Raw genomic sequence first — 72089 nt, forward strand, 5'->3', positions numbered from 1 at the left:
TCAGAATTTATTAATTAGAGTAAGCAACATTCATCTTCAATAAGTCTACCCTCTGCTTCATGGCTCTCATTTGGGCCTCATTAGGGAATGTGTGCATACGGCGTATTCACTGAAATTTTAATGCAGTAGAATCATTCATTGTGATATAGGCTATAGGTTGACGGTTTGTCATGTCCAGAAGCTATGAATACACAATGCCATTTATATAGTGGTCAGATGTAACATATATTATATTTGGGATTACACTTTCTAAGTAAAGTACAGATTCCAGTACTTTTGTTGGGTTGAATCCCTTCCGGGATTTGAACCCATACCCTTAGAGTCTGGCACCTAATCGCCATCACGCAAAGTCTAACCCATTCTGTGGTGTAGACTACCAGTCAGAACATAAGAAAGGTACGATACTTTATTGATAACCTAGGCGGACCCAAAACTTTGTCGTCAACGTTTATTAAATGACCATTGAGACTCTCGTGAAACCCGGAGAAAATGAACTGTGTACCCCGCCACGCCGAAGACCCGGGTTGGAATCCCCACTTCTGGATTCCCCCGCCGTGATGTTGCTGGAATATTGCTAACAGCGGCTTAAAACCAAAACTCAGTCAGTCAGTCAGTGTACCCCGCCAATATCACGGCGTAGGACACCAGAAGTGGGTCCACGCATTGTATCCATGTGAGGAATCGAACCAGGGGGAGCCTACAGCCCGTCACTCAGAGGATTTTAGTGTGTATAAGCGTCTACACGTAGTTAGCTTTTGGCAGGTACGATATCCCTATACAACACAGGCAACTCAACACAGGTAACTCAACACAGGTAACTCAACACAGGTAACTCAGGTTCGATGTGTTTCACACAGCACTCTGGACAGCACAGTGTGTCAGACCTTGGTATAGTGGCGGTGTTAAAGCACAAACCCCGTGGACAGATATGGTACTAGTCTAGTGCATGGTGATGGAGGCTGCCAACACACCTGGTGTAACTTATCACCTCATTAGAAGTACCAACTGCTTTCATGGAACATGTATAATATCGGAAAGTAAGATTGTTTATGGATAACAACTTCTTTTATTATATATGATGCGACGTTTCGGTATGGATTCGTGTACCGTTGTCAAGCAAGAGTGAAGTACTACAGCACAGAACCGACTTATATACATGAACAGGGATTAAGTAATAACAACATGTTGGTATGAATCAAGGGGATTAACAACAACAACAAGGCACGGTGGTAATAATGTAGTGACAATAGGAGGAAGCTAATGGTCCTAGAGGCAGAAACAAAATTTTCCGGATTTGAACTGCTTCTGAAGTCATGGTGGATTTTCGATAATATCTCTACATTGTCCCAAATTATGTTGTGATTGGGACAGTTGATGATGTGGTCTGATAGTGCTGTAGAGATTGTGACTGTGGCGAGGCCTATGTAGGCGAAACCTCCCGGCCCATAAATATCAGAATCAAAGAACACTTATCATCTACCACTAAATCTGACAGAAAATCAGCACTATCAGACCACATCATCAACTGTCCCAATCACAACATAATTTGGGACAATGTAGAGATATTATCGAAAAACCACCAGGACTTCACCAAAAGAAAACTTGCAGAAGCAGTTCAAATCCGGAGACACAAGCCCTCAATCAACAGAGACCAGGGATATCTCATCCCTTCTGTATACAATGAACTGATAAAAACAACAGATTAGAGCACTCCAGCTATCATTGCAAATTAATCTCATCAGCCATGTATATTTTGTTTCTGCCTCTAGGACCATTGGCTTCCTCCTATTGTCACTACATTATTACCACCGTGCCTTGTTGTTGTTGTTAATCCCCTTGATTCATACCTACATGTTGTTATTACTTAATCCCTGTTCATGTATATAAGTCTGTTCTGTGCTGTAGTACTTCACTCTTGCTTGACAACGGTATAAGAATCCATACCGAAACGTCGCATCATATATAATAAAAGAAGTTGTTATCCATAAACAATCTTACTTTCTTATTAGTCACCAACTTCTAAATGCCAATCAAACAGATCATGTATAATATCGATCTGGTCCAATGAACCCAGATATGAATGCTAGACATACACCTCGTTCCACATGTACGGCTCAGGGAATCGTGTCACGGTGCCGCCTGTACTAACCCAGAATGTATTGAAACGTGAATAACGTGATGATTGAAAAACGTGGAGTACGTTCACAGCTCATTACTGTCGGCTCACTGCATTCAATAAAACATCAGACACCCAGTTTTATTTAGCAATTCTTTAATTTATTTGAACCGTTTTAAGTTAAAGTGTCATTCAATGTCATTCAACAAGAGTACAAACTCTGCACCTTGTAGTGATAGTAGTAGTAGTAGTGGTAGTGGTAGTAGTAGTGGTGAAATACACAATGCCATTTTTAGAAAGTGGTGTGTGTCTGTGTCTGTCTGTCTGTCTGTGTTTGCTTGCTTCGGTTCAACATGGATACCTCGCTGTGGAGCAGTATACTGACACAAAGCTAGCCAGTCCTTGTCTGATCCCCCAATCACCGTAATGCAGGCAGGGTGACATCAAGTGCCGTAGTTTCACGTGTTTGGGTATGACGCGACCGGGGATCGAACACCGTCCTTCCGCGGTCCGGACAGACGCTCTACCCACTACACCACGGTAGTCCTCAGTTATAGCTCCTTCTCCTAGTTACACAGTCCTCCTCTCCTGCGTAACATAGGGAGAGTACAGTGAAACAATGGGTGTGTTATGTCAGAATGGAACAAGACTGTGGTATTGTGTTCAAGGTTATGTGTTATACTTGAGGTACTTCCCTCCACTGTCAGCTCAGACTACATCGGTTTGAAACTTATCTACCTAATTCACCGAACCGCCATTACCTTGGATAAAGTTGTTTCCGCAAGATTTATCATTCAAACGCACACAATAATCAGAGTGACTGAAACCCCCTGACAAGCACCAGTGAACTTCATACATAGACGACCATGGGTTCAATTATTATATTTTCGCCTCATTACGTCACGAAATTGTGTTGGAGTCTCATGAAATATAAACTTGTCTTCCTATGACGACGAGAACTCCACACCAGTCAACCATGTTTCTATGCTAACAAATCCTAACGCACGTCGACCTCAGATGTAGCCCTACCTCTCGTCCAACCAACCGAGCAGACGTCAAGCGTTCGTTTCATTCAGGCAAAGGCCACTTGCGCGGGTCTGCTTGTATGGTAGTCTTTGCAAAACGGGCGTACAGTTTACTCGCAATGGCTAAATATCTCGTGGATTACCAGGCACCGGTATGGGCACAGAAGCTAAAAAATGTTCCAAAGCATAAGGTGGAGGTAAGTGAATAATTTCTGGTCCTTTTGATAGAATTAGTATGAGCCCATATTCGTTAAGATATGCGAGACTGACAGGGATCGATCGATATTATAAGTGAAAAACTGAGCCCAGCTACTACAACCAGCGCAGACATCGCCTCGTGGGTTCTGTCAATACTGCAACGTCTTCAGATGACACTCAGATAAGCCTTGGTCTGTCATAATCTTGCATGCTGACAGAACGATTCCTGGTGGCGTTCTTCCACACAATGATGTGTCAGTCAGCGCGTTCTTACTGCGAGATCTCGGCATGGGTTCAAGGTCCGAGCTGGTCACCTTAACCTTCCGGTTTTCGTAAGAGTTGACCAAATGGTCTTTTGAAGTCCACAGTTGGACCAGACTGTTTATGGGTCATCGTGCCCTGATGATGACCGTTTGTATACCCTATCAACCCCGGGTATATGTGGGTAGTTCACACCCTGTAACAAACAAGCTGCCGCTGTTAGAAAAAACCGGTTCTTTGTCACATTTTATGACAAAGCTGAATAAGGGAAAGTCGGGTGACAATTTGATACAAATACTATTCTTTAAAATGATGGAAACCATAGGTTTCGTCTGTTCTCCGTAAATGCTGTAAAACGTATACATCGTGGGGTCGAAAAGGGATTTGAACCGAAAAAAGCCTGACTTGTGTCTCAAACATATATCCCATCACATCCCTCCCCATCATACATACACATGGACACTCCCGTTATCAACCCTCGATATTGAGATATAATCGGAGAGATCTATTGTGATGTGCATAGTTAACGTTGAGATATGTTCACTTGTTCATCTAAAACAATATATACACTTGTATTCATTAGTTTGTAAACTGACATTCAAATTATTTGTACATCACAGGGTCTCAGAGGCCTTTCTTGTTAAAAATGTGATGTGACTTATAAATTATAGTATTACGCTGAAAACGTGTTTTGATCTACATAGTTACACAGTGGAAATGTGTAAAACAAACGCCAGGAAATAACAACTTATCATTTTCCGGCATGCATGACATCTGACTACAGCAGGCATGAAATATCCATTGTAATATGCCCCGGGCTCCCACAAATGACATGACGCAAATAGAACTGTTGAATTATTGTGTCAGTGGTAATGCCCACATCAGTTTTGTTGAGCTGTGTAATGGCGTTGTAGTGTGTTTGTTGTTGTTGTTGTGTGTGCGTGCGTGTGTGCGTGCGCGTGCGTGCGTGTGGAACCAATTTATCGAGCCTAGCCTGTGGTATTGCTTGAATACTGGTGGAAGAGCAACATCCGACACCTTCCAGTGTACTGTCAATGTACATGATTTCCCAAATGTTTTTTCTACATTTGCATTGCTATTTAAACGTTTGACAGATGCATTAAGCCCATACTTTAATATTTCAATTGTACCGACCTGCTAGGGAACAACGATAAGTATAGGTAACACGCTGCAGAACATGATGAATGGGGAAAGAGACATAACTTAGATTTTGTTCGAAATATACAACTCGATTGAACACAATGACATGGTCTCTTGCGATGTGGAATCCCGGTAATTTGGATGGCACTGTACCCATGGCAACCATCCATTACATTAATACGCACTAAATGTAGGATCACCATTATGGTAATGAATTCTAGAGTACCCAAGCCGCCTTGTTCAAAGCAAGAAGCGAAAACAAATCCCCAGTAGTGGACGGCCATAAACTGTTTGATGTTCTTAATGGAACCACAATGCACTGTGATTCAGGAGCGGGTAACACGGGCAACAATGTTTCGATTTCAGATAATTGAAACTTGGGCCAGATCTATAGGGATGTTTGTTGTAGATGAGTTGACTCAGTGGTGCATTCCCCAAACTGTGACAGCGCACCTGTCATAAAACCCACCCCACGACATTACACTGATTCTAACGAGAACTCTCACAGAGAGTCCCTCACCGGAAATGTGAAAAAACCTCCTCCATTTAGCAAAACGTGTATGACAAAGTGCCCTCCCCAACCCCCTTCCCCGCCTTTAATGGTGGGTCCCATACACAAACCATTGATCTTCCACAATGGCCGTGGCGTGAAAGCATCACACACAACGGGGACGGACGGGAGCTCAGCCATGCGTGTAAACTGTAAACAGAAACCAATTGGAGGGCTGGTCGGTCGCACATTGAGTCGAACACGAAAATCCATACACGACTAGATTCTATCTAACCACACTGATTCGCGCCTATTCACTACAAACCTGGGACCTTACATGGCAATACTCCGAGTATATTATATTCATAGACCTCGGGCCAGATACAAATGATTATATGGTATACACCCAAGGCACACAAGGCCCAGCTCAGCAATTCAGACGAAGCAGGCCTTTGACTTGCTCCCCTACCAGTCTCGACCCACCACCCCACTTAAACTAGCCTAGTGTATACATAATTAATAATAATAATGTGTCCATTTATATAGCGCCAAACTCCACACTAGGTATGCTCATAGCGCTAACAATCAAGGCCATTATTACCCCGGATAACCCAAGCTGCCTGTTAGGCGCTAGAAGGTTATAGTCATATGACTTTTTTCCACCGGGTACCCATTTTCCTGCTGGGTGAACAGAGACAATTTTGAACAAACTCACTTGCCTAAGGTGAGACCACATGTGTCACATGTGCTTCGTTGTGGGGCAGGACTCAAGTCCTAGAAACTCTCAGGAGTCAAGCTGCCAAACACGGTCACCCATCCAAGGACTCTCCGAGCTCGACGCTGCTTAACTTCACCGATTTGTGACCTGAGCTTTAAGCACAGGACCACGCGCCACAACCATTACAGATATTTTCATATCTTGATCATTATATGACCTTTCCTTTATTCACAATGAGATACACACAGTGACAATCGGAAAATGGCACTTCAGTGACAGTCTTGCAGTAACTGGATAAATTTGAAAAAATGGTGTTTACGCATGAGTAATTTGGTAAATACAGCCGTCTTAACTCCATATATTTAGACACACTATTAAGAGGGGGCACTCGTGCTATATATCAGTTTCACAAAATGATCACCAGTACTGGTCTGGTTGTAGACTGAGGTTAACCCATTTCCCCTTATAGTTGCCGAGGTATGGCCTTCTACAGACAGGTCACAAGAACTTTTGTTGCTGAGTATATGTTGAAATTTTGCTAAATGAAGTTATTTTATAGTTTTTATGTATAGCTTATATTTTGAAATTGTTATTTTATGCAGTAAGATGTGAAAATATAGAAAAAGGTCAAATGAAAATATACGACCAAATGTTACCAAACAGTCTGAGGAACAATACGCACGATTATAGTATCATATATGGAGGTGGAATTATCTTCTACGAAGAACATATCTTCCTAGCAGTAAACATCATAAACATAGATAATGAATGTATTTTAGACTCGGGAATTTATGCGCTTCCATAGCAACGTGCTCGGTGGCTCTGCTGCAACTAGCACTCATGAACCCTACAACACACGTGCACAATAAAACTGGTATACGCTTTAAGAGCTGCTGCTGCGATACGCCGCCTGTAAATGGGTTAGACACCGATACAGGCAGCTTCCTCCTGTACCGGCCTCTAGACGAACTGTATGTGTCTGTAGATGTGACACACAAAGGAGATCGAAGAATGTAATGTTTCCATGTCGCCTATTTCGATTAGAGAGTCGTTACACTTACAGAACAACCATACTTTATTAACGAGCTATTTTATTGGTTTTGCATGTGCTACTGTAGTGGACAGTATATTCTGTTTGTAGAGTCGTCACATTCGGAAATGTTTTAAATTCGATCTGTCAGGTATTAATTTTAAATGCAATACAATTCTACTAATACTGTTAAATGCAATAAGACCCTTGACGATCCGGGTTAGAATTTGTCTTCAGCTACACTATGCTTGTCGTAAGAGGCGACTAACGGCATCGGGTGGTCAGTACTTTTGGGGAGTTCAGTTCCATCCGGGATTCGAACCCACGCCACACTCAGCCACTGTGGCTTCAACAACTGACTTTGTGTGCTGGCGATAAGGTGCCTGACTCTGAGGGTTTGGGTTCGAATCCCGGATGGAACTCAACTCCAAAAAATACACTAAACGCCCAAAGAAACGTTACCCTACTGCCTAAATGACAGAGGTACCTATCTTCAGCTGGCATTGTGATGCGTGGACGACCACTTCTTAGTCTGTCTACGGTGACCCCAGTCTGTCTGAAGCCCTGAATAAATCTTATAACCGTGATACGGTGGCATCCGAGGGCGTTGGCAACAGCATTGTATGTCGACCCCATCTGCACCATCCCAATGGCTCTTTTTCTGTCTTCAGCTGTTACTCGTGGTATATTTCTCGTATCTGTGTATCATATCATGTATTCTAGGCTCTCTTCATACCCTATAGAATCATTCTACATGTGAAATGGATGCAAATACTGCTTGAATATTGCTGCGTTTTGGCGATTGATATTGCAGTGTGTAAACAGAGAATGGAAAAAATGTTACTTTGCAAGCAAAAATGTTAACAAAGATAATTTTAGATGTTCTAAACATTCTTTTCACAATATCAAAGACACGATTTCTCGAAACTGAGTTTGACAATTTGAAACAGCTGAATTTTTAACTCAACTGCTTTTTTAAGATAAAAAGCCCAAACAACTTAAGTAATCTATCCACAAAACTCAAATTGTGTACTACGTTTGAGTTGAATATCAATTTCAGTTCATTCTGGGAAATGCATTTTCTCAAGTTTGAGTAAAAACTCTAATTTAAGTCAAAACTCAGACTTAAGTTTGTTTCGAGAAATCGGGGCCTGATGTGGTGGACAGTCACTAAATGTCTGACAGTCACGCGCCTGCATGATGTTATCCAGGACAACGTTGACGTTTACCTCTGTGGCGACTCACAAGGTCGACAAGAGCGTGATTCATCTTCAGTGCTCTTTCCTCCTCTTGTAAAACAACCATTTATAACAGAACTATGTCAAGCAGAAAATCCCCTGATGACTGTATCGTGTCTTCATGAATTTGCTTCAGGATATATATTTAAACGCAAATATTTGATAGCAGCTCTATTTTCTCTTTGTCCGTCCCGAGAGCAAGTGAAAGGGTAGCAATGTTTAAGCCTATGTTGTAATCTTGACGACGTCGTTAACACCCAACCACATTAGATACAGACGGTGGATGACTGTACAGTTATTTCAAGACGTTTAAAGCAAATAATAACTTGTCCATAAAAAGTATCATGTGTATAGTAACATATGCTATACCTGGAATGCACTTTCTCAGTCAAGTGGAAGTTTCGCTGGCTGAGAGGGTTAGATTGCTGACTTTGTGTGCTGGCGACTAAGTGCCTGAGTCGAAGAGTGAGGGTTCGAATCCCGGATGGTACTGACGAAAGTACAAGAATCTGTACTTACTGAGAAAGTGTAATCCCAAATATCACATGTATTACATTTGACCACTTTCTGAATGGCATTGTATATTCATGATATGTGCCGGTCGTCAGATACAAGAGGTACTTTGTGAGGTTTTCACGACGCTGTCAGACAACAAACAAACACTTACTTATGGAAATATCGGTGTAGGCGTTACTTTGGAATCTGTTTCATACGAAGATTGAGACTGCGTTGATATTTTACATATCTAATGTTTTAGCGTGAGTTAAAGGTAGATTTTCTCAGGATATGTATATAAGAAAATCATGAGCATACGGCAAGCAGTCTTGGCTCACAGGCATATTCAACCTAGATAGTCTCTTTAAGTATTGAGAATAAATTTGACTTTTTCATCCTTATTTCTTTACTTTCAGACATGTTTACTTAACACAGCACATCATAACCCTTAAAAATAGTTAAGAAGGCTAGTGAGAGTCATATCAACATCTGGGATTCATTTTCACACAGTTAATAAAGTTTCCAGTTGTAAAAGATTACGGTGTATTTTGAAAGGAAGTATGATGTTTTAGTGTACAACCGGTCGCCGTGAGCAATATCTGACACAGTGCAGTCACACCTTGGTTTTGAACACCAACAAAATGGTTCATTGCGTAGGAAAATTAGTTTTATCCTTTTTTTTAAATGAAAAGGGGATTTATTGTATATCCTCTTTGCTGATACAACTCAAGTGCATGTGGACTCCGGACTAGGCTCCCAGGTTATTGCCTGTCGTTGTACCGTCCTTATATTCCGAGAGTTAGACTGGGGCGTCTCTAATAGGAACCACGTGTCATACGATATGGAGAGTTATCACATTACCGGACGTTAACTCAGTTCTAATACAGTCTGTATCTGTAACCAAGTACAGCATAACATAACAGTAAACAGTCTCATTTAACTACCAGAGGTTAACCCACAGGTCTGCACCCCGTATTTAAACAAATAATGACGTCAAATAGGAATATGAATATGAATCACGTAAAGGTATCAATTTCCGGATAATTCCATCAAAGGAGGATTCCATCAAAAACAGACATTTGGTCGTGTCTCAGTAAGAGCTGAGAAACCTGATTCGTGATGAGTTACACGAAATGTATCCATAGTGAAATATACCTGCGTTTTCTACTGCTTAAATGAACCCTTTATAACGCCCAATAGAATCAACAATGAAGTGACAAATTGTGAAATGTAAACATGTGCAGTATACCTTATGGTTACCCACTGGTCCGTCCAACAGTCACTGAACCACATTATTTTCCCTACTGCCGATCCCTCCCCGCAGTGCTAAAGCCCTAAATGAAGCAAGTCTAGATTTCCTCAGGTTCATGTTCTGAATCTCTGATCTCCCTGGGGCTCCTTTTCAATGTAAATGGGAATATTTGTTACAATCAAAACTACATATATTCAGAGACTAAGCTTTAGTCTAGTTAGCCCTCAGCCCTATCGTTTCCAGACGCGAACAGGAACATTCATTGGTCATCAGGTCATGGCGAAACCCAAGGTTGTTTATATACTATTAGGGAGTCAAGTCTCCAACTCGCTAGCCGACCAGTCTGCGTAATATATATGAGAAATCTATATTTATTTATAATTCATGAATACGAGATCCATAATATCCTGTCACGATATACATTGACGGTCCTCCGTCGATAGTTGGACAATAGTCCGTCTCCCAGATCGTTGAGAACAACTTAAGAACTCCAAATCAAGCCAAGAATGGTGATAGATAGCAAGTCTAGAATTCTCAGGTCTCACACTAGGCATTGGCCTGGGCTCCATTTGGAGTTTACTTTATATGTGTGTGCGTGCGTGTGTGTGTGTTCGTGTGAGTGTGTGCTTATGTGCTTGTGTCTGTTTGTCTGAGTGTATGCGTGTGTGTCTCTGAATATGTATAACACCATTATGTTTCTAAGACTAAATTGTACTTTAGTTCAGTAACAACAATCGTGGATGTTGGTATATATGGATTCCCCCTCGTTATCAAGACTAAGATACCTGCATATGTACATATTAAGAAAGGAGGTTGTATTGCCGAATTGCCTACAATCCCCCTCTTCGGGGAACTTTCGCTAAATCCGGAATTCTATTTGTTCAGTGTTGAGCACCTGTAATAGAAAACATGTTTCCATATCAAAATGTGATATGATGGCTAATATAGATGAATATAACTTCATGATTCGTCTCGCAAATTTAAATATCAAATGCAACAGAACCTACATCATCGTACCCATCGTCTTTGTCGTCGTTACCATTATCATTAAAGACCATGCAATGAAACTGTGGATATTCATGTACTGTAGGCCATGTGGCCCGTGATATGGTAATATCCAATCTGAATGTAACATAAACCAGCTGTAGCCACGCTCTGCTCACGCCTGAGAAGGTAATAACACTACACACTCGCACCTAGACTAAGGCTTAGTCTCTGAATATATATAATTTTGATAGTAACAAACAAGCCCATTTATATTGAAAAGGAGCCCCAGGGAGACCAGAGGAAATCTAGACTTGCTTCATTTAAGGCTTTAGCACTGCAGAGAGGGCTTGGCAGTAGGGAAAATGATGTGGTTCCGGGACTGTGAGACAGACTAACTCGCACCCAGCATCAGGATGTAGACATGGTCGGGGAACTCCACACATGTATCGGTTCTGCAACAGCCGCTACCACTTTGGTTTAATCAGCATGCCGGCTTCACGCTGAGCACCAGCAAAACTCTTTCATTAGCACAGTACATGGCGTGTGGAGAACGTCTTCTTCTACTTCTGTGTGGGTGTGAGGTTAGCTGAATGTTGATTACATACCGGCGTTGATTACTGGCAATACCAAGTACGGACCACAATCCTCTGATCCAACTAATCCCACGCTGCTTCAATAATGCAGATTTGTACCTGCCCCAGTGTGGGAAATAGCCACTAGCCCGCTAGCCCGTGGCTAGCAAAAATCCACTCGGGTCCGTAAATCTCCACAGTCACTGGCCCGACTGGCTAGTGAATTTTCATGAGGCCATTTTGTAAATATATCACTCTCTCCGACTTGTTATAATACACTTTTAAATCATGCAAGATTATGGCCAGATAAATATGTTCATCATATTAAAGTAGCTTCATGTCGACAATATTTTATTCTCATCTATTTTTGTAATCTTTTGCTTAATTTCTACACCCAATTTCGGGCTAGTGAAATTATTTTGTGGGCAAGTAGGTTTCAGGCATAGCTAGACCGACTGCATAATTTGGAAACTATTTCGCACACTCCCTGCACCAGTCATCTCGACCATCTCATATCTGTAACATTGTCACCTTCACGTGTCGATTCCCAAACTGAAACGCGACGGTTAAGCAGAAATAACAGTGAAAAACTATAAACATAAGATTTACAAATATCATCATACATGAATATCTGCATCTGATTGACTCAGAATCTATTCTTGTATACATGAAAGTTCATATAACAGTTATATTTATTATTGTTACCGCTTGAATTGCCGAACTATTGACATTACATTCGCAACATACCAAGAGGCATTCTTTGGATATTTACTACATTTTCTGATAGAAATAGTTCTAGGGTTGATATGGGGTACACTCAATCAGCCGCCTACGTTAAAGCGCTAGATAGTGTATGCTATAGAGTGCACGGAGGAAAGGAGCGCTCTTCTATTATTTTCAATGTACCCCGCTTACAAGCGAGTAACATTTCAATGTACCCCTCTGTCATTGGCTACTCATTTGGTACTTCGTGGTAGTAATTCTTTATCTCGAATTACATTGAATCACGTATGATGTTCGGAAATTACCGATGTTTTGCGAATGCAAATGGATGGAAGGGAGATAACTCTAAATCCCTCGCCCTTCCATTCTCTTCCCACAGAGGTTACTCCTGTCATATCTTCCTACGTAACCTCTGTTCTAATACGGCTCTTTCATGGTGTGAGCGTTCAAGACTCGTGATTGGAGACAATCAGATTTAGTTGTGCAATCAGCGACGTTGTTTCAAAAGTGATCATTCGCAAGGCCTCGGTAATTTCCGTATGCTTCGAGAAAACTAAACCTCTTCCCCTGCGCGATGCGCAAACGTTTCTTCTAGACAGAACTCAGTCATGTTATGGCGGATCAGTGGTGTCTTCATCGCCCTCGTTGACAACGGACAAGCTAGCCATTAAACGTCTTGTATGTAACATCAGCACAAGTCCCCGGCAGATGGGGGATATTTGTGGCCCCACATTTGCTTGTGTTAGTCAAGTTGAATCTAAGTCGATGTAACATGTGTTCTGATTGGATAGAAAGAAGGGAGATAATTCGTGTTGCGATCTTTTGCCGCTAGGGGATTTTACGAGAACCGGGAAATATGGCCGTATTAGAACAGAGGTTACGTAGGAAGATATGACAGGAGTAACCTCTGTGGGAAGAGAATGTCGCCCTTCGGGCTCAGGGAACATAAAGAAACATCGAGGGTACATCAACCCAAGGGCCCTGAGGGACCCGTGAACAACGTATTTATCTTACCGAACACCTTAATGTTCATTGTTTGAAGCACGGGCACAAATCTTTTTGTAGCCACCGCTAGATTTTGCTAGCGTTAGATTTTACCCTTGATGTTTGTTTATGTTCCCCTCGCCCTTCGGGCTCAGGGAACATAAACAAACGCCACGGGTACATCTACCCATGCCCCCATCGTGACCAGTGAACAACTTATAATATATAATTAGTTTCATATGTGTATATATGTGTGTATGTGTGTGTGTGTGTGTGTGTGTCTGTGTGTGTGTGTGTGTGTGTGCGTGCGTGTGCGTGTGTGTGCGTGCGTGTGCGTGCGTGTGTGTGTGTGTGTGTGTGTGTGTTATTACTGAATAAAACATAGCGATGAAATCACTTCTGCTTTAATCTCAGATACATGTTCATACGATATCGTAACCCTAACGCTATCGTATCCACGGTAACCCGTAACATTCAGTGTGAGTATATTTGACAACTAATGAATATAATGTAATTGCTAAAACCTTTCTCCATAACATCGCAAGATATACAGCATGTCTGACAACTCGTGAACTCACTGTCCGTTTAACATGATCGTTCCTCTAAAGACCCTATAATTAGTTATGAGTACACAATGCCATTTACAGGGTGGTCAATTCGGGATTCGAACCCACACCCTCGAGTCAGGCACCTAGTCGCCAGCACACAAAGTCAGCCTTCTTACCCACTCAGCCACCGATCCTTCCAGAAGAGTGGAAAGTGTGGGTTCGAATTCTGGATGGGGCTAAGCATAATAAAAGTACTACAATTTGTACTTTACTGAACGTGTAATACAAATTATAACATGTTTCACTATAATTAGTTTTCTTGTTTGAATTGCTAGTACATTGCATTATCCCACTATAGGCAGATTTCAAAGAGTGCCATACGACATGTCTATCAAAAGGTGGCATCATAAACTAAAAGGAACGGCCACCAGTAACACTGGCACCCCACATATTATACTGAACCGTCGAACCTCGTCTGGTACTTTCTAGAATTTCATAAATATTCCCCCTGTTGTAAAAGCACACCTCAAACCCGACTACGTTTTGGAAGCAGGTGTGTAACACATATATCCTGTTACTGGTTAATCAAGCAATGAGGGGCTATTTCCGTGGGGGAAAACATGGTTAAAGGAAAAGTGTTTATATAGGATGACGGTCGCTTTAACCAAATATTTTTACACCGAAAATGATTAACTGACTTAATACCGGATTTTTTTAGTTAAATAGGTAATTATTCAATAGCTGTACATGGTACATTGACTATCATTCGATTATTATGCCCCCGTCTGTCCGTCTGTCTGTCTGTCCGTCCGTACGAAACCGGGAATGTATTCTATCCACTTCTCCACCATAACCGCTCTGTGGAATTCAATGAACTTATACATGGGCTTTCTTGGGACTCTAATGGTGTGCATCTCATATTTTGTTTTTTTATTTTATTGGGTTTTTTTTAAGTTTAGAGACATTTGAACTTAGGTACATTTAGCTGAATTTCTCTATGATGATAGTGTAAATGAGGATGAAGTCTATCCACTTCTCCACAAAAACTGCTCAACAGAATTGAATGAACTTCTACATGTCTTTTGTAGGGACTCTAAAGGTGTGCATTTCATAATATTTTATGCAATTTCTTAATTTTGTCACTTTTACAGATGTTTGAACTTATTTGAATTTTGTTCTATTCAGCCAGTGTTCGTTCAATCCAACAGGAGTTTACGTTATCCACTTCTCCTCAAAAACTACTTTATGGAATTCATTTAGATTACACATGTGCTTTATAGGGACTCTAAAGGTGTGCATCTCATATTTTGATTTTGTATTTATTTATTTTCCAATTTTAATGCCGTTTGAACTTAGATAAATTTTGTTGAATTTCTCTCTGAATATAGTGTTGTAGGGGGTGAAGTCTATCCACTTCTCCACAAAAGCTGCTCAACAGAATTGATTGAGCTTCTACGTGTGTTTCATTGGAACTCTAAAGGTGTGCATCTCATACCTTGTTTGATTTTGTATTTTGTTTATTTTTCCAATTTTTATGCCGTTTGAACTTACATAAATTTTGTTGAATTTATCTCTGAATATAGTGTTGTAGGGGGTGAAGTCTATCCACTTCTCCACAAAAGCTGCTCAACAGAATTGATTGAGCTTCTACGTGTGTTTCTTTGGCACTCTAAAGGTGTGCATCTCATACCTTGTTCATCCAATTTCTTGGGGGGTGTACTTTATCCACTTCTCCTCAAAAACCACTGCAGGGGGTGTACTTTATCCACTTCTCCTCAAAAACCACTGCACAAAACTCATTTAGCTTACATATGTCTTTTATAGAGACTCTAAAGGTGTGCATCTCATATTTTGTTTTTGTATTTTATAGGTTTTTTTTGTATGTTTAGAAACATTTGAACTTAGACAAAGTTTGTTGAATTTCTCTCTGATGATAGTGAAATAGGGGATTACGTCTTTCCACTTCTCCACAAAAACTGCTTAACAGAATTGATTCAGCTTATACATGTGTTTCATTGAGACTCGAAAGGTGTGTACTCAGTGTAGGGAACTCTTCCTACAGCAGCGGGGGCATCCGTCGATAGTCGGACAATAGTCCGTCTCCCAGATCGTTGAGAACGACTTAAGAACTTCAAATCAAGCCGAGAATGATGAAAAGAAAGTCTAGAATTCTCAGGTCTCACACTAGGCATTGGCCTGGGCTCCATTTGGAGTTTACTTTATATGTGTGTGCGTGCGTGTGTGTGTGTTCGTGTGAGTGTGTGCTTATGTGTTTGTGTCTGTTTGTCTGAGTGTGTGCGTGTGTGTCTGTGAATATGTATAACGCCATTATGTTTCTAAAACTAAATTGTACTTTAGTTCAGTAACAACAATCGTGGATGTTGGTTTATATGGATTCCCCTGATTATCAAGACTAAGATACCTGCATATGTACATATGAACAAAGGATGTTGCGTTGCCTAATTGCCTATAATCCCCCTCTTCGGGGAACTTTCCGCTAAATCCGGAATTCTATTTGTTCAATGTTGAGCACCTGTAATAGAAAACATGTTTCCATATCAAAATGTGATTTGATGGCTAATATAGATGAATATATCTTCATGATTCGTCTCGCAAATTTAAATATCAAATGCAACAGAACCTACATCATCGTCGTCATCGTGTTTGTCGTCGTCAGCATTATCATGAAAGACCATGCAATGAAACTGTGGATATTCATGTACTGTAGGTGACCCGTGATATGGTCATATCCAATCTGAATGTAACAAAACCCAGGCGTAGCCACGCTCTGCTCACGCCTGAGAAGTTAATAACACTACACACTCGCACCTAGACTAAGGCTTAGTCTCTGAATATATATAATTTTGATAGTAACAAACAAGCCAATTTATATTGAAAAGGGAGACCAGAGATTCAGAACCTGAGGAAATCTAGACTTGCTTTGTTTAGGGCTTTAGCACTGCAGAGAGGGCTTGGCAGTAGGGAAAATGATGTGGTTCCGGGACTGTGAGACAGACTAACTCGCACCCCGCATCAGGATGTAGACATGGTCGGCGAACTCCACACATGTATCGGTTCTGCAACAGCCGCTACCAGTTTGGTTTAATCAGCATGCCGGCTTCACGCTGAGCACCAGCAAAACTCTTACTCTTATCAATCTGCCTGTTTCGCAAGCACACGTGTATGCAGGGTTAAACCTTGCCTAAACAAAGTTTCAGTGTATGATTTGGTATAGTTGAATAGGTAATTATTCAATAGCTGTACATGGTACATTGACTATCATTCGATTATTACTTGTGTTTATCGCTGACTTGGTTGACACATGTCATTGTATCCCAATTGCGTAGATCGATGTTCATGCTGTTGATCACCGGACTGTCTGGTCCAGACTCAGCGTTAAGCACCAATCAATCAGTCAGTTCTTGTACATTAGCATATCACCTATATTATAGCTGGAATATTGCTGAGTGGGGTTAAACTACAAACACAATTAACTGAAGTGCCACAAGGTAGAAACCTCTAAAGACATCCTATACGTATTATATATATATATCCACAGAGCACATTTCAACACCCGTGTCTTTCCGATCATCTCCTCAATCACCACTCACGTCTTCTTGGCATGGGTAGCTAATGCTGTTTTCGTGGAGTTACTTGGGGTCTTCTTGGTATGGGTCGCTAATGCTGTTTTCCTGGAGTTACTTGGGGTCTTCTTGGTATGGGTCGCTAATGCTGTTTTCCTGGAGTTACTTGGGGTCTTCTTGGTATGGGTCGCTAATGCTGTTTTCCTGGAGTTACTTGGAGTCTTCTTGGTATGGGTAGCTAATGCTGTTTTCCTGGAGTTACTGGGAGTCTTCTTGGCATGGGTCGCTAATGCTGTTTTCCTGGAGTTACTTGGAGTCTTCTTGGCATGGGTAGCTAATGCTGTTTTCCTGGAGTTACTTGGAGTCTTCTTCGCATGGGTCGCTAATGCTGTTTTCGTGGAGTTACTGGGAGTCTTCTTGGCATGGGTAGCTAATGCTGTTTTCGTGGAGTTACTGGGAGTCTTCTTGGCATGGTTAGCTAATGATGTTTTCGTGGAGTTACTTGGAGTCTTCTTGGCATGGGTAGCTAATGCTGTTTTCGTGGAGTTACTTGGAGTCTTCTTGGTATAGGTCGCTAATGCTGTTTTCCTGGTAGTTACTTGGAGTATTCTTGGCATGGGTAGCTAATGCTGTTTTCGTGGAGTTACTTGGAGTCTTCTTGGCATGGGTCGCTAATGCTGTTTTCGTGGAGTTACTTGGAGTATTCTTGGCATGGGTAGCTAATGCTGTTTTCGTGGAGTTACTGGGAGTCTTCTTGGCATGGGTAGCTAATGCTGTTTTCGTGGAGTTACTTGGAGTCTTCTTGGCATGGGTAGCTAATGCTGTTTTCCTGGAGTTACTTGGAGTCTTCTTGGTATGGGTCGCTAATGCTGTTTTCCTGGAGTTACTGGGAGTCTTCTTGGTATGGTTAGCTAATGCTGTTTTCCTGGAGTTACTTGGAGTCTTCTTGGTATGGTTAGCTAATGCTGTTTTCCTGGAGTTACTTGGAGTATTCTTGGCAAGGGTAGCTAATGCTGTTTTCCTGGAGTTACTTGGGGTCTTCTTGGTATGGGTCGCTAATGCTGTTTTCCTGGAGTTACTTGGAGTATTCTTGGCAAGGGTAGCTAATGCTGTTTTCCTGGAGTTACTTGGAGTCTTCTTGGCATGGGTAGCTAATGCTGTTTTCCTGGAGTTACTTGGAGTCTTCTTGGCATGGGTAGCTAATGCTGTTTTCGTGGAGTTACTTGGAGTATTCTTGGCATGGGTAGCTAATGCTGTTTTCGTGGAGTTACTTGGAGTATTCTTGGTATGGGTCGCTAATGCTGTTTTCCTGGAGTTACTTGGAGTATTCTTGGCAAGGGTAGCTAATGCTGTTTTCCTGGAGTTACTTGGAGTCTTCTTGGTATGGGTCGCTAATGCTGTTTTCCTGGAGTTACTTGGAGTATTCTTGGCATGGGTAGCTAATGCTGTTTTCGTGGAGTTACTTGGAGTCTTCTTGGTATGGGTAGCTAATGCTGTTTTCGTGGAGTTACTTGGAGTATTCTTGGCACGGGTAGCTAATGCTGTTTTCCTGGAGTAACTTGGAGTCTTCTTGGTATGGGTAGCTAATGCTGTTTTCCTGGAGTTACTTGGGGTCTTCTTGGTATGGGTCGCTAATGCTGTTTTCCTGGAGTTACTTGGAGTCTTCTTGGTATGGGTAGCTAATGCTGTTTTCCTGGAGTTACTTGGGGTCTTCTTGGTATGGGTCGCTAATGCTGTTTTCCTGGAGTTACTTGGAGTATTCTTGGCAAGGGTAGCTAATGCTGTTTTCCTGGAGTTACTTGGAGTCTTCTTGGCATGGGTAGCTAATGCTGTTTTCCTGGAGTTACTTGGAGTCTTCTTGGCATGGGTAGCTAATGCTGTTTTCGTGGAGTTACTTGGAGTATTCTTGGCATGGGTAGCTAATGCTGTTTTCGTGGAGTTACTTGGAGTATTCTTGGCACGGGTAGCTAATGCTGTTTTCCTGGAGTAACTTGGAGTCTTCTTGGTATGGGTAGCTAATGCTGTTTTCCTGGAGTTACTTGGAGTCTTCTTGGTATGGGTCGCTAATGCTGTTTTCCTGGAGTTACTTGGAGTCTTCTTGGTATGGTTAGCTAATGCTGTTTTCCTGGAGTTACTTGGAGTCTTCTTGGTATGGTTAGCTAATGCTGTTTTCCTGGAGTTACTTGGAGTATTCTTGGCATGGGTAGCTAATGCTGTTTTCCTGGAGTTACTTGGGGTCTTCTTGGTATGGGTCGCTAATGCTGTTTTCCTGGAGTTACTTGGAGTATTCTTGGCATGGGTCGCTAATGCTGTTTTCCTGGAGTTACTTGGAGTCTTCTTGGTATGGGTAGCTAATGCTGTTTTCCTGGAGTTACTTGGAGTCTTCTTGGTATGGGTAGCTAATGCTGTTTTCCTGGAGTTACTTGGAGTATTCTTGGCATGGGTCGCTAATGCTGTTTTCCTGGAGTTACTTGGAGTCTTCTTGGTATGGGTCGCTAATGCTGTTTTCCTGGAGTTACTTGGAGTATTCTTGGCATGGGTCGCTAATGCTGTTTTCCTGGAGTTACTTGGAGTATTCTTGGCATGGGTAGCTAATGCTGTTTTCGTGGAGTTACTTGGAGTCTTCTTGGTATGGGTCGCTAATGCTGTTTTCCTGGAGTTACTTGGAGTCTTCTTGGTATGGGTCGCTAATGCTGTTTTCGTGGAGTTACTTGGAGTCTTCTTGGTATGGGTCGCTAATGCTGTTTTCCTGGAGTTACTTGGAGTCTTCTTGGTATGGTTAGCTAATGCTGTTTTCCTGGAGTTACTTGGAGTCTTCTTGGTATGGTTAGCTAATGCTGTTTTCCTGGAGTTACTTGGAGTATTCTTGGCATGGGTAGCTAATGCTGTTTTCCTGGAGTTACTTGGGGTCTTCTTGGTATGGGTCGCTAATGCTGTTTTCCTGGAGTTACTTGGAGTCTTCTTGGTATGGGTCGCTAATGCTGTTTTCCTGGAGTTACTTGGAGTATTCTTGGCATGGGTAGCTAATGCTGTTTTCCTGGAGTTACTTGGGGTCTTCTTGGTATGGGTAGCTAATGCTGTTTTCCTGGAGTTACTTGGAGTCTTCTTGGCATGGGTCGCTAATGCTGTTTTCCTGGAGTTACTTGGAGTCTTCTTGGTATGGGTCGCTAATGCTGTTTTCCTGGAGTTACTTGGAGTATTCTTGGTATGGGTAGCTAATGCTGTTTTCCTGGAGTTACTTGGAGTCTTCTTGGTATGGGTCGCTAATGCTGTTTTCCTGGAGTTACTTGGAGTATTCTTGGCATGGGTAGCTAATGCTGTTTTCCTGGAGTTACTTGGAGTCTTCTTGGTATGGGTAGCTAATGCTGTTTTCCTGGAGTTACTTGGAGTCTTCTTGGTATGGGTCGCTAATGCTGTTTTCCCGGAGTTACTTGGAGTATTCTTGGCATGGGTAGCTAATGCTGTTTTCCTGGAGTTAATTGGGTCTTCTTGGTATGGGTCGCTAATGCTGTTTTCCTGGAGTTACTTGGAGTATTCTTGGCATGGGTAGCTAATGCTGTTTTCCTGGAGTTACTTGGGGTCTTCTTGGTATGGGTAGCTAATGCTGTTTTCCTGGAGTTACTTGGAGTATTCTTGGCATGGGTCGCTAATGCTGTTTTCGTGGAGTTACTTGGAGTCTTCTTGGCATGGGTAGCTAATGCTGTTTTCCTGGAGTTACTTGGAGTCTTCTTGGCATGGGTAGCTAATGCTGTTTTCGTGGAGTTACTTGGAGTATTCTTGGCATGGGTCGCTAATGCTGCTTTCGGGGAGTTACTTGGAGTCTTCTTGGTATGGGTAGCTAATGCTGTTTTCGTGGAGTTACTTGGAGTCTTCTTGGTATGGTTAGCTAATGCTGTTTTCGTGGAGTTACTTGGAGTCTTCTTGGTATGGTTAGCTAATGCTGTTTTCCTGGAGTTACTTGGAGTATTCTTGGCATGGGTAGCTAATGCTGTTTTCCTGGAGTTACTTGGGGTCTTCTTGGTATGGGTCGCTAATGCTGTTTTCCTGGAGTTACTTGGAGTCTTCTTGGCATGGGTCGCTAATGCTGTTTTCCTGGAGTTACTTGGAGTATTCTTGGCATGGGTAGCTAATGCTGTTTTCCTGGAGTTACTTGGGGTCTTCTTGGTATGGGTAGCTAATGCTGTTTTCCTGGAGTTACTTGGGGTCTTCTTGGCATGGGTCGCTAATGCTGTTTTCGGGGAGTTACTTGGAGTCTTCTTGGTATGGGTCGCTAATGCTGTTTTCCTGGAGTTACTTGGAGTATTCTTGGCATGGGTAGCTAATGCTGTTTTCCTGGAGTTACTTGGAGTCTTCTTGGTATGGGTCGCTAATGCTGTTTTCCTGGAGTTACTTGGAGTATTCTTGGCATGGGTAGCTAATGCTGTTTTCCTGGAGTTACTTGGGGTCTTCTTGGTATGGGTAGCTAATGCTGTTTTCCTGGAGTTACTTGGAGTCTTCTTGGTATGGGTCGCTAATGCTGTTTTCCCGGAGTTACTTGGAGTCTTCTTGGTATGGGTAGCTAATGCTGTTTTCCTGGAGTTACTTTGGGTCTTCTTGGTATGGGTCGCTAATGCTGTTTTCCTGGAGTTACTTGGAGTATTCTTGGCATGGGTAGCTAATGCTGTTTTCCTGGAGTTACTTGGGGTCTTCTTGGTATGGGTAGCTAATGCTGTTTTCCTGGAGTTACTTGGAGTCTTCTTGGTATTGGTCGCTAATGCTGTTTTCGTGGAGTTACTTGGAGTCTTCTTGGTATGGTTAGCTAATGCTGTTTTCCTGGAGTTACTTGGGGTCTTCTTGGTATGGGTCGCTAATGCTGTTTTCCTGGAGTTACTTGGGGTCTTCTTGGTATGGGTAGCTAATGCTGTTTTCTTGGAGTTTCTTGGAGTCTTCTTGGTATGGGTAGCTAATGCTGTTTTCCTGGAGTTACTTGGAGTCTTCTTGGCATGGGTAGCTAATGCTGTTTTCGTGGAGTTACTTGGAGTCTTCTTGGTATTGGTAGCTAATGCTGTTTTCCTGGAGTTACTTGGAGTCTTCTTGGTATGGGTAGCTAATGCTGTTTTCCTGGAGTTACTTGGAGTCTTCTTGGTATGGGTCGCTAATGCTGTTTTCCTGGAGTTACTTGGAGTCTTCTTGGTATGGTTAGCTAATGCTGTTTTCCTGGAGTTACTTGGAGTCTTCTTGGTATGGTTAGCTAATGCTGTTTTCCTGGAGTTACTTGGAGTCTACTTGGTATGGTTGGCTAATGCTGTTTTCCTGGAGTTACTTGGGGTCTTCTTGGTATGGGTAGCTAATGCTGTTTTCGTGGAGTTTCTTGGAGTCTTCTTGGTATGGGTAGCTAATGCTGTTTTCCTGGAGTTACTTGGAGTCTTCTTGGTATGGGTCGCTAATGCTGTTTTCGTGGAGTTACTTGGAGTATTCTTGGCATGGGTAGCTAATGCTTTTCTCCTGGAGTTACTTGGGGTCTTCTTGATATGGGTAGCTAATGCTGTTTTCCTGGAGTTACTTGGGGTCTTCTTGGTATGGGTCGCTAATGCTGTTTTCCTGGAGTTACTTGGAGTCTTCTTGGCATGGGTAGCTAATGCTGTTTTCGTGGAGTTACTTGGAGTCTTCTTGGCATGGGTCGCTAATGCTGTTTTCGGGGAGTTACTTGGAGTCTTCTTGGCATGGGTCGCTAATGCTGTTTTCCTGGAGTTACTTGGAGTCTTCTTGGCATGGGTAGCTAATGCTGTTTTCCTGGAGTTACTTGGGGTCTTCTTGGTATGGGTAGCTAATGCTGTTTTCCTGGAGTTACTTGGGGTCTTCTTGGTATGGGTCGCTAATGCTGTTTTCGGGGAGTTACTTGGAGTCTTCTTGGTATGGGTAGCTAATGCTGTTTTCCTGGAGTTACTTGGGGTCTTCTTGGTATGGGTAGCTAATGCTGTTTTCCTGGAGTTACTTGGGGTCTTCTTGGTATGGGTAGCTAATGCTGTTTTCGTGGAGTTACTTTGAGTCTTCTTGGTATGGGTAGCTAATGTTGTTTTCCTGGAGTTACTTGGGGTCTTCTTGGTATGGGTCGCTAATGCTGTTTTCGGGGAGTTACTTGGAGTCTTCTTGGTATGGGTAGCTAATGCTGTTTTCCTGGAGTTACTTGGGGTCTTCTTGGTATGGGTAGCTAATGCTGTTTTCCTGGAGTTACTTGGGGTCTTCTTGGTATGGGTAGCTAATGCTGTTTTCGTGGAGTTACTTTGAGTCTTCTTGGTATGGGTAGCTAATGCTGTTTTCGTGGAGTTACTGGGAGTCTTCTTGGTATGGGTAGCTAATGTTGTTCTTAAGATATCCGGTTACAGATCAACTCAGAGCAACCTTTCGACAACTCTAACCGACCAATGAAAAGACCTTGAACAAATCGACATTGTCCAGTCAGAAAGCAGATTTCACTAGCTATTTTCAAGCATCAAGCATGTGACTTCCATTCCAGACTACTCTTTGAAAAATATTTTGACACAGTTCTAAATTCAAAATTCCAAAACTGAACATTCTAGAACGTGTAACAGATCCCTCGACTGCAATACTTCCCACTGGTATAATGTTAGTCCCACTGAAGGGGGAGATAACCCATGGTACTGACGGAATCAGTGGCACAGCACCTAGCTGATGTTAACCGGTGACACAACCTCTAGGGCAAATGGTGCACCTTGTGAAACTTCTCTCAACTCTTACATAGCGGACTGAATGAAAGATGTTTACATTCTCCACGACTTTAGAACACAAAGCTATGGTGTTTTGAAATTTGAGGTACTCTAACACGATTAGACACCTCTTATTTTAATTATCAAGCCGAGCGATTCATAACAATTAGGCATGTTATACAAGGAATAACTGCCATTCGTATATTGTGATATGGTGTCAAGAAACGATATCGCCCTCTCAAATGTTTACTGGAGTGATATAGACAACATCGACACAACTCAAAATGGCATTACCCCGTTTTTAACAATTGTTTTTCTCATAAAAGCTCCTCCATTGTTTCCAGTAGTGTCTAAGAACCTATGTATTCATTTGATATATATGTGTGATGTTGATTTCAGCTTGCCATGGAGAACACCCCCATCCACGAATGGAAGCTCCCAGAGATACCCGATGGCTTCAGTCTTCACATCAAGCGACATGACATGACGGGCAGTTCATTGTCAGGCAACAAGGTAGGACAGGATCCTAGTCATATATATATTTGATATTTCAGTGGGCTGTCCACCTTCCAGCGCCTCACATGTATACTCCCAAGGGAGTTGAGCATGAAAGTGGAGGCTGGTCCATTGACCCGGGTAATAAAGTAGCGCTGTACAAGCTCGGGGATGCAGATTTGGCGCATGCGAAATACGCCTTCTGTGACATTAACTCGGCTAGCGATAGGGCATTATGATATGTTTTATAAGACATTATGGATTACAATCAGTCATTTAGAAACTATCGATCTGAAACACTGACCCTTTGTCTGTACTGCCTTTTATGGGTCACAATCCCGTCTGACTACTCTGACTTGCAATTGTGCGTAGTTGTGTTTTGAAAGGTGTGTGTGTGTGTGTGGGTGCCGCGTGCGTCATGACAGAATAGGTGCAGACATCATGTCACGTGTGATTAATCCATTAATTAAATATGCAACATCAAGGATCCTGCCACTTCTTCGCGAATCGTCATCCCGTTATGTCGGATTCCATGATACAGTCATACAAAAGGCAGCGTAAGAGAGAGTGAAGTGGTGCTGCCACGCTTGCAAATGATGGTACAAACTTCCGGTAATATCCCGCCAGACCAAGAAAACCTCTAAGCTCTGTTTCCGTTTTAGGAATTGGCCATCTGGTTACTGCTTCAATCTTCTCAGGGTCGGGAGAGATACCTGTTTGAGAAACTAGATGTCCCAGATACCTAAGTTTCTCCTTGAACAGTTGGCACTTTTCCGGTTTAACCTTCAAGTTGAATTTTGACACCCTTGTCAAAACCATGTCCAATCTTTCTAATGTCTGTCCGAATGTTGTGCCGAAAATAAGGATGTCGTCAAGGTAAATGAGAAGAGTTTGAAAGTTCTCGTCACCAAAGATTCTGTCCATCAGACGCATGAAGGTGCCTGGTGCCCCAGTCAATCCGAATGGCATGCGGAGATATTCATATAGTCCACCTGTCCCGACTCTGAATGCCGTCTTTTCAATATCTTCCTTGGCGACTGCAATCTGGTTAAAGCCGTGAGCAAGGTCCAAGCTACAAAAGTATTTCGCACCCTTTAGGACTGTCAAAGCTTCGTCTATCCTTGGCAAAGGATATGCATCCTTACGTGTCTTCAAGTTCAGCGAGCGATAGTCACAACATACTCTCAGCTTTGTTCCTTTCCTAACAAGCACCACAGGAGCAGCATAGGGACTGGATGACTCCCGGATGATACCTTTCTCCAACGACTTGCGTAGATAATCGCGGACCTCTTGCCATTGGCTTGGTGGTATACGCCGGTGGGGAATCCTGACAGGTATATCGTCCATAGTTGGAATCTTGTGTTCAATGGCATCACAGAATCCTATGTCGTCCTCGTCTTTGCTGAATACATCAGAGTGTTTGTTGATTAATTCCTGTAGTTTTTGTTGGCAGGAAGAAGGAAGACTCTCACTAACATCCATACGCTGTAGGAGGCTGTCAACAAGCTGTGACTTCAAGCTGTTTCCACTTGTATCTGTGACTTGTACTTCATTGCAGCTGACCTCCACAACATCGTAAGTTGGTTCAACTTCGGCCAGGTTTAAAACTCCAACCTGTGTCCTCGGATTGAGATATATAGCCTTGTCGCTGAAATTGGCAACTTGGCAAGGTACTCTCCCTGTAGAGTCCACATTGACCACAGTTGGACCCAATTTAAGTCCAACTGGCAACGGAGCAGAGATTTCCTCAATGATGGCGGTGTAGGACACCTTGCTCGGCTGAACAGTTCCCTCAAACACCATGAGTGATCGAGCTGGGACAAGGATGGGCTTTCTACCAGAAACTCTTATCCTGAGATTTTGTTTAGTTGAGGCAGGAATTTGATCGTAGTATGCCAAAACTTGGTGAACGTCCTTGGGTACTTGGAGATTGTCTTGCGTTACTTTAAGTCTTATATCTCGAAGGGCATTGGATCCAAGTACTCCAGGAACTTTCTGTTTCCGTGTTCTTGTGTCCTCGTCAGTTGGATCTTTGACGACCATGAACCAGATAATACCCATGTTATGTCCAAAAGCTTTAATCTCCAGAGCGAGGTATCCCAGGTAGGGTATGTCCTGTCCATTCGCGGCAGTAATGCGAATCAACCTTCCCATGTCCAATAACTCCTCTGCTGACAGGTGCTCCTTGTAGAAGGACTCGGTGATTGTCGACACCTGAGCTCCAGTATCAATCAGACACGTAAGGCTCATTCCATTCGCAGTAATGCTGGTCTCTGGGCATTTCCCTACCACTCTATACAAGAAGGGACCATTTGTTAAACTTTCCTCGGCTCCCACAGTGAGGTCCTTCACGGTGGGAATCACTGGTTTAAAGCTTGTTTGGGGGGGTTTCTTCGGTTTCGGGGACACCTTCTTTGGATGTGGCCTTCTTCACCGCAGCTCCAACAGGTCCTTGGTCCTCGAGGCCTGGTGCTATTGAGCAAGCTGGCGATCTGTTCTTGTTGACGTTCAATGATGGCCTCTTGTCGTTTGAGTATATCTGCCATTTGGGCTTGATGTTCCTGAGCGTATACTATTGATCTTTCTTTGGAATTGCCCCCTAGCCATTCAATGACACGGTCGCGGAGATCCAGGAAGGATAGCTCTGGATGCTCACGTGTCAGCCTTCTGATTTCCCGCCTCTGGACTTCATGGTAGGCTGACTCGGCAAGCTGTCCCTTCAGTGCCATCTCCTTCATACCATGGAAAGTGCTATCAATTTCTACGATCTTGTCGTACAGTTCGATTAGGTCAAGCGAAGTTGTTACGAGGTCGCTACCAGCTGTCTGGCGGTAAGAATAGAATCGGTGTTGGGCTGCTGGCAAGTCATTTCCCTCTCCGAACACTTTCCTCAGGGTCTTGATGATCTGACACGGAGACTTCCTGGTATCAGGTCCTCTTGCTAGGATTTCCTGGCGAGCCCGTCCACCCAAGTTGTCACATAGAAGAACCGCATAGTCCTCGTCAGACAACTTCCTTGTCTCAGCGGAGACTTTCAGGTCCGAAATCCACTCTTCAAGCGTGGTGTCACCAGCTCGTAGAGGCTTGTCTTTGAAGCGTGGTAGTTGTCGACCAGTTGAGAGGACGAGTGGCTTGCTGGCACTAGCAGACAACGATAGCTCCTGGTCCCGAACTTTAATGCGAAGTGCTTCGAGTTCCATGGCAAGCAATTCCATTTTCTTTAAGTTTGGGTCTGCCACAACAACTGCTGGTTCCTCATCTGCCATCTCGTTCTAGCCTCCCTGGGGTTTTTCCACAATAACTGCTCTGTATCCCACTTCTGACACCAAATGTAAGCGGGGCAAGGAATACAGAGAGTTTTTGATCTTCTATAGAGAGACTTTATTGTTCATTGTGGATGGATGAATCCATGTAACGAAAAAACCCCAGGAGAACACTCCTTTCAGCAACGGTCAGTGGTCACATGACCCAGGGCACGGACCAACTAGTCATTGAAACTGTTGTGGCTAGCAGAAGAAACGATTGACTTGTCTGCTTGAAAACTGCGCTACATATGAGAGGTGATGGCGCGAAATGGAACAATAGCGAACTGCACTATGGGAAAAGATTTTATATCTTTTTACATCAAACACCTAAAAGTTGGATAAACGTTAATGGAACATACTATTTTTAATGATAAATAGATTAGAAAGACTTATAATTACGAAAATGGTGTATTTGTTGGTGATATGAAATTCCTGTTTCCGACTACTTCCGGAAACTGCCGAAGATAACGACGTGAAAACAAGGGCAAAACAAATGTATATAGAAACTCCTTTACATCTATATATGTTGGTTAATTGAATATCGGCCTTTGAATAACAACATGGCAACCACTTATTCTGGTACGCTGTAAAAAGCTGCTTTCAAAAGGTCAATGTAATCTCGTGTGCAAATTAATATTGTATACACATTGTATCCTATCCCCAATTGATCAACAAAATGTGTATGGTGAATTGAGTTGTGTTCTCGCTCTCTGACAACACAACAGTACAATGAGTGACAACACCGTAGTGATTCTTTATATGAAATGTGTCAATGTGTGAACTCCGGAACACGAGCATCTCCCAGACCCATGGCTAGTCACAGCAGTGTACCAACATTGAACCGGGAAGATTCCATGGAACAGACATCCATGGACGTACCCTTGACCTTGACCTTGACCTGTATCCGTGTACTCTCCCGCCCCCATGCTATACAAGTGAAGCTATTGATAAATGTCTTCTGATGGGCGGCACAATGTACAACATTCCCTGCGCCGACCGGGGAGCTCATTAGGAATTGAGATTATGGAAATTGTGGAGCCTTGAGCCTCTGGATCTGGTGCATTCGGTAGAGACTAATAGATCGGTGTTGTTGTATGTGATGAATACGGGAGGGCATATGTTATGTTATGAGCAGGACGGGACAATGGGTAGTACATTTGTAACAACTTCATTTCTTAGCATCTCGTCAAATCTAACGAATCATGCCTAACGAGGAAACAGAGTAACCAATTGATTGTATAACATTCATTTGAACTGTTAGTGATACAGCTTATTATACAACAATTAATATATTCAATCAATATTTACTTCAGCACTGAGGAAGCCACAGGCCTATAGTACATTTCATATATACAAATTTCTCATCGACATGGCTTGATAAATGAAAACCGCAACATTTTTAATTACACTTTCATTTGAAGAATTCAATAGAGACGAAAATTTATCAATTGATGGATGGACAAAATAGAGTTCTTTAATATACTTTTTACGTGTAGTATTTAAACATATACTCATGCCAATAATGGTTGTCACCCCCTTCAATTATTTTAATTTGGAGAGGGGGTGTGGCGCGTGAGGTGGGTGGTTGGGGTTGGGGACGGGGATGACAACCATTATTGGCATGAGTATATATTGTTATGGCTGTTTGACCACTGAAGCAAATATCGTGTTGGTGGTTATTTCCAGAGCTTATTCTTGAGGGTAAATCTTAATTCCTATTATCAGCCTCACGAAAGAGTATGGTTTTACACCGCATCAGACTCTGTGTCCATGTAGGGAATTGAACCCGGTCTTTGGCGTGATCATTGACGTTTTAACTGTCATTAGTCGATGAAACGGGTGACCAGTTGCTTCCTAGTATCGTGTAGAGAACCCGTGTGTGCTAGCTGACCTTCCTAGTATCGTGTAGAGAACACGTGTGTGCAAGCTGACCTTCCTAGTATCGTGTAGAGAACCTGTGTGTGCAAGCTGACCTTCCTAGAATCGTGTAGAGAACCCGTGTGTGCTAGCTGACCTTCCTAGTATCGTGTAGAGAACCCGTGTGCGTAAGCTGACCTTCCTAGTATCGTGTAGAGAACCCGTGTGTGCTAGCTGACCTTCCTAGTATCGTGTAGAGAACCCGTGTGCGTAAGCTGACCTTCCTAGTATCGTGTAGAGAACCCGTGTGCGTAAGCTGACCTTCCTAGTATCGTGTAGACAACCCGTGTGTGCAAGCTGACCTTCCTAGTATCGTGTAGAGAACCCGTGTGTGTAAGCTGACCTTCCTAGTATCGTGTAGAGAACCCGTGTGTGCAAGCTGACCTTCCTAGAGAGAACCCGTGTGTGTAAGCTGACCTTCCTAGTATCGTGTAGAGAACCCGTGTGTGTAAGCTGACCTTCCTAGTATCGTGTAGAGAACCCGTGTGTGTAAGCTGACCTTCCTAGTATCGTGTAGAGAACCCGTGTGTGTAAGCTGACCTTCCTAGTATCGTGTAGAGAACCCGTGTGTGCAAGCTGACCTTCCTAGTATTGTATAGAGAACCCGTGTGTGCAAGCTGACCTTCCTAGTATCGTGTAGAGAACCCGTGTGTGCCAGCTGACCTTCCTAGAATCGTGTAGAGAACCCGTGTGTGCCAGCTGACCTTCCTAGAATCGTGTAGAGAACCCGTGTTTGCAAGCTGACCTTCCTAGTATCGTGTAGAGAACCCGTGTGTGCAAGCTGACCTTCCTAGTATCGTGTAGAGAACCTGTGTGTGCAAGCTGACCTTCCTAGTATCTTGTAGAGAACCCGTGTGCGCTAGCTGACCTTCCTAGAATCGTGTAGAGAACCCGTGTGTGCAAGCTGACCTTCCTAGTATCGTGTAGAGAACCTGTGTGTGCAAGCTGACCTTCCTAGTATCTTGTAGAGAACCCGTGTGTGTAAGCTGACCTTCCTAGAATCGTGTAGAGAACCCGTGTGTGCAAGCTGACTTCATATTCTGCATCGTTTGATGGAAACAAAATGTTTCTTTCGAAGATGGTCATCTACCAGTTATTTCGTCGAGGTCGAGGTCACATATTCGTCAACATTCCACACCCGTCCCACAGATCTCTTATTGGCCCCTAGCAGGTCGTCACAGATGGTGCCACACAAATCACAGTGACATGTTAGGGAAGTCTACACAGCTGATTAACGAGTATGATCGTAACTTCATACGGGGGCTCGCTTGGTCAGTTGAATGTTGAAGTTTAAGATTAAATAAAAATAAATGCACAGCCAATCGAATAATGTAACATGTTGCGTCGCCATTCTCCAAACGATAGGGTCCGGTGGGGTAGCCTAGTGGTTAAAGCGTTCGCTCGTCACGCCTAAGACCCGGGTTCGATTCCCCACATGGCTACAATGTGTGAAGCCCATGTCTGGTGTCCCCCGCCGTGATATTGCTGGAATATTGCTAAAAGCGGCGTAAAACTTAACTCACTCACTCATTCAAACGATACGACACATATCAAGATGTATGGTCTGAACCTGGTCAGGATATTCACGAATATTATATAGAATCAACTCCCCCGTCCCGGTGTCTGTTACAGGGGCCTTATGTAAACCTAAGATATTGTTCACAGTCATCAGTAATCCGGGGATTCTATCTACTCTCTGTCATCATTTATACCCTTGCCCAATCCACAAGAACTTCTCTTCGAGCCTGACTGGAATGAAAAGACGCCAATAAGTATCGTCCAATCCAGTTGTTTAAATGAGCGACAGAAACTATGTGCTAAATTAAAATACGAGAGATGGTGATGATAACGTAATTTCCCAGACGAAAACGGGTGGTTGGAATAGAATATTTTCCAAACTAATACGTTCTCAAATACAAACACATTTCTTCGTTGGACATGCACTGAACAAAAAGTGTTGTCAAAAAAACATTCAGTTCCTATTTAAAAAAATATCCTTCCTTGTCTGTAACAAGCATCCCCCAACCTCAATAATAAATATTCCGTTCCTAAATTTGATTGATTGTACATCAACAACATATGCAAATTATGCAACATTCCGAAACATTTTAGCAATCTATATTTTTTTGTCATAATTAAGATTGATTTCCTCGGATACTGCATGTTTGAATACCTCGGACCAAATAATGGCATAGATAAACATGAATGTCGGTTTTCAAATCAGGATTTCCGCGAGTTCAAAGTGACCTTGGCAACACAGGTGCCCTTGGCTTTCGCGTCCATGCAGCAGATTGAGCCTCCTCCAAGTTATCGATTAGTGCTGGGATGGAGTCGGTGCCGTGGTGTAAAGTCTCCATAAAACACACTGGGTTTCTCCACGCTCAATCCACGGCGTCTCCAGTATCAGCCCTCGACGGCGTCAGTAACAACACCGTCGGAGTAGGACAGATGGTCGTCGTGCGTTATGACCTGGGTGTCGTTGTACAAAGCGATCTTAGCGCTAAGGTGACCGTAACTCCCATACCTTAACATAGACTTAAGGTAGCCTCAGCACTAAGGTTGTTTTGTACGACGGCACCCAGGAGAGATAATTATGTTATTAATCCTTCGGGCGTTGTTGTGCTGGACGTAAGGCGACACCAAATTTAATATGTTGTGCAGATAAAGAACCTAGTGTGGCACAACACGTAGAGAAGGACAGCGGAGAACTGTTTCACTCGGGCGACCGGGACTTTTATTGTTGCGAATTTTACATCCTATTATCGTTCGTATGGCATGATATACTTGAGGTCTAGAACATGGAGCGCAGGTTCGGCCACAGGGGCTTGTAACGCAAAAACACAACAACATGCGTCATGGTACATATTGTCACTAACGGGGTCTTAACACCATATAACAGGACTAGATCAAGATCAAAATGAAGATAGTGTATAGCACATAAGGCCTCCGCCCCGTATACATAGCGTTATAAAGACAGGCAAGGTATGGACATTGCAAATAGCGGAAAGCATCATAACATTGTGAAATTAGTTGACAGGAGAAATCAGACTCTTCCATAATGACAGCGAATGTGTTAATAACAGGGCTAATTTTACATGAACAGATTCGTCTTATGATAAAAACAATCTGATAAGTGTTACCCTAGTAGGCCGACCCAAATATTTCTGTGGAATATACTGCCTGCTGAAATCGACATAATAATGCATCAAATAGTAGCAACAGATGATATACTCAGACCCCGTATGTTTCCACTAGTGCAGAAACTACTAGACAATGTCCACAATACATATTTTACCCAGCGCCTCACATCGCAACCCCCCCCCCCCCCTTTACTTCTTACCATGGCCAGGCAGTGTGACTTTTACAGCATATGACTTTGCTGATGTTCTGTAAACAAGGTCATTAACCTCTTACTGTCCGTTGTCATAGCAACACTGATGGTCTGTGACCTGTTTTGAACCAGAGTGTATATATTCCCTCATATTGCTGGACCATAGGACACCGTGGTATTCCGAATATAGGTGGGCAGTCCCTTCTCTCTTCCTCGTCGCCCGTAACTAGGTGCCCCTAGTGGCCACACAAGTTGTATGATAACCAGGGAGTGTAGATTGAAAATACGATGTGCCGTTGAGATTAACATCCAATCATCGAGGCAAAACAATGCGCCTTGAGCATGTAGATGGGATGCTCTATATAGCGCTATATAAATACCCATAAAATGTATTAATAATGGTTGGTCATGCATGTGCCTCATTCTGAACAAACAAACACATGTTGCTCTGGGCCACCACTGTATAGATTAGTCACGCCATGGTGAGTGGGTGACTCTGCCATACAGGGCCCCGTTCCTCAAAGCGATCGTAGCGCTAAGGTGATCGTAACTCCCATACTTTAACGTAGACTTACGACTGTCGTAGCGCTACGATGGCTTTAAGGAACGGGGCCCTGGTCGGCTAGTTGTGCCATTGTAACTGCATGTTAGCTGGTTCTTGTAACTGTTGCTGTCATCTGTGTTACACTGTCTATGGGTCCACTATATTACTGTTAATTGATTGTACAACTTGTATCCTGCTGTGCCAATGAGTACGGGCTAACTGCCTGGCTGCCGATGTACAAAGAGATCTTAGCGCTGTGCTGATCTGAAGTCCAAACTTTAACTTGGACTTACGACTGGCGTACCCCAATGTTTGTTCTGTTCAACGGCACCCAGTCGCAAGGGCCCTATGCTATCTAAGCGCTATGTTGAGCGCATGTTATAGTTACGATCAACTTGGCGCTTTTTGCAAATGGAGTCCATGCAGGGCCTAGTTTTCGAAGCTCTCTTAGCGCTAAGATACTCGTAAATTAATGTTAATGTATGACACTTACGACTATCTTAGCGCTAAGAGAGCTTCGAAAATTCTAGGCCCGATCAACAAAGCGATCGTAGCGCTACGACTGTCGTAAGTTTATGTTAAAGTATGAGAGTTACGATCACCTTAGCACTACGACTGTCGTAAGTTTATGTTAAAGTATGAGAGTTACGATCACCTTAGCTCTACGACTGTCGTAAGTTATGTTATATGGGAGTTACGGTCAAAGACGACATCACCTTAGCTCTACGACTGTCGTAAGTTTATGTTAAAGTATGAGAGTTACGATCACCTTAGCTCTACGACTGTCGTAAGTTTATGTTAAAGTATGAGAGTTACGATCACCTTAGCTCTACGACTGTCGTAAGTTTATGTTAAAGTATGAGAGTTACGATCACCTTAGCACTACGACTGTCGTAAGTTTATGTTAAAGTATGAGAGTTACGATCACCTTAGCACTACGACTGTCGTCAGTTTACGTTATAGTATGAGAGTTACGATCACCTTAGCTCTACGATGGCTTTGTGGAACGGGGCCCTGATTGTACGTAGACCAGGGACTAGAACAGTGACTGTTACAATATCACCATTAGGTACTAATGAGTAAACAAGCAGATATTGCACTGTGTCTTATTTGAGGCATACACGATTCTTTGATCCACCAATGAGGGATCTTAGTAGAGTGACAATGTCACTAAGATCAACAATACTAGTTACTATATTTAAAAAAGTTCGAAATATCCGATTGACCAATAGTATCGCTATCGAGAAAGTATATATGTGATCTTTAAATCATAGCATTGTATTAAAGTATCAGCTTAGGGCTCCGTAACAAGACGCTATGCGGTACGACAGTGGTTTTTAGACGCCAGTACAACAAGCTGGTTAGACTGTCCTTTACAATCCCAAACATTCATCTGTCTATCAATAACGTGTCCGACACCTGGGCAGCCGCCCCATGTCAAGTCATGAGTATTGTGAACGCCTCAATAAAGATATTATAGTGTTTCGATGAACATTGAACCGTCTGGCGATTCGTCTTGATTTTTGTTGGCAGCACACCTACTGGGAGTAGGCAATGATTTTCTGTAAGCCATCGCATTACGTAAGTGTTATGTGAAGATATGATAGCTAAACAATAATTGCGTACTGTTTACAGTCGAAAATCACGGATGTGTGTGAATTGGAGCATCACGTACCCAACAAACACAAACATATCTAACTTGTCCCCCCTGCATGATATTGGGAATCCCGACCTCAAAAGGTGTCGTCATGAACGCGTAATGAAAGATGCAATACACAGTATATGATTTCAGAATAATTGTATAAATATAATTTATAAGAAAATAACGTTATATGAAGAACAGTTACATTTTTTCTATATGTCCCCCCGGAAATTCGTCTTTCATGACGTCACACCTCAATGACATCACAGAGTATCTGACGTCATGCGGGGTATGACATCATATTTCTGTCTCTGTCGAAAACGAGAAATGTCCATTCTTGTAAAGAACATTTTGATAAATTTCGTGTTGTTTATTGTTTTGCTTCAGGTCGGCAAACTGGAATTCCTCCTTGCAGATGCGATCGCAAAGGGACGCAAGCACGTGATCACGTGCGGTGGGGCACCATCCAATCACTGTCGAGCTTTGGCTTTAGCTTGCAGACAACTCGGACTTATTCCTCATCTGTTTCTAACTTCCTGTGCGAAGGTCAGTTCAGCCATTCATCTTGGATCCGTATTATCAAATTAATTGTTAAATATGTGACTCCAAAAGGTTTTTTATTAAAAGTATTAAATTCCTGTCTGTCTGTGAATAATGTTGGTTAAAATATTTTTGTTAATTGTTTCGTTTTAGGTTGACATTAACATATACACAGTTCATTTTGATCAAAATGTCACGACAGTAACCTCTAATGAATCATTAACACACTAAACAAACTGTAGGCAACTATACGAACTTTGTGAAATGTTTCATCATTTAGCACTCCCGTCCCTCCCAGCTAGTTCCCAAAAAGGGCTTACTTGGCAGACACATTGATTGGTTAGCAGTCAAATATAACGCTACGAACTTCACTGACTCGTCTTCAGTGTGTACCCAAAACGATTCTAATCAAATCTTAGTTCTCACCACACTCAATACATATCGACATCCCATGACTGGTGACGTCAGAATGACATTTTCGTGATCGACCAATCAAATGACAAATAGGAAGTCGGTATTAGCCAATCAGGAATCAGTTTCTGGGACACCAGAAATGGGCTTCACACATTGTACCAATGTGGGGAATCGAACCCGGGTCTTCGGCGTGACGAGCGAAACCTTTAACCACATGGCTACCAGACCGCACCCAAAAAGTCTGCTGTAATATAGCTTCACTGATTGCGGCGTTAAACAACATATTTTCACTTCGAAGTGAATTGTAACGAGTGAACTGATTGGTTTACAGACTGCGAACGATGTGGGTTGCCGTGGCAACATTCTGCTGGACCGCTTGTCTGGAGCTGACATCTACATGATGCCGCTAGGATCAGATGACGAGACGGACGTCCATCCCAGAATGGAAGCTTTAGCCGAAAAGATTTTGTTAGTTGCTTTTACTTATTTCCCTCATCAGTGTCAGGTTATCCTCAATCTATAATCTCTGTTCTGTTATGATAAATACTTGGGACCAGTATAACCTGGCTGGGGTTCGACTGACACAATACCCGTAAAGATCCGGGTCAGAATTGGTCTTCAGCAATCCATGCTTGGCGACCTTATGTGATCGGGTGGTCAGACTCGCTGACTTGGTTACCACTTGTCATCGTATCCCACTCGCGTAGATCGTTGTTCGTGATGACAGGATTGTCTGGTCCAGAGTCGATTATTTACAGACCGCCGGCATATAGCTGGAATTTTGCAAAGTGAGGTGTTAAAAAACAAACAACAAATCGAATGACAGGACACTGAAATAGACATCCAATCAAATTACACTATAGGTATGCCATTTAAACAAGTGGCAATATCGCCATATTGTATGGTTTGCTGGATAAGCTGCGCTTGCGCTACAGGGAAGAAGGTTCGAGTGACCTTGATACGTTCCATGTCAAATACAACCCCCAACCCCACGCGAGCTGACCCAACATAAGGAATAATCTTACCAGTTTTTATATCGACACAATTAGGATGGGGGTCGCAATGATTCCTTATGTCTGTTTTTGGTTCTAGAAAGGAAACAGGGGAGAAATCCTACCTCATCCCAAAGGGCGGTTCCAATCTCATGGGCGTGTTTGGCACCATGGCAATATTTGATGAGCTGTCCAGACAGGTGAGGAGAGTGAGTGAGTGAGTTTAGTTTCACGCCGCTCTTAGCAATATTCCAGCAATATAACGGCGGGGGACACCAGAAATGGGCTTCACACATTGTACCCATGTGGGGAATCAAACCCTGGTCTTCAGCGTGACGAGCGGATGCTTTAACCATTAGGTTACCCCACTGCCCCCTGAGGATAGTTGATGTTATTAGCAAGAACATAATAAATTATGAGATATTTACGGTCGCTGGTAACATTTGTCTTTAGTCTGTCAAGGAGCAGTTAGATATTTCCCTACTATTCTAAACCTGTGAAATGTCATAAACTTCTTTCTTTATAATTCTCCGTAGACCATAAACGAACAATTCCACTTGTCCATAAATTCAAAACAAGTGGCTGGCCAGTCAAAACCAATGATGTTCCAAAGTCATGCTATAAACTTGCTGAATGCTTAGAAAGTCATGCTATAAACTTGCTGAATGCTTAGCCTTCCTCTCCCCGTTATAAGAACGGTTAAAGTATCTGTATTTGTTTGTTATATCGAGGGCGCCGTGGACAGATTTGATGACCTGTTCCTGACGTGCGGCAGTGGTGGGACCACCACGGGGCTGTGTATTGCCAACTACCTGGCTGGGTCACCACTGAAGTAAGTGAGTGAGTGAGTGAGTGAGTGAGTGTTCTAAGTCATGAAGGTCAGATTCTGTTTATCATTTACTGTTTATTTCACGCAAATACTCAACCTATATGGCGCACAATACAATGGAGTGATAATGTTCAAGCACAAACCGAAATATGATTCGGGCATGATTCCGGACCTATCTGTATCCTTAAAGCGACGTATACCCCGATAAGGACAAACTTTATGAATGAACAACCTCTTTATTCAGGTATTGCAGCACGTGAATAAAAAACTTGGTCATCCATAAAATTTGTACTTACCTGACTCTCCAACTTCTAAAAATGCCATTCAAAGAATTTACGTATACCTCGTTGAGGTACATGCACTAGATGTTGTATTCGGCATGAACTGTCGGCACTGTGTACCCTGCCGGGATATTTCTGAAGTGACGTCAAAACCCAAACAATCAGTGCAGAAAGAATTCGTGGTTACTTTGATTGCATGAGTATGCTCTGAATGAATTGCCGTGTCCCGGTGTATGCCGAATAGTTTCAATTGGGCACGGTGACATGCTGCATGTTTAATTTAGTTTCTAATATTATGAAGGTGCTTTGTGTATCTGTGACGTTTCTGTGAGCAGGATTCACGGCGTAATGGTGCACAGCACTCCAGAGGACGCCCATCGACACGTGAACGAAACGCTGCGTCAGCTGGGGGTCGAGGACGCCAGGTCGGAGGACATCGTCGACGTCATCGACACCTACCAGGGGGAGGGCTACTCCATCTCCAAACAGGAGGAACTAGGTATGTGTGAGTGAGTGATCTCAAACGTTAACGCAGAACCCACCTGAATGACGCTGACAACATGATCAGGGCGAACCGAGTTCTTGTGGCAGTTTTTCTCCACAACACATTTATAGTCCACTCGGACATTGACGGACGATTTTGAAGGTCAAGGTCAATAGGTGTCACTAGATATTGTGTACAGCCTACTTCTTCCAAGTGCTACCCAGGGTACTTAATTGTGCTACCGCGGGTCTTTAAGTGCTGACTTAGGTCATTAATTGTGCTTAGCCAAGGTCTTCAATCATGCTATCACTGGTCTTTAAGGGGCTATTTTGAGGTTCTTAATTGTGCTACCCCGGGATATTAATTGTGCTACCCCGGGATATTAATTGTGCTACCCCGGGATATTAATTGTGCTACCCCAGGTATTTAAGGTGCTCTCCAAGGTCCTTAATTGTGCTACCACAGTCCATTAAGGTGCTAAAAAGGTCTTTAATTGTGCTACCCCAAGATGGTAGGGGTAGACTCGAGGGTCGCCGGGTTAGTTTACTTTCTCAGCAGCTGATTCTGGGGGTAGAGGTAAATGCATCGGGCGGTCATCGTACCCCGGGTGTGGGTGTCGCAATATACCAATCACTGGTTTGTCTGGTCGCAACTCGAGTATTACCATTTGTTGTCATACTGCTTCAGTATCACAGGGTGGCCTAAAACAACCAAAACATACTGAACACCTAACACCTGACCACGACAGTTTATCTGTCTTCCAGATTTCATAGTGGAGGTGAGCAGTACGACGGGGGTGTTGGTTGACCCCACCTACACTGGCAAGGCCGCCTGGGGGCTTGTACAGGAGATGAAAAACAACCCCACCCGCTTCAAGGGACGGAGGGTCCTCTTTCTACACACAGGTAAGTTGTGGGTTTGGGTCTGGGGTTTAGCGACTCCCATATACACGGTCAAGGGCTCCTGGGAGGGGTTGGTGGGGGAGGAGGATAGGGGTGCAGGAGATGAAACACAACCCTGGTCGCTTCATGCGGAGGGGGTCTTCTTTATATACACAGGTGAGCTGGGGAGGGGCTAGGGAGGGTGGCGTGGGAGTTGCTGTTCTACCCAGACAACACAGGAAAGCAGTCTGGGACGTGTTCTGGAGATGCAGGTTGGGAGTGTCCACTTTGTAGACACGTGAGTGGGTTTTTTGATCTGCAGGGCTTAGAGGTGATGGGTTGTTTACGTAATTACCGCCATCACGCTAAGGGACGGTGGGGTAGCCGGGTGACTTAAGCGTTCTCCCGTCACACCGAAGGCACGGCTTCGATTGCCCGGAAACAGTATGTGGAGCCTAAATGTACAAAACATACTCAGTGACTCATTTTTTAACATTGTTTCAGGTGGGATGTTCGGGCTGTTTGACGGTCGAATGGATGACATGTTAGTGCAACCTGGAGCGTTGACGAACCACGTGACAATGTGCCCTAAAAACCCCGACCAGACGCAGAATGGGTCACACTGACCGGGCAATGGTGATACCGAGAGGAGCTCCTCACCCTACACGTCACATTGGGGTGACAATGAAATCTGCTGATGAGTTTTGTAGTTGTTTACGCTTAGGTTTAGTTGCATCTAGCTGAGCCCGCAGCGCTCGAAGATAGACATGCTAGAATATAGATGAGTCCTCCTTCCCCAGGACCAAATACAAATCTATTACTATCTGGAAGCGCACGTAATATATCCAACTCATCAATGTGTCCCGATTGTAGAGGGCAGAGCATGAGTTCTCAGTAGAACAAGTAGGTATATGGATGACAACTTCTTTTATTCTAGAGCACGACGTTTCGATACAGATTCTTGTATCGTTTTTAAGAACCTGTATCGAAACGTTGTGCTCTAGAATAAAAGAAGTTGTCATCCATATATACTTGTTCTATCTGACTTCCAACTTCTAAGATGCCACTCAAAGAAGTCCTGAGTTCTCTGTTTCATGTGTGTATTATGATGCATAGTTTTAAAGAATTATATTTTATATATGAGGGTGTCACTTGGTTTTGTCACACCGGAAGTCGAGTTGACCTACACGGGGTGTGGTTGTGTAATACAGCACATAGTTGACACGAACCAGCACACGGGTGTCAATGTTACAATGTTGAATTTTAATTTTCGTTTCTCTTTTCTTGAAAAGAGTGGCAACTCGATAAAATATGTAGCTCTTATCTTAAGAGTTTATGCCATGCATTCTATGCAAAAGTCTGTTTTATTTGTCTCGGCTGTAAGGCAAGAGGTCTTCAGTTGGGTGGTATGGCTAATTAACTGGTATGCCATCTGATTGAAGATCGGGTAGGTGGGAGAAGCCTGGCACGCTGGTGTACGTCATGAGCTGATCACCCAGACGGACACGGCGTGTATAGCTGGTGTACGTACCGTCAAGAGCTGATCACCCAGACGGACACGACCGTGTATATTGTTTTTGTTTTGTTGTTTCTAATTGTTAACTTTGATTTCATGATTAAAAAGACCAAGTCTGTACAAAGCAAACAAGTGATGTACTTGAGTTGACTTGGTGCTATGTGTGCGGTCAGGTATCAACATATACATAGATCTGTCCCGTGGATTCTTTTGTACCAAGGACAATAGTTAGAAGCATACAGGGAACCTTAAATAGAGTCGAACCTGGTTGTGTCGAATTACTGGTGGTCTCAAACTCACCTCCCTGTCCTTGCGAACTTCTATATTTATCATCATCTCGGATTTGCTTGACTGGACATGTCGAGTTGTCTGGAACTCTGGGAGTATCTGGCATCCAAATTATATACAGGACGTAACTTGACAGATGCGGTTTCGCGGCAGCGAGCAGTTTTTTGTTCTTTAATCTTATTTGTGACTGGCGGAAACTGGACGGAAATACGAGGCTTGTTATAATCCTTGTTGGGTTGAACTTTCTATACTAAGAATGTTGTCATTACTGCCTTTACTAAGCACTACAAAATGTCCATTAATCATCGATTTTATTCATCTTGTTAAATCTACGAAGTCGTTTATTTCGTTTTATTTCTCCTTTGTATTACCTGCTAAATATATATTTGTTCTTTGTTATAATGAAAAGTGAAATATATATCATCGATAGCATTTGCTCGTGCGTTGAAAAAAGATATGTGTGAGCTGGCTTATTATTATAATATCTAAAGTTGGTGAAGTGACGGGCTGAATTACATGTCAATTACTGGGAATGTGATCATTTACATAGTAAGATTTTACTGAGTGAGTTTAAACTGTGCATATCAAAGCTCATTACTGTATACACAAGGTACAGGATTGTTCTCCCGTGTCTGCAGCGACGCGCACTTTGAGAAATGAGTGAAACGGTGATGCTGAAATGTCTTAGAAACCCAAAGATGATTGGGTTCAATGTAATTATCTCTCAAAACAAGAGGCGCGGTGGGGTAGCCTAGTGGTTAACACGTTCTCTCATCACGCCGAAGACCCGGGTTCGATTCCCCACATGGGTACAATGTGTGAAGCCCATTTCTGGTGTCCCACGTCGTGATATTGCTGGAATATTGCTAAAACCGGCGTAAAACTAAAATCACTCATTCACTCAAAACAAGATGTTTGGTGGTCCGCGTTTCACTTTGATGGTTGTCCTGAATCCCGGGGAACTGGAATTTTCATTTTCCCACGACTTCAACACAACGAGGTTCGACTATATATAGGAAGTGTTCTTCAAACACCTGGTCAAAAATTTCGTCGTCATTTGAGTCCTGTAGCCTTCCGCAATAAGTTTATTATTGGTTTATTCAAATAGTCCAAACCATGATCCTGATCTATTTAACGGCAGCTACTTGTCAATGCATCAGTTGGACGTGATGCTTTGGGTTTTTTGCTCAAATCATTCTTTTTGTCAAAATGGGCGTGGTTAGAGTGTTGCTTGTTTTGTTTGTTGATTTAGGGGTTTTTTTTAGTTTTAGAAACAAGGGCATGCCCGCAGCTGTTTCATTCTGTGTTGTTGGTTAATATTTGTCATTTGACTATAAGATGGGCCCTATATGCGCAGATCTTAAAATGCTTCCACTGTGGGCTGTGGTATAGGAGAATTATCGAAAACTATGGAAAACATGAGACAAACGTTCATTCAAGTTTGCTTATCCAGTATATCATATCAGACCACTTGTTTCTTTGGATTCGTTTTCAGACCTATACGACACATGACACAAAATCGTTTCTGTGGTACCGTCCTGATGTGACACATTGAGAGGAGCCATCTTCGACCTTGCAGGATATTGTCTCTGCATTCTGTTACGATGAGTTCGTTCTTTTGTCTGTCCGGTTTCATATCTCGCTGATGTGATATTTTGGATTATTGTGGACTGTTTCACGGGTCCAGAGTATTTATTACAACATAACCAAGTTATACTATCCAGGATAACCGAAGATGCCACTCGTCACATCTATCTGGTTGTGTGTACTTAGTCTTGAATACTGTACATTCCCTACTGTTGAGTACTTTGTTATAGGGTTTGTTAGCAGCTGTATGTTATTTTTCATACAAGTATTCCACTTTTCGTTTATCTGTGTTATTCACATTTACCCACAAGAGTACAGCATTACTGACGGATGGGTTCACTTGTTGATTTACACACACACTCAAAGTGGGGGCTGAGTAGGTTAGATCGCCGACTCTGTGCTGGCTAGTAGGTACCTGCCTCTAAGAGTGTGGGTTCGAATCCCGGATGGGACTCAATCAAAAAGAATACAAAAATCTGAATTGTACAGATATAATTTATGTTAGATTTGAAAACTTTCTAAATGATGTCCATCGTGTATTCACTCACTCTTGAGTGTTTGTGTCAGGGTAATATTGCAGTAACAGCACGCATGGATATCTACGACCAGTTAGTCACGTTGTGAACACTGCTAGCATTGTTGAATGTCCATTGTTAGTTGTTACATTTGTTACTTTGTTTCATATTTCCTAGAAGAAACACAATACATTGCGTCACTTTAAGATCACGTGTGATTGTCTGAAGCAAAGATTAATCCGAATAAAGAAATATCTACTTAAAACTATTGGATACCTATGAATTTCACTCATATATACAGGTATCGAATCAAAACAGAGCACCTTGCACTGAATATATATTGGTTGATCTCATACAAGATGGCGGACTCGGTATGTTCACTACGAAGAGGAGATGAGGTGGGATCTGGATGAATGCTGCATTGAAAGTAATAGCACTTGCATAGTTCTGTCCGTGTGTGCGTACGTACGACAGCATGGCTGCTTGTATTAGTCGAGACTAGTGCCGGCTATGTAGCTGTAACCCTACAACAGATAAGCCCACCACACCGTGTACAGACTCTATCTTTGTTAACACAGGCAGGTCAGAAAATCGATAAACTAGGCCCCGGTTTAGTATCAACACCCCCTACTATACCCCACTGCGGGTCAGAAAATCGATAAACTAGGCCCCGGTTTGGGTTTTGTCTATAAAACTACTTGACAAACACTTTTTATGATGAAATGGTGCAAGACAAAAAGGTAAATTTTCGTGTAAACTTGCCCTTTAATGCAGATATATATAAATGAAACATGCACCAACTGAGCTAACACTTAAAACCGCTGGCAGTATCTGTTAGTGTTTGATGAAAGTGTAGGGGAGATACGATTAACACCTGCTATGTTTTATGTGTTGAGTTTTACAATATGCACACACACTTACTATAAACACACGCACTTTACAGCAGTTCATGATCCATTAGAATTCTTGTTTCTCTCTCCGAAATATAACCCGTTTTGTTTCAGCCTTGTTCAAAATCACTCACAGGCTTATTATTATTCCGAAGAGAATATTAAAAACTGAACGTTAAGGATATGGTATTCAAACTATAGTATTATGTATACCACGCCGTGAATATTTCACACACGCACAGATCTCTGAATCAGCTGAATTCAATGCCGCTGTCATTCACATACACCCGAACAGAATTACGGATCCAATAATAGAAATTGATAAAGGGCAGAACCATTTATGAACATTTGACCAGGGAGACTGTATAACGTTGTATGTTGTAGATTATCCCTGGTTTGACAGAAAACATACCGAGGCCGCCATCTTCAGTTTTCCACAATGTTCCAGAATGACATTTTATAGGAAACCGGTCTCCGGTCTTCCGCTTTAAAAGCTACTCCGATGCATTTCCAAAAATATTTTTATTTCAAAGACACTTTTGTTCAAATTGTTTGTCGTGATTGTTTATTCGGATTAGTGTGGGGGCTGTATTACATCAGGGATATTCTACAGCGTCTTCTAATCTCCCTGATTACATCAACAGCTGTCTCGTGAAGTCTCGTCGCTAACATCTCGGACATCCAATGACGAGACTTGAAGTGTATTGACATTTTAAACCCCGCACGTGTGGTACCCCAGATTAAAATGACTTTACTCGCGTCTTCTTTACAGTGAGCATGTACTGACATTATTAACTTAATAAAAGTGCCAGTAATAAAATGGCTTTGAAAACATTGTTGTTCGAGTGTTTTGTACCATAATTAGATGTTGAATTGTCTCTAACTTAGTTTACAAACGATTCTCTCAGATCCATGTTTACAAATGTGGTTTAGTCGTATGTTCTTGTACGTCACCCTCAGCACTACAACACAAACATCACGCCGTCCTTGAAATAATCAAATCTGGGCAAGGAAGATGTAGTGATTGATATTATGAACAAACAGGACGCTACAAAGACCGCGAAAGAAATCCTGACCAATCAACAGGTAATGAGATACTTGTGACTTTATTTAACCCGGGAGAGAAGCAGTGGTGAGTTTGAGACCTGGAAAACCGACTCTGAAGGAGAAAATTCAGCGACTGACATTTTAAGTATCTACCAAGTTTGTATACCATGACATGCATCAGTGAGAGAGAGAGCATGATTTTATGTTGCTTCTAGGCATATTCCAGCAATATCACGTTAACTATACAGTACCGTTATTGGATATAGGGTGGGGTATAAGTTAGGTTCTAGTCAAAATGGCCACAAACCCCTACCAAATACTGTGTTTTACAAGACCCCCCTGCAGATCCATGTTATCATGACACTGAGTTAAGTCAATTGACAAACCCAGTAAGTCAATTACTCATTGTTATGTTATCAAAACACTACCGGGTACCCGATGAGTATTAAAAAACTTATCTACATGGATGTCATGTAAAAGTGAATAGTTAAAAAGTGCATAAACATGAAAAAAGATAATATATATATATTTGTTATTTGTTGAAAATATGATTTGTTTAACTGTAATACACATCAAGTTTTTACATAATACAAATGTTAGGCATATTATATAAAAAAAATAATGTGTGGCCATTTTGACTTTTAATTTTCTATGGCCAATTTGATTTTTTGCTGTGGGCATTTTGACTAGGGGTTGTGGCCATTTTGGTTTTTTTGTGTGGCCATTTTGACTAGGGTCAGTGTGGCAATTTTGTCGTGTGGCCATTTTGACCTGTTCCCTATAAGTTAGTTATACAGTACTTCTCTGGAAGTTTCGGTTTCTACACCAACAGTTGCACACTGTCCAGGCAGGTGCCGCCAATATACAGACACTGTCCGGGCAGGTGCCGCCAATATACAGACACTGTCCAGGCAGGCACCGCCAATATACAGACACTGTCCGGCAGGCACCGCCAATATACAGACACTGTCCAGGCAGGCGGCGCCAATATACAGACACTGTCTGGGCAGGCACCCCCAATATACAGACACAATACCCACCCCTAGTTTCTACACCAACACACTGTCCGGGCAGGCGCCGCCAATATACAGACACAATACCCACGCCTAGTTTCTACACCAACACACTGTCCGGGCAGGCACCGCCAATATGCAGACACAATACCCACCCCTAGTTTCTACACCAACACACTGTCCGGGCAGGCACCGCCAATATACAGACACTGTCTGGGCAGGTGCTGCCAATATACAGACACTGTCCAGGCAGGCACCGCCAATATACAGACACAATACCCACCCCTAGTTTCTACACCAACACACTGTCCGGGCAGGCACCGCCAATATACAGACACAATACCCACCCCTAGTTTCTACACCAACAGCTGCACACTGTCCGGGCAGGCACCGCCAATATACAGACACTGTCCGGCAGGCGCCGCCAATATACAGACACTGTCCGGGCAGGCGCCGCCAATATACAGACACTGTCCGGGCAGGTGCCGCCAATATACAGACACTGTCCGGGCAGGCACCCAATATACAGACACTGTCCGGTGCCAATATACAGACCTCGTCCGGGCAGGTGCCGCCAATATACAGACACTGTCCGGCAGGTGCCGCCAATATACAGACACTGTCCGGGCAGGCACCGCCAATATACAGACACTGTCCGGGCAGGCACCGCCAATATACAGACACTATACGCAGGCGTCTAATATACAGACACTGTCCGGGCAGGCGCCGCCAATATACAGACACAATACCCAACCCTAGTTTCTACACCAACACACTGTCCGGGCAGGCACCGCCAATATACAGACACTGTCCGGCAGGCGCCGCCAATATACAGACACTGTCCGCAGGCGCCGCCAATATACAGACACTGTCCAGGCAGGTGCCGCCAATATACAGACACTGTCCGGCAGGTGCCGCCAATATACAGACACTGTCCGGGCAGGTGCACGCCAATATACAGACACTGTCTGAGCAGGTGCCGCCAATATACAGACACTGTCCGGGCAGGTGCCGCCAATATACAGACACAATACCCACCCCTAGTTTCTACACCAACACACTGTCCGGGCAGGCACCGCCAATATACAGACACTGTCTCGGCAGGCGCCGCCAATATACAGACACTGTCCCGGCAGGCGCCGCCAATATACAGACACTGTCCGGGCAGGCGCCACCAATATACAGACACTGTCCGGGCAGGCACCCCCAATATACAGACACAATACCCACCCCTAGTTTCTACACCAACAGTTGCACACTGTCCGGACAGGCGCCGCCAATATACAGACACAATACCCACCTCTAGTTTCTACACCAACAGTTGCACACTGTCCGCAGGCAGGTGCCAGCCAATATACAGACACAATACCCACCCCTAGTTTCTACACCAACAGTTGCACACTGTCCGGGCAGCCAATATACAGACACAATACAACACACTGTCCGGGCAGGCACCGCCAATATGCAGACACAATACCCACCCACCGTTTCCACACCAACAGCTGCACACTGTCCGGGCGGGTGCCAATAAACAGACCATTCCTGGTATTACCGCCGACAGTTGTCAGACACAATACCCACACCCTAATTTCTACACCAACACACTGTCCGGCGCAGGCTCTCGGCGGGCAGGCAATATACTGCACACTGTCCAATATACTAGACACTGTCCGGCAGGCACAATGTATACCAACGGACGGGTAGCAATATACAGACGCACTGTCGGGCGTTGCGCCAATATAGGCAGGCGCCGCCAATATACAGACACTGTCGGGCAGAAACCACCAATATACAGACACTGTCCGGGCAGGCACCCCCAATATACAGACACAATACCCCCCTAGTTTCTACACCAACAGTTGCACACTGTCCGGACAGGCCGTAATATACAGACACAATACCCACCTCTAGTTTCTACACCAACAGTTGCACACTGTCCGGGCGGAAGCCGCCAATATACAGACACAATACCCACCCCTAGTTTCTACACCAACAGTTGCACACTGTCCGGGCAGGCATACAATATACAGACACAATACCCACCCCTAGTTTCTACACCAACACACTGTCCGGGCAGGCACCACTAATATGCAGACACAATACCTACCCTAGTTTCTACACCAACAGCTGCACACTGTCCGGCAGGCAGCATCAATATACAGACACAATACCCACCCCTAGTTTCTACACCAACACACTGTCCGGGCAGGCACCGCCAATATGCAGACACAATACCCACCCCTAGTTTCTACACTAACAGTTGCACACTGTCCAGGCAGGCCCGTAATATACAGACACAATACCCTCCCCTGGTTTCTACACCAACAGTTGCACACTGTCCGGGCAGGCTGCCAATATATACAGACACAATACCTACCCCCAGTTTCTACACCAACAGTTGCACACTGTCCAGGCAGGCATACGCCAATATACAGACACAATACCCACCCTAGTTTCTACACCAACAGTTGCACACTGTCGGGCAGGCACCAGGCCAATATACAGACACAATACCCTCCCCTAGTTTCTACACCAACAGTTGCACACTGTCCGGGCAGGCACCGCCAATATACAGACACAATACCCACCCCTGGTTTCTACACCAACAGTTTGCACACTGTCCGGCAGGCACCGCCAATATACAGACACAATACCCTCCCCTAGTTTCTACACCAACAGTTGCACACTGTCCCAGGCAGGCGCCGCCAATATACAGACACAATACCCACCCCTGGTTTCTACACCCAACACACTGTCGGGCAGGCACCGTAATATACAGACACAATACCCTCCTGGTTTCTACACCAACAGTTGCACACTGTCCGGGCCGAAGCGCAATATATATATACAGACACAATACCTACCCCCAGTTTCTACACCAACAGTTGCACACTGTCCAGGCGGCGCCGCCAATATACAGACACAATACCCACCCCTAGTTTCTACACCAACAGTTGCACACTGTCCGGGCAGGCGCCGCCAATATACAGACACAATACCCACCCCTAGTTTCTACACCAACAGTTGCACACTGTCCGGGCAGGCGCCGCCAATATACAGACACAATACCCACCCCTAGTTTCTACACCAACAGTTGCACACTGTCCGGGCAGGCAACCGCCAATATACAGACACAATACCCTCCCCTAGTTTCTACACCAACAGTTGCACACTGTCCGGGCAGGCGCCGCCAATATACAGACACAATACCCACCCCTAGTTTCTACACCAACACACTGTCCGGGCAGGCACCGCCAATATACAGACACAATACCCACCCCTAGTTTCTACACCAACAGCTGCACACTGTCCGGGCAGGCACCGCCAATATACAGACACAATACCCACCCCTAGTTTCCACACCAACAGCTGCACACTGTCCGGGCAGGCGCTGCCAATATACAGACACAATACCCACGCCTAGTTTCTACACCAACACACTGTCCTGGCAGGCACCGCCAATATACAGACACAATACTCATACACATCTATGCACAAAAACAAATCCAAACTAAATTTTCCAATTTATTATTTCGAATTTACACAGCTTCCCTGAAATATTGATTATCACTGACAGACATGAGTTGTGGGCACATCTATTTCCAACATTTCAATCACTTACTAAGTGACATTTTCATACCTAATTAAAGGACATATCAACAATAACTGCATGGCATAATGGCAATACATGACATCTTAAATATCACATTTATGTCGACTTCTGATTGGCTGAGATCCCTCCCAATATATTCAATGTACAGCTAACATAAAAGGTACATTTCGTATCTGAGTTGGCAAACTGTTGACATTACATTTGCAATATATCAAATTAATGAGGCAGCTGAAATTCTGATGATAGTCACGATATTTTCTGAATGAAATAGATCCAGTGGGGATAACTCTAGATGTTTTTTCATCTACAATACATGCCTAACTGTGGTATTCTTACAACTTCCATACAAACCATCCACGCATCAGATATATCTACAATGTAATTTGGTTTGTTAAATACTCCATCAAGCATTAGGCTGTACCCACAGACTGTAAACCAACCCATGCACCCTTAAGATGGTAGAAACAAAAATACACCACAAAAAGACATTATTTTCAATAACGATGTATATTCAATATGTTAATTAAATGAGTTGTCCAAGGGATGGTAGCCCAATGCATGTTATCACGATCAGAATAATGAGTTAACCAGAGGTCCGAGAGGCAATCAGGATGGGTCACATGTTTTGTCTGGCCACATCTTCAGGTTATCAGTTTCAGAAGTAGGTGTCTTCAGAACAGCATTCATCCTGCCATCGAACAGCCCGAACACCCCACCTGCAACAGCAAGAATAACAGTAAACTATGCGAGTGAGTGAGTTGGGTGAGTTGGGTTTGATGCCACCTACAAATGTGAAGACAATAATATCCTGTCCCCTTTACTTTTACCTGTATGAAGAAACAAGAGCCTGTCCCCCTTGAATCTACCTGTGTGAAGAAACAAGACCGTGTCCCCTTTAAATTTACCTGTATGAAGAAACAAGACCCTGTCCCCCTTGAATCTACCTGTATGAAGAAACAAGACCCTGTCCCCCTTTAATCTACCTGTGTGAAGAAACAAGACCTGTCCCCTTGAATCTACCTGTGTGAAGAAACAAGGCCCTGTCCCCTTGAAATCTACCTGTCCCCTGTCCCCTTGAAACCTGTATGAAGAAACAAGACCCTGTCCCCTGTCTACCTGTGTGAAGAAACAAGACCCTGTCCCCTTGAATCTACCTGTATGAAGAAACAAGACCCTGTCCCCTTGAATCTACCTGTGTGAAGAAACAAGACCATGTCCCCTTTAAATTTACCTGTATGAAGAAACAAGAGCCTGTCCCCCTTGAATCTACCTGTATGAAGAAACAAGGCCCTGTCCCCCTTAAATCTACCTGTGTGAAGAAACAAGAGCCTGTCCCCCTTGAATCTACCTGTATGAAGAAACAAGACCCTGTCCCCCTTGAATCTACCTGTGTGAAGAAACAAGACCCTGTCCCCCTTGAATCTACCTGTGTGAAGAAACAAGACCCTGTCCCCCTTGAATCTACCTGTGTGAAGAAACAAGACCCTGTCCCCCTTGAATCTACCTGTGTGAAGAAACAAGACCCTGTCCCCCTTGAATCTACCTGTGTGAAGAAACAAGGCCCTGTCCCCCTTGAATCTACCTGTATGAAGAAACAAGACCCTGTCCCCCTTGAATCTACCTGTGTGAAGAAACAAGACCCTGTCCCCCTTGAAGCGGCCAGGGTTGGAGGAGAGTTCCTGCACCATGCCCCAGGCTGCCTTCCCTGTGTAGGTGGGGTCCAGCAGGATGCCCGACTGGATGCTGACATCAGTGATGAAATCTGTAACGTGGATAATTAAAGTTATTTACTAATGTGCGACCCCGCAAGTCACATCTCCCAAAATATAATAATAATAATAATAATAATTGGCTTGTATAGCGCCTCGTTTCTATCATAGATGCTCAACGGCGCTGCATAACATTGTTAAAAACACAATAAGTGGGAAAAGAGTTCTATTCAGAAGCCATCTTGAAGAAGTAGGTTTTGAGCAAGTTCTTGAATTGTGAATGGGACTCAGTTCGTCTGAGGGTGACTGGAAGATTGTTCCACAGAGCTGGTGCTGCTACAGAAAAGGCTCTATCACCCATTGATGTTTTAGTGCTTGGCTGTGTTAGTCTTAACGTATCTTTTGATCTAAGAGCTCTGGTGGGTACATGCAGATGTACAAGCATATGTTGCCGAAGATGAATCATGATACTGATTTGAAAGGGAGTATGATCTGTCTGATTGGCATTGATCCATAAAGTATCTTACTTTCTTACAAGGGAGTATTTCACTTTGTAAGTAACATTAACAGTTATAAGTAGATTAACTGAGATTAAATAAAAGATACAGTAAACACCCACCCAGCTCCTCATCAGTTGAGATGGAATAGCCTTTCCCTTTGTAGCCTGTCACGATGTCCACAATGTCTTGAGCGTTGACGTGGGCGAGGCCAACGTCTTCCAGCGTCTCCTGGATGTGATTGTAGAAGTACACGTCATCGTCACACACCACGAACCCATGACATCTACAGGTAGAAATACACGTCATCAACACACAATGAATCCATGACATGCACAGGTAGAAATACAAGTCATTGTCACACAAGACAAACACATGACATGTACAGGTAGAAATACACATCATCGTCACACACCATGAACCCATGACATGCACAGGTAGAAATACACGTCATCGCCACACGCCACGAACCCATGACATGTACAGGTAGAAATACATGTCATCGTCACACACCACGAACCCATGACATCTACAGGTAGAAACACACATCGTCACACACCACGAACCCATGACATGCACAGGTAGAAATACATGTCATCGTCACACACCACAAACCCATGACATCTACAGGTAGAAATACACATCGTCACACACCATGAACCCATGACATGCACAGGTAAAAATACACGTCATCGTCACACACCACAAACCCATGACATCTACAGGTAGAAATACACATCATCGTCACACACCACGAACCCATGACATCTACAGGTAGAAATACACATCATCATCACACACCATGAACCCATGACATCTACAGGTAGAAATACACGTCATCGTCACACACCACGAACCCATGACATGTACAGGTAGAAATACACGTCATCGCCACACACCACGAACCCATGACATGTACAGGTAGAAATACATGTCATCGCCACACACCACGAACCCATGACATGTACAGGTAGAAATACATGTCATCGTCACACACCACGAACCCATGACATGTACAGGTAGAAATACACATCATCGCCACACACCACGAACCCATGACATGTACAGGTAGAAATACACGTCATCGCCACACACCACGAACCCATGACATCTACAGGTAGAAATACATGTCATCGTCACACACCACGAACCCATGATATGCACAGGTAGAAATACAAGAAGACACTTTAAACAAGCTGTACCATAAGCATCATAAGCTTTGTTATAACAACAGTTATCATATTTAATCAAGGGATAGAAATGTATTTCATATTCAAGTGGGCACAGTACTCCACAGGTAGACATCAGTAGCACTGTCTGTCTTACCTGAGTTCGCTACCTGTCAGGTAGTTAGCTATACTTAGTCCAGCCGCGGTGCCTCCACTGCCACATGTAAACACAATATCATCGAACTTCTCCAGCACACCCTGAATGAGATAATGTGTAAAATAAAGTCAATGTTGCTAAATGTTGGGTAGAGGGAGCGGGAGGGAGGCTGAACTTTCTCTTCTTCATCACCAATCAATATCAATAATATTAAGTAGCTGTGCAACAGACGGCTGACTTTGTGTGCTGACTGAGGGTGTGTGTTCGATGGGACTCAACCCAACAAATGTACTAGAATCTGTACTTTACTGAGAAAGTGTAACTCCAGATATAATGTCCACTTGACCACTTTCTAAATGTATTCATAACAAACAAAGTTCTACATGGTGGAGTGAAAAAGTGTTGTTTTTATTCTAAACAGATATGATTAATATTAAAAACACCCCTCATTTATTCATTCTATCAATATAAAAATATAATATTAAAACCTGTGAAAAAAATAGTTTATATCTTCTGGCCCACTCTATCCAAAAAGACATTTCGACTTTCTGAAAATCGGTACAGCCTCCTAAAAATGTATCGCACTCTCTCTTCTATGGAGTAAAACCATGCCAGGGTAAGACGGTACCTGTGTCTGGAGTTCCTGGAAGACAGAGATGTAACCAAACAGTCCCACCTTGTTGGAACCCCCGACAGGTATGAGGTAAGTAGACTCTCCGGTCTGTTGTCTGAAACACACACGTATCAAGCTGTTTCTCTGATAATACAAGATAATATTCTCCTTCATCTTCTGTTTCTTTGGATGTATTTAAATATGCCCCCTCTGTACATGTGCCCCACCCACTCTGTACATGTGCCCCATCCCTTTGTACATGTGCCCACCCCTCTGTACATGTGCCCTACCCCTGTACATGTGTGCCCTACCCCTCTGTACATGTGCCCCATCCCTTTGTACATGTGCCCACCCCTCTGTACATGTGCCCTACCCCTGTACATGTGTGCCCTACCCCTCTGTACATGTGCCCATCCCTTCGTACATGTGCCCACCCCTCTGTACATGTGCCCCACCCACTCTGTACATGTGCCCCATCCCTTTGTACATGTGCCCACCCCCTCTGTACATGTGCCCCACCCCTGTACATGTGTGCCCCACCCCTCTGTACATGTGCCCCACCCTTTGTACATGTGCCCCATCCCTATGTACAGGTGTGCCCTACCCCTCTGTACAGGTGTGCCCTACCCCCTGTATATATGTGTGCCCTACCCCTCTGTATATATGTGCCCTACCCCCTCTGTACAGGTGTGCCCTACCCCCACTGTACATGTGTCCTACCCCTCTGTACATGTGTCCTACCCCCTCTGTACATGTGTCCCTACCCCCTCTGTACATGTGTGCCCCACCCCTCTGTACAGGTGTGCCCTAACCCCTCTGTGTATGTGTGCCCTACCCCCACTGTATATGTGCCCTACCCCTTCTGTACATGTGTGCCCACCCCTCTGTACATGTGTGCCCTACCCCCTCTACATTTGTGCCCTCACCCCTCTGTACATGTGTGCCCCACCCCTCTGTACATGTGTGCCCTACCCCTCTGTACATTTGTGCCCCACCCCTCTGTACATATGTGCCCCACCCCCTCTGTACATGTGTGCCCTACCCCTCTGTACATGTGCCCTTCCCAGTCTGTACATGTGTGCCCTACCCCCTCTGTACATGTGCCCTACCCCCTCTGTATATGTGCTCTACCCCCTCTGTAAAACTCACTTTATAATCTCTGCCAGTCTCTCCTGTCTGGGCCTCAGCTCAGCGATGTACGGTGAAGCCCGGGGCACGATGTACATGTGTGCCCCACACATCCGGTTCAGCAACACGTTCCCCTCACAACCAATATCTGATGGTGACTGCAAAAATTACAATCAATCAGAACACAGGATTGGGTTTTGTCACAGAAACACTGTGAGTAACAGCAACTGCTTTGTGTAGAGATAACCACAAGCAAGAAATACACTGATTGATCGTCAGAGCCAAACACGATAACTGAAGGAGAGAGTTCATGCCACACTATACAATTATTTCACACATTGTACTTATGATTGGAATCAACTCCAAGTCTTTAGCAGGACAAATGAATGCTCTACTGGGCTTCCTGACCGCCCCTCAGAGCATTGCCAATGGCAGCACCAAACAGCGAACTCATGATAAACAGATCGAGCTGATATCATTAAGACTGAAAGGTCATACCGTGGTGGTAGTGCGAAGAAGAAGATGTGGTATAAGACCAAGTTGTCGCGCTGCAACAGCCACCGCCCTACAGTGATTGGACTGAATCCCGCCAACAGTGCACACGTGCTTGCAGCCCTGATCAATGGCATCGGCAAACAGGAACTCCAGTTTCCGGACCTGCAACAACATTTAACACAAGTCCATAAAAAATTTACAAAGACCAAAGAGGCATGGGATGAAACCAATATTTGCTTCACATACATACTGTGTGATGAGTGTCTCTGTGCAATGTGCATGTGTGTGTGTGTGTTCAGCTGCTTGTACTATTCTGACCAAGTCAGTAACCACTGATATACCATACACGCATTAAAGGGCATAAAACTTCAACAGCCAAGGAAGACAGCAAATCTGCTCACCCAGACCAAAAAACGTCCCCAGTCATACAACCCATGCTCTTAACAAACAGACAGATTTAACAAACTGGTTTTCTCTGTCTTGGGCACTTGCTCTTTATTTAAGTCAAAAGGATATCACAAACTACTGTTATAATGAAATACAATGTGTGGCCCCTTTGAATTTGACATAACTGTACATATACATCCATATATCTACCCTTGCTGACCTTGTTCCCTGAAAGAGTACCTCCAGTCATGTCATCCCGCTTGATGTGGATGCTGAAACGTTCTGGAGCACCTGGAATATTCCACTTGTGAATAGGAGTGTTAGGTTGTGCCAGCTGAAAAATGCACAAACTGTTACCATGGATACAATATAAAATGCATAACAACCTGAGGACATATTTTCTGTTTTAACCAAGTCGTTTCCCTTTTTCTTCCCATGGTTCTTCAACTACTATATTTAATTCAGTTTTTCTTGTTCAAGGAATTCCTTAAAGTTCATAACACAGGGATATACTTTGGACTCCATGTGAACTTGGCAGGCAAATTGAGAAAACACAAAGTTTGTTCCAGACTACATTTTTTAAATTGTTTTATTTACATAATTTACATGAATAAATTTGGACTGTTTAATCCAAATTGGGAATTTTTAATGTCAGTTTTACTTATATATGAGCCGACCATCAGTGAGTGATTATGGATTTATGCCGTTTTTAGCAATATTTCAGCAATATCATGGTGGGGGGCACCAGAAATGGGTTTCACACATTGTACCCATGTGGGGAATCGAACCCGGGTCTTCGGCATGACAAGCCAACACTTTAACCATTAGGCTACCCCATCGTCCGCCAGCAACATCAGCCTCTGAGCAGGTCCTGATAAATGTATCTCATGAATAGCAATACAAAAATGTACACATGATAAATTAGTACTTTTCTTTTCTGTCATAATCAAACATAACACAATTCAAAGAAAGAAGTTTGGCAACTTTTTAGCATACTTGTACTTTCTCAGTTCTCAGTTCTGTGTTGTGGGATCCATGTAATAATGATTCTGCTCCACATTTAGAGTGACAGATTTTCTCTGTGTACTAAGAGAGTAATCATTAACTCATAGATAGATATACACCATAAAACTGAGTTGGCGGACAAAGAGGTGATTAGAAGACTTGAATCAGGTTTGCTTTGACTACCAGTTTTGATGGATTATAAGTTAGGTATTTTACCTGCACTCGGAACTTTGGTATAAATTTCAATTCTTTTGCCCATGATGGGGGGTTGTAAGGTTCAAGAAATGTTGTCATCTTCTGCACCCTTTGATAAATGATCCTGGTAGGTTCAACCTTCAATGTCTGTAAACAATGCTGACTTGTCCGTATCTTCCCCACAACTGCTACACTTGATCTCATTCTCTTAGTCAACGTAGGCTGACCTACATACAGAGACTATATAAATACATTGAAGATAGCAAGATACGACCTGTTTATGTAAACATAATGAATATACTGGGTATGCAATAGGAGTCGTTCGAAAACAGGTTACGCGACGTTGAGGTTAGTAGCTGTGTCTCCCTCATGTTCGCGAAGTGGGCTCAATGTACACACCCTTCTCAACACTGGGTACATCTTGGTTTTTGCACTCCAGTTAAAACTGTGCGTTGCAAGTCAGAATTTTGGTGCCCATGTCATGGTGAAAGAGAAGAGTACATGTGCTTTATTCAAAGAAAAGACTGATGTAATTTTGTGTGCATTTCACTGTTATCTGACGTTAACAATTCGTATTTGAACTGTGTGAACTTTTTAATGTGATATAGTGAATTCTGACGATATAATGTATATTGTTGTCCGCTTAATTACTGATGTTTTATAAACGTCGTCGCTTTATTTGTTCGAAAACCGGTTACGCGAGGATACTATTTGCCAATTTACATCACAAAACAAAACATATTCATCCACTCGCCAACACTGATTTCGTCAGAGTTGAACTGACTGCATGTAAGAGAGTGTCACTGTAAAAATGTGCTGTTATTACAATACCTAGCACCAGTTAAGTGCTCCATTATGGTGTAAACAAGAAAATATATGCGGTCTTCCATGGAACGACTTTTGTGGGAATAATCTACCCTTGGTTATTTACATATTTGTTCCACAACAACGGAATAGACTATGCTTGGAGGCAAAACGTAGTCTTTCATATTTTAAGTTTTCAAGTGAATGTAAAGGATACACATTGCACCTTTACGTTCTTAAGGGTTATGACATTGTTGGGCTCTTGGAAAGTAAATGTCAAGAATTAAAAATATTTACAGTAAGTTCGTTCCACATTCATTGGTACACTTTTAATAGTGATCCATACGATTAAACTGGTTCCTTTGCTGGTATGCGATGCAAGCTAAAACTGGTTTCGCTATTTGTACGCGATGTACGGTTACCGTTTGCTGTAGACAATAGCCCAGTCTATTCTAAAATGGGAGCATCCAAACGTGAACGCTCAACATAAATGAAACCGGTAAACCTTGATATGCAGTATTTTGAAAGGACTCTGAAACATGTGACGAATCATCACATCTCGCTTGCCTGTCCCAGAAGTTTTCATAGTTTGCCGCAAGAATTTAATTCGTAGGCCATTTAGTGAATTGACTGATAATAAGTTATCTAAATAAATTAAACTATAACTGCATTATTTGATGTTATGCCATTGTTTAATGCAAAAATATAATAACATCATTTGTGACGTTTTCCTTAACCACTGTTTAACTGTTCACAGGGTAATCACGAAGTCTGTATGATTTGACACCCGACATCGTGACACGCCCTTGAAGAGATGTAGTGTCAAAAGATTGTTAATAAATTCAGTATCGTGTGTGTCCACCATTGGCGTTGATGTTGGCTTGACAACGACGACGCAAGGACGATACTAAGCGATTGAAGAAAGTTTGAGGAATGTTATTCTGTGTCTGAACTAACGTTTGTACCAATTCAGCTAATGTATACAGCTGGAATTGCCTGATTTGATTAGACAGCTGTCATACAGCATGAATTGCCTGATTTGATTAGACAGCTGTCATACAGCAGGGATTACCTGATTTGATTAGACAGCTGTCATACAGCTGGAATATAGTTGAGTGTGACATTAAAACACATGTATACTGAGTCAAAAAAGAAACTTCACATTCTTTCTTCAGGGCACTATAAAAGAACAAGAGATGGTTATTATTTCATTGCTGAGATCTGTGTGATGTACTCGATACACTGACAGTGCCATAATCAGTTCCATTAGGCTACACCGCCGTTCCAAAACATGGGTATACAGAATGTCAAGTCACAAGAATAAAAATGCGAAATTTCTCAGTTCAATATCGTGTATGGCCGCCCCGCGCATTCACCACTGCCAAACACCGTCTCCTCATCGAGTGCCTGATGCTTGTGAACACGTGGTTGGTGATTCTGCGCCATTGCTCTTGCAAGGCAGCGCCAAGTTCCTGCAAATTCTGAGGTTGGTTTCTAAGACCACGAAGCCTTCTCCCAAGTGCATCTCAAACGTGCTCTATTGGATTAAGGTCAGGGGACCTCGATGGCCAGTCCATGACGTTGATTCCAGCGTTTTGAAGGCAATTTCGTGTCAACATCGCGGCATGCGGCCGAGCATTATCATGCTGGAACTGTAGACCTGGGCCATGAGCCGCCATGAAAGGAACGAGTTCAGGGGTGAGCACCTGGTCGCGGTAAGCAGGAGCTGTGAGGTTTCCACGGATGACCAGAAGTCGGGAACGGTTGTTCCCACAGAAAGCACCCCACACCATGCAACTTCCGCCCCCGAATCTGTCGACTTCCTGTACACAACATTGGGCATACCGTTCACGACGTCGTCTCCAGACTCTATGCCTGCCGTCCGCGAATCTGAGGGTAAACCTGGATTCATCGCTAAAGACGACTCGATTCCAGTCTCTCTGGGTCCATCGGAGGTGACATTGGGCCCACAGCAGACGTTGACGTTGATGAAACGGCGTTAATATTGGCCCACGATATGGACGTCGAGAATGGAGATTGGCAGCCGGCAACCGATTTCGAATGGTCTGTGAGGACAGTCGACCTCTAAACATCTCAGCCCTGGTTCGTGTAGCCGGCAGAAATCTGTCACGTAGGTGACGTAGGACGATTTGACGGTCTTCTGCTCGTGACGCCACACGTGGACGACCCGACCTTGGGCGATCAGAAGTGGTGCCAGTTTGTTGTAGACGACCTCGCAAGTCATACACAGTACGACGGCTGCATCCCATTGCTCTTGCGACGTCAATAACTGATCTTCCCGCTTGCAACATGCCAACGGCACGTTCACGTAGCACATTTGACAATCGTGGCATTTCAAGTACCGTTAGAACTGTGGTTTAAAAGTGTTTTTTCAATTCTTGAGGCCAATGCAAACACGTGCATATGAAGAAAGCTTCGATGCGAAGATCACGTGATCGACTGCACGTGCAAAACCTGATTTGGCACTAACGTCATTTGCACGACGAATGGATGGGTTTGAGTGGGTTTTGCTAACGTTTTTCTAGAGTCGAAAGATAGGGATCCCATTTCGGATACATAGATGTATCATCAGAGAAAAATTGTTCATTATTTTTCAAATTACATTTTGTGAAGTTTCTTTTTTGACTCAGTATATATACATTGTATATATATATATACGTCAATGGCTTGGGCTTGGCGTAAACGTCGCTCCATTTCACCCAAAGCGTGCTGGATAGGGGATCCGGGACAGGTACGGAAAACAGGTGGCCAGGAGAGTACCAGAATGTTCTGCTGTTTTAGGAAATCTGTCACAACACGAGCGACATTATCGTCTGAAGTTATGTCTCTGTCCTTGAATGAACGGCTGCACACGAGGCCCAATAATCTCATCTCTGTTACCCAGTCAGATTGCCACTGATCGTGACAATGACATGAGATGTGATTCCACCCCATACCATAACGCCTACGCTACTAAACTGTTGACTTTGAACAACGCACGCGCCAGCAAACCTTCCAGCATTGCACACCCTTGCCCTGCCATCTGAACTGTCCAGAAGAAATCTCGACACGTGAGTGAACAAAACACCATGCATCCCAATCCTGTCTCATATGCCTGTCGGTGACATTGGCGCAAAATTAGACGTATTGCAGGCCGTCGGGGCCGGTTGTTGTGCTCCCTCAGTCGGTTCTGTACAGTCCTGGAACTGATTGGACATAAGCCAGGAATGGTCCGTGCAGTCAAACTGGCAGTCTGGAATCGATCCTTAGATGGGTCAGCCGAATGTGGTTGTCTTGCTGACATGACATAACCCGTGGACGGCCGTTTCGAGGCAAATCTCTCGTGTTCCCATTATGTTGAAAATGTCTCCATAGAGATGAGGTCGTGTTTCGATGGGCACAAAAATGTCTGGCCACTTCATTTTGGGCCAGTCCAGTCTCCAGCATACCCACGGCGCGGAGACGCTGATTTTCTGTAAGCCGTGTCATGACGTTTCCACAACATTCAGAGACCAGAGAATAATCAACCGTTCTTCAATTTTCAATATCAGGTGTGTGAACTTCAGGTGTCAAAAAGCATGCAAAAAGTGAGTAAGTCATTGTGAACAAAGTGCACGTGCCACGCGATACGTGACATCAAATTTCATGGCAAGTGCTTTGCTACATGTGTATTTTGTGTTATTTGTATAACTCTTCAAATTCAAAAAAACTTTTATTTTATGCAATTTTATATTATGCACAGTTGAGTTTTCCGTTAGTAAACATGCATTTCCATTATTCAAACAATTGCTTATAATATGTCACTTTTATAGTATTAATTCTTTATGCACTGGTTGTTCTGTTTTAGGTTTTTCGAACACCGACATGGAAAACATTTGTTGGAGAGTTTATCGCAGTAACGTAGAGACAGCCCCTATACGTGCCGGGGTGGGAGACCGAACTCAGTTCTCGGTTCAAAATACTCACTTGGGTGACAAGAGAAGGGGTGGGGGCGTTCATGTACAAAGACAATAATAATATAATAAAGAAAGCCAGATAGGTAGGATTAATTTACAAAGACGAAGCCAATGAGATTAACGGTATAACAATTTCGTTAACAATTCTCAGAACTTAGAACTGATCGTCCCCGATCCAGGAGGTTGATTAGAAACCTGCCCTCCCATTCGAAAACAAATGGAGGTTAACGGATAGATGCGAGTGACGAATTGCTGTCAAATCGAAAGTTTGTTTCAGTTATATAACATGATAACAAACTGCCCAGACCCATCAAGATCCGGGTAATAATTGTTCTTCACGCATCCCATACTTGTCGTCAGAGACGACTTATGGGATCGGGCGGTCAGGCTGTCTGACTTGGTTAACAAAATATATACATGTCATCTAATCCTGATAACGTAGATCGATGCTCATGCTGTTGATCACTTGATTGTCTTGTCGAGACACGATTATTTACAGACCGACGCCATATAGCTGGAATATTGCTGAGAGGGGCGTAAAATAACAAACCAACCGACCAACCAAAACAAACTGTTCATCCACAACACATCGAGGCACTTTTCACACAAAGTTCCCGAGTATTTGTTTCCATTCGATACCGAAGACCAATGAATGCTTTCTTTAGTGTCGTCCAATCGCAGCCTACGAAAAGTCTGTCACCGGCTGTCTGAGTAGAACGGAGCCCAGTCAACTTCAGGTCAGCTGACAAGATGGCGGGAAAGTACGGAAAGCTGCATCTTCTTGGATCTGGCAGTTTTGGCCAAGCGTGGCTTGTCACAAATAAAGATAAAGTGAAAAGTGTTCTGAAAGAAATCAAATTGACGTCGCTATCAGAAAAAGAAGTAGACCAAGCTTTGGTTGAAGTGACAGTTCTTGCTAAGTGCCGGAATGTGAATGTTGTCAAATATCGAGAAGCATTTGTGGAAGAAAAATGCCTCAAAATTGTGATGGAATATGCTGATGGAGGTATTGACAGCAATTAGTTGATGCATGTTGGGGTTGGTGCACTTTACCGGGCGTACTTTTGCACATTGGCATGCTGTGGTAGACGAGAGCCGTGATGGGGTCTGACAGTCGAGACAGTACACTACTCGATTTAGACTGACGCTTAGTCTCTGAATATAAATCATCTTGATAGCAACAACTTGTCTCACATAAATTGGAAGGACGCCCCAGTGCGATGGGAGATTCAGGAACCTAAATCTGGGGAAATCAGAAAGACTTCTGCCCGTATTCCTCCCTAAATTTCATTCTAGTTAAATCATATCACCTGAATATACAGTATTCCTCATTTGATAAGGATGAGTTTTAACATGTTTCTTTAATTGTATTTGAACATGCTGAAAAACACATCCTTCTTCGGAAAGAGTTCCTTCCGTTCCCCCAACCCTACACCTAACTCTAAACCCAACCCTAAACTTAACCCTAAAGCTAACCCTAACTTCAATTTTGGACTTTTAGTAATTTTGTGGGTTCTCTAATAAAAAAATTTGTTAATAATTTTAGTATGTTTATTAATATTATTTGGGATGGGGGAACGGGAGGAACTCTTAACCCATCTTCTAAAAATGCCACTCAAATAAATATTTCCTCATTATAATTTAGGGGGGATACGGTCGGAAGTCTTACCCCCTGGAGCAGCTAATAGATCATGTTCTCGACTGGTAACATTCATAGCATTTATCTGTCTTAAAACTCTAAACCTAGAAAGGATCAAAGATGGAGATCAGTGAAGATATAAGATCCTTTTTCTTGAGATATATCCGACTGCTGGATGGCAAACAAAGTCTATAATTGCATTAATTAGCTTACAGGCAAACAAAGTCTATAATTGCATTAATTAGCTTACAGGCAAACAGGCTTGGATGCACCCAAGATGTATCATTGACTGCAGAGCTCGATTTAATTATTTTGAAGTTGCACTGGTGCATGATAATATTTTATTAATAATAATAATAATAAGAGTATTTTTTATAGCTCTGACTTCCACCACACAAGGGCAATGCTCAAAGCGTAGACAAGTCATAGTTCATATGTACACGAAATACAAGGTTTTATGAAACAAAGCGTTGTAAGAGGTGGGTTTGAAGTCTTTTTTTGAAGAGTGGCAGAGTTGGTACTAGTTTTAGGTCAAGAGGCAGAGAGTTTTATTGGTCAAAGAACATGGACTTCAGCTCGAAAACCGAATGATAAGCAGTGAGTCTGATGATAACATGGACTGCAGCTCGAAAACCGAATGATAAGCAGTGAGTCTGATGATAACATGGACTGTGATTGAATGACTGTTACTGTTCATGATATGAAAGTTGAGGAAGTAGATGAAATGACTTCATCAGACCCTGAATAATTCTATTATGATGATGTTCTAAATCACCAATCAGCTAAAGTATTAGATACCGTTTGTTATTGAGTTATTACCTTAGGTTGTTGCATCAGGTGTAAGTAGATTAAATCAGGCCCAGGATTGTTTCAAAGATGCAACAAACCTTTATAGTGGCAAGTTGCACTTTACCTGGGAATATGTTTTGTTTAGCATGTTTAGAGTTTTACAATTGCACAGATTGATGCTCATGCTTTTGATCACTGGATTGTCTGGCCCAGACTCGATTATTTACAGACCGCCGCCATATAGCTGGAGTATTGCTGAGTGCGGTGTGAAACAACTCATTCATTTAGAGTTGTACCTATGTTTAGTATTTGTTATATTTTGGATTACACTTTCTCAGCAAAGAGCAGATTCCAGTACTTTTGTTAGGTTGAGTCCCATCCTGGATTCGAACCCAGTCTGAGTCAGGCACCTAATTGCCAGCTTACAAAGTCAACAACCTAGAATGCTAATCAAAGAAGAAACAACCTAGTCCACTCAGCCACAGCGACATCCACTAGAATGGAAGTCAGACAACTTGTAGTCTAGTGTAGTCCAGTATTGTTGGAATACCACATAGAGGTGACGAAAGCTAATGGGTGTCATAGCCAAAATGTTACAATATATTTAAGTGATATTTCAACTGTAGGACATTAAAGTTGTTGCTCATATGATTCTTGCCCTTTTTCATCTTGACTTTTATTTGTTTCAGGAGACCTACAAAAGAAAATACAAGATCAAAAAGGAATTCATTTGTCCAAAGAAGTAAGATATATTTCGTCAAAGTTAACATTGATCCAAGTGTGGCCATGACAAGGATCATTGTCAACATTATCAATTTCGGGATTGCCTGATTTGATTAGACAGCTGTCATACAGCTGGGATTACCTGATTTGATTAGACAGCTGTCATACAGCTGGGATTACCTGATCTGATTAGACAGCTGTCATACAGCTGGGATTACCTGATTTGATTAGACAGCTGTCATACAGCTGGGATTGCCTGATTTGATTAGACAGCTGTCATACAGCTGGTATTGCCTGATTTGATTAGACAGCTGTCATACAGCTGGGATTGCCTGATTTGATTAGACAGCTGTCATACAGCTGGGATTGCCTGATTTGATTAGACAGCTGTCATACAGCTGGGATTGCCTAATCTGATTAGACAGCTGTCATACCGCTGGGATTGCCTGATTTGATTAGACAGCTGTCATACAGCTGGGATTACCTGATCTGATTAGACAGCTGTCATACAGCTGGGATAACCTGATCTGATTAGACAGCTGTCATACAGCTGGGATTGCCTGATTTGATTAGACAGCTGTCATACAGCTGGGATTGCCTGATTTGATTAGACAGCTGTCATACAGCTGGAATTGCCCGATTTGATTAGACAGCTGTCATACAGCTGGGATTACCTGATTTGATTAGACAGCTGTCATACAGCTGGAATTGCCTGATTTGATTAGACAGCTGTCATACAGCTGGGATTACCTGATTTGATTAGACAGCTGTCATACAGCTAGAATTGCCTGATTTGATTAGACAGCTGTCATAAAGCTGGGATTACCTGATTTGATTAGACAGCTGTCATACAGCTGGAATTGCCTGATTTGATTAGACAGCTGTCATACAGCTGGAATATAGTTGAGTGTGACATTAAAACATGTATACTGAGTCAAAAAAGAAACTTCACATTCTTTCTTCAGGGCACTATAAAAGAACAAGAGATGGTAAGATGGTTAAATTGTTATTATTTCATTGCTGAGATCTATGTGATGTACTCGATACACTGACAGTGCCATAATCAGTTCCATTAGGCTACACCGCCGTTCCAAAACATGGGTATACAGAATGTCAAGTCACAAGAATAAAAATGCGAAATTTCTCAGTTTAATATCGTGTATGGCTGCCCCGCGCATTCACCACTGCCAAACACCATCGACTGCCTGATGCTTGTGAACACGTGGTTGGTGATTCTGCGCCATTGCTCTTGCAAGGCAGCGCCAAGTTCCTGCAAATTCTGAGGTTGGTTCCTAAGACCACGAAGCCTTCTCCCAAGTGCATCTCAAACGTGCTCTATTGGATTAAGGTCAGGTCACCTCGATGGCCAGTCCATGACGTTGATTCCAGTGTTTTGAAGGAAATTTCGTGTCAACATCGCGGTATGCGGCCGAGCATTATCATGCTGGAACTGTAGACCTGGGCCATGAGCCGCCATGAAAGGAACGAGTTCAGGGGCGAGCATCTGGTCGCGGTAAGCAGGAGCTGTGAGGTTTCCACTGATGACCAGAAGTCGGGAACGGTTGTTCCCACAGAAAGCACCCCACACCATGCAAATCTCTCTCCCAGAATCTGTCGACTTCCTGTACACAACATTGGGCATACCGTTCACGACATCGTCTCCAGACTCTTTGCCTGCCGTCCGCGAATCTGAGGGTAAACCTGGATTCATCGCTAAAGACGACTCGATTCCAGTCTCTCTGGGTCCATCGGAGGTGACGTTGGGCCCACAGCAGACGTTGACGTTGATGAAACGGCGTCAATATTGGCCCACGATATGGATGTCGAGAATGGAGATTGGCAGCCCGCAACCGATTTCGAATGGTCTGTGAGGACAGTCGACCTCTAAACATCTCAGCCCTGGTTCGTGTAGCCGGCACGTGGACGACCCGACCTTGGGCGATCAGAAGTGGTGCCAGTTTGTTGTAGACAACCTCGCAAGTCATACACAGTATGACGGCTGCATCCCATTGCTCTTGCGACGTCAATAACTGATCTTCCCGCTTGCAACATGCCAACAGCACGTTCACGTTGCACATTTGACAATCGTGGCATTTCAAGTACCGTTAGAACTGTGGTTTAAAAGTTTTTTCAATTCTTGAGGCCAATGCAAACACGTGCATATGAAGAAAACTTCGATGCGAAGATCACGTGTTTGACTGCACGTGCAAAACCTGATTTGGCACTAATGTCATTTGCACGACAAATGGATGGATTTGAGTGGGTTTTGCTAACGTTTTTCTAGAGTCGAAAGATAGGGATCCCATTTCGGATACATAGATGTATCATCAGAGAAAAATTATTCATTATTTTTCAAATTACATTTGTGAAGTTTCTTTTTTGACTCAGTATACATTGATAATTTCAATGGCTTCATTATCAGCTAGTTTATGGAGAATAGTATATGACCAAAGAGGCTAGTAAGATGCACAGGATGGTATATGTGTCAGTTGTGTTTTTGAAAAACATTCTGCCTGATATTGTATGTAATATTTTGTTCTGTTTCAGATCGTGTTCGACTGGTTTGTGCAGATAGTGTTTGCCCTGAAGTACATTCATGGGAAGAATATCCTACACCGAGGTAAATACGTGTCATAGATGACTTGATTCCCAAGTCGAAACATGAAGCTTATTGCTCAGTATCTACACAACTAAGTTAGTGAATTGATAAATAACTGATCAATGAATAATGATTTGATTATGTTGAAACACACAAGACACACTTTACAATCACAAGAAGCAATACGGTAGGTGAAATGTGGCAACAGTAAGTTTTAAGTTTTCTGTTTGATTGTCCAGCATTTGTCCGATGTATTGGATGAGGTCCATGCTCTCCTTGAACTCATGAAACAGTGTTGGGAGCAGGCAAAGAAGTCTTCATTTTCAGATTACTAGAAAGTCACATGTTAGATTATCAAAGGTCTTGATTCGCCATTGTATAGTTAACAGCCAGTCTTCTGTGAACTGTCACCTTATGAAGTTCCTGAATGAGGTAGTATATCCCAGTGTTGATACACAAAGACAGATAACTCCAGATACTCTGGTAGTCGCATGCCATCAAGGAATATATTTTAGGAAAACAGCACTTGGTATTTTACAAGTGCTTCAATATAGATCTGCCCCTACAACTGTGATAGTGCAGTGCATGGCAGTGTATCTTTGTACACCAAAGTGTCCCTGTGAATTTGATCATATGTTTATCTAAATATGATGCCAGAATTGAAACACATAAAAAAACATGGAATGTCACAAAGTTTGTCTTCTGTGTGACAAATCATCACACGCTGCTGTCCCATGGGGGGAGAGGTGGGAGGCTGACAGTGAGGTACTCGGGGTAAGGGGTCTGCCCTCCACCCAGACATGTTTTCATGTTTCCCAAATTTCTAAACATTTGGATGAAGTCGAAAAAAATATTGTTTTTGCTGACATGAAGTATAAAGTGGTCTGGACACACTTTTGAAATACAAAATATTCTCGTAGCAAAGTTTAACAGGTCACATTTCTCTTGACAGATTTGAAGCCCCAGAACGTCTTTCTGACCAGCCAGAACATAGTGAAGCTTGGCGACTTTGGTATCTCCCGCATCCTGAGGAACTCCATGGACCACGCTGTGACCACCATCGGTACCCCTTTCTACCTCAGTCCAGAGATTTGCCAGAAACAACCGTATCCTCAAACAAAACTCTGGCAATAAGGCTGCCTGCAAGTAACTTGTACATTTACTGGTCCAAAACTTTCCTGCATAATAATTTTTATTAAATCTTACTCCTGCATACCCATGAAGATCTGGGTTTGAATTTGTCTTTCGGCAATCCATGCTTTTGTCAAAGGGGATAAGGGGTCAGGCTCACTTACCTGGTAGGTGCAGCTCATCATATCCCAATTACATTGCATTATTCCGATCACTGGATTGTCTGGTCCAGAACTGATTATGTACAGACCAGTCATATGGATGGAAAATTGCTGAATGCAGCATTGAACAAGAAACAGACAAAACCAGCCAGACATCCACAGAGGAAATCACGAGGATGAAGTGAGACACATAGTATCACTATACTTGGCAGAACACTATGATATCATGTTACCATGGCGCCAGTCAAGCAGCATGTGTAACCTGTATGTTTCAGAACCTGGTTAGTTGTACATTTTACACTCGAGACTAGGGATGAAATGGTATACTGCAGTATGAGTAGAACCGCAGTATTTTGCCTTCAGTTCGGTATACCGTAATGCAATCCCAAAATTCAGCATTTTCGGTTTTCGTACCATCATTTCCGTCTAGTCATAAAGTGACAGTTTTGTTCATTCAAAATAACAGAGATTATGGTTATTGTTTTTCCATGTTATTAAACAATGTAAGGTTTGGCTTTTGTCATTTTCTGCATTATGATCATATCTCATATTATACCGGACAAAACCGAAGGCCTTGTACCACAATTTACCATACCGTGGTAAGAGCATACCGTTTCAACCCTACTCAAGACGTTGGTTATTACTGACTGCAAGCTGAGACATTCGGATGACTGATTGTACATATTTGCTCACAATATTAATCACTGCATTGTCTGGTCCAGACTCTATTATTTATGTACCGCTTTCATTAATGGAGGCAGTAAATTGCAATGTGAGCTTTTACCAGGTGCCACATGTCATGGAATGGCTGGGGGAGTGAAAAACTGTTGCCATGGTTACCTATTCGGTATATTTTCCTGAATCAGCTCTAGCTACAATCACAAGAGTGACCTGTGGGCCCTCGGCTGCATCCTGTACGAGATGTGCTGTCTCCGTGTGCCATTTGATGCTCCCAGCCTCGCCTCCCTCGTCTTGAAAATAGTGGAAGCAAAATATGAGCCAGTTCCCTCGTAAGTTTCATGCAATCATTCTTATGTATGTAAAATCCATAATTATTATTATCCATATTATGTTCCCATATCATAGTGCAATCCAATTCCCAAGTTTCACGTTTAAGTACATTTAACATGTACCACATTTCCTGACTGGTGGTAGCTCTCCATATATAATGATACAGTCCACTTGCCAAGTATATATCTTGTACAGTCCATTTCCTCTGTATGTACCTTTAACATGGCTGCAACTTCACAACAGTTTGCATGTTGCCACTTGTTCTAAGTGGTGGCAAGGTCTCCACCAAAAGAGTTACTGCGTCTATATGGGGTAGACCTGACATAACTCATCGTATTCCAGCCATGACCGAAAAAACCTGATTTATGTATACATGCAAGTATAAGTTGCCCAACTTGTACAATCACATGTACTCATAGTTAGAATGCTTTTTTTTAGTCTTATTCCTAAACAGGGCTCCAGATAAGGGCCATATTGGCGTATGTACGAATAAAAAAATATGCACAATACGGCAAATAATTTAGAAAACGTAGCAGGTACGCACCACACCAATAGTGTACGGTCTGAGAATCACTTACAGACGTATTTATCTGAAGAAAAATATTGGTTTATTGTTTATTGACCTGTTTACACAAGACTATCAATGCTGTGGTGCATATATACTCATGCCAATAATAGTTGTCACCACCTTCCATTTCTTTTATTGGAGAGTGGGTGTGGGAAGGGGGGTGACAACCATTATTGGCATGAGTATATGAAACGAAACAATAATGTACTCTTAAGGTTTTCCAGTACTCCTGTAGTGAAAAAATATGGAGTACGTACTCCTGATGTTGAAAAATTATCTGGAGCCCTGCCTAAATGCTTCATAGTGCATTGTTAAATGGTATTTAATTTATCTAGTGTAGCTGATTTTCTGTAAATTGTCTTTAAGGCACTATGGCCCACTGATTGAAGATCTGGTTAGTGTTCTGCTCAGCCCCAATCCTGACAAGCGCCCGTCTGCTGAACAGTTGTTGACTGTACCAAACCTTCAGCCATACATTGAAAGTCTTCTCAAAGGTCATACTGAAAGAAAACGTAGCATTTCCATATCAACCCCTGAGTGTGATCCTCCCCAACCGAAATCATCTAGAGAGAATCGTCAGTGTGTTCCCAGAAATCTGGAAAAGCCTTGTCCTGTTGCGGATAAAGTGGATAAAGTTGTGTCACCTTTGATAAAGGATTGCCAGAGGCGGGGTTCATTACCAAAGGTCAAGGTCAGAGTGACAGGCAGAAGAGCGTCTGCTCCAGCTACGTCATATTTCTCTGAAGTGCGTGCTTCAAGGTGTCACCCTGCTCGAATTTTTAATGGCCGAGTTATTTCCCCTTGTATTATGGAGGAACCAAACAGCCCGGAATCAAAGACACCAGAAAATAATCCACCCAAGTCGAAACGGGCAAACTATATTCCAGATTTCTGCAACCCAGACGCCAAAAAGATTCTGATAGAAAATAAGGTAAGCACTTTTCTATTTCATGCTAACAATGGCTTTGCTGTCCTCCAACAAGTCCGGGATGCGTTCAGGTGGAGGATGTTGTGTCATTACTTCTGCTAATAAGCGTAAAATTTGGTGCAAATAGTCGAGTTGGTGCACTTCATTAACCTTGTGTGAGACATAATTTAAAGAAAAATATCAGTATACACAACACATTAGTAATTACCATG

At 43.1% G+C, this 72089-nt stretch overlaps 3 protein-coding genes and 1 long non-coding RNA gene across 4 annotated transcripts in view; 2 read left to right on the forward strand and 2 right to left on the reverse strand.

Moving 5' to 3' along the window:
• Window positions 1–3018: 3018 nt before the first annotated feature.
• On the forward strand, window positions 3019–40711 carry LOC124253449 (bifunctional D-cysteine desulfhydrase/1-aminocyclopropane-1-carboxylate deaminase, mitochondrial-like). Its single transcript, XM_046687223.1, has 9 exons — window positions 3019–3338; window positions 24489–24602; window positions 35711–35869; window positions 36609–36745; window positions 37370–37469; window positions 38001–38101; window positions 38715–38878; window positions 39628–39768; window positions 40249–40711. The coding sequence occupies exons 1-9, from the start codon at window positions 3222–3224 to the stop codon at window positions 40368–40370; spliced, it is 1155 nt and encodes a 384-aa protein (XP_046543179.1). The 5' UTR covers window positions 3019–3221; the 3' UTR covers window positions 40371–40711.
• Window positions 14012–24381, reverse strand: LOC124253450. The gene is made up of 3 exons (XR_006892216.1): window positions 24369–24381; window positions 15559–15569; window positions 14012–14102 (listed from the first exon to the last, which is right to left on the reverse strand). It is a non-coding gene; the product is annotated as an uncharacterized LOC124253450 (long non-coding RNA).
• A 9401-nt stretch (window positions 40712–50112) lies between the features above and the next one.
• Window positions 50113–58482, reverse strand: LOC124253457 (bifunctional D-cysteine desulfhydrase/1-aminocyclopropane-1-carboxylate deaminase, mitochondrial-like). The gene is made up of 10 exons (XM_046687233.1): window positions 58400–58482; window positions 57590–57795; window positions 56589–56702; window positions 55985–56143; window positions 55508–55644; window positions 54374–54473; window positions 53746–53846; window positions 52542–52705; window positions 51835–51975; window positions 50113–50929 (listed from the first exon to the last, which is right to left on the reverse strand). Exons 2-10 carry the CDS (start codon window positions 57770–57772, stop codon window positions 50820–50822), a joined length of 1209 nt encoding a protein of 402 aa, XP_046543189.1. The 5' UTR covers window positions 57773–57795; window positions 58400–58482; the 3' UTR covers window positions 50113–50819.
• A 4577-nt stretch (window positions 58483–63059) lies between these two features.
• Window positions 63060–72089, forward strand: part of LOC124253462 (serine/threonine-protein kinase Nek6-like) — a 13463-nt gene continuing 4433 nt past the window's right edge. Inside the window, exons 1-6 of the mRNA XM_046687243.1 lie at window positions 63060–63334; window positions 65446–65498; window positions 68027–68099; window positions 69031–69184; window positions 70243–70380; window positions 71316–71880. Of these exons, the coding sequence (XP_046543199.1) occupies window positions 63079–63334; window positions 65446–65498; window positions 68027–68099; window positions 69031–69184; window positions 70243–70380; window positions 71316–71880 (1239 nt within the window). The 5' untranslated portion in view covers window positions 63060–63078. The remainder of the gene's footprint in view (window positions 63335–65445; window positions 65499–68026; window positions 68100–69030; window positions 69185–70242; window positions 70381–71315; window positions 71881–72089) is intronic.

The sequence above is a fragment of the Haliotis rubra genome, unplaced genomic scaffold (assembly GCF_003918875.1).
Source record: "Haliotis rubra isolate DU_JTF1 unplaced genomic scaffold, ASM391887v1 Scf540, whole genome shotgun sequence".
Lineage (NCBI taxonomy): Eukaryota > Metazoa > Mollusca > Gastropoda > Lepetellida > Haliotidae > Haliotis > Haliotis rubra.

Coding starts and splice junctions, on each gene's coding strand:
- LOC124253457 (XM_046687233.1), bottom strand. CDS start 57,772: ATGAGATCAAGTGTAGCAGTTGTGGGGAAGATACGGACAAGTCAGCAT. Junction 55,645..55,984: donor TTCTTCGCACTACCACCACG/GTATGACCTTTC, acceptor TAATTTTTGCAG/TCACCATCAGATATTGGTTG. Junction 50,930..51,834: donor GGTCTTGTTTCTTCACACAG/GTAGATTCAAGG, acceptor TTGCTGTTGCAG/GTGGGGTGTTCGGGCTGTTC.
- LOC124253449 (XM_046687223.1), top strand. CDS start 3,222: ATGGTAGTCTTTGCAAAACGGGCGTACAGTTTACTCGCAATGGCTAAA. Junction 3,339..24,488: donor TTCCAAAGCATAAGGTGGAG/GTAAGTGAATAA, acceptor TGTTGATTTCAG/CTTGCCATGGAGAACACCCC. Junction 24,603..35,710: donor GTTCATTGTCAGGCAACAAG/GTAGGACAGGAT, acceptor GTTTTGCTTCAG/GTCGGCAAACTGGAATTCCT.